The 72,089-nt window shown below is 32.0% G+C and overlaps 2 protein-coding genes and 1 long non-coding RNA gene across 5 annotated transcripts; all 3 read right to left on the bottom strand.

Annotated features, from left to right (window-relative positions):
- Positions 1-12,947: 12,947 nt before the first annotated feature.
- Positions 12,948-15,670, bottom strand: LOC127723929 (uncharacterized; the record flags this gene model as incomplete). Its single annotated transcript, XM_052230646.1, has 1 exon — positions 12,948-15,670. A coding segment is annotated over one exon (1,014 nt), but the record flags the coding sequence as incomplete, so codon positions are not given.
- On the bottom strand, positions 15,668-19,283 carry LOC127723599 (uncharacterized). Of its 3 annotated transcripts, none has more exons than XM_052230291.1 (2): positions 19,039-19,283; positions 15,668-18,174 (listed from the first exon to the last, which is right to left on the bottom strand). In XM_052230291.1, exon 2 carries the CDS (start codon positions 18,161-18,163, stop codon positions 17,150-17,152), a length of 1,014 nt encoding a protein of 337 aa, XP_052086251.1. In that variant the 5' UTR covers positions 18,164-18,174; positions 19,039-19,283; the 3' UTR covers positions 15,668-17,149. The 3 variants fall into 3 exon arrangements, with proteins under 3 accessions (XP_052086251.1, XP_052086252.1, XP_052086250.1); XM_052230292.1 differs by having other exon boundaries at positions 19,042-19,283; XM_052230290.1 differs by having other exon boundaries at positions 19,111-19,283.
- Positions 19,284-19,285: 2 nt separating this feature from the next.
- Positions 19,286-24,479, bottom strand: LOC127723604 (uncharacterized). The gene is made up of 5 exons (XR_007992146.1): positions 24,371-24,479; positions 23,793-23,873; positions 23,046-23,066; positions 21,613-21,684; positions 19,286-19,340 (listed from the first exon to the last, which is right to left on the bottom strand). It is a non-coding gene; the product is annotated as an uncharacterized LOC127723604 (long non-coding RNA).
- Positions 24,480-72,089: the final 47,610 nt, after the last annotated feature.

Below are 72,089 nucleotides of genomic sequence, written 5' to 3'. Positions count from 1 at the left end.
CTCAATTTAGGATAGACTCTTGAATTTTGAAAGAGTCAAAATAGGATGAACGGATCATATAAGTCCGAAGGCAAATATAATACAAGCCCAAACGAAAAAATATAAACAAGTCTAAATTGAAAACAACGTTCAAACCTATGATTGCGTTGGATAAAAACCGCAATTTTTATACGTGTGCATGCAAAACAAATTTCTTGGTAGAGGGGTCTAAATACAGCACAAACAACATTTTCCAAAAACCCAAATGAGTGAAAAAGTATATTTTAACAAAACGCATTTGACTATATATATTGAATGATAAAAGAACATACATGCAGTTACCCTAGCTATCATATATTTTTTACAATAAGTATATATACCTGCACATAGCTATCATTGTTACGCTATTTCATGGGGAGATACTAGTAAATAGATTTGACAAATATCTTAAACATTTACAAAAGTGATTTTAGAGACATATATACACAATCTCTGGTGATTTTAATTGCATCTGTAAAAAAATATCGACATCTGATTAGTTTCAGATTCAATCATCAACCTTGTCTTATATTTCACCTAAATTTCTCGACCTCATGCAATTTCATGAAGCTTCAAACAGTGACCTATCCCAGCGACTCATCCTTTCCACTCATTACATAATAAGTGCCCCCACACACACCCCAAGATCGTTTGGTTGAGTTGGTAGTTGTCTAGATCTACCTAGCTAGCTCTTCCTAGCAAGATATAGCAGAGGTTGAAGAACAGAAGACTAAACATATATATAAAAGGGAATATAAGAAGAGCAAAAAACTACTCTCAGACGATGTATGCTAACATATTTTAAGCAATGTTTAATTTCTATGAATGATTTTAAAGGAGATGTGAAGTATGCATAATTAATTTAGACAGCAACCCAATTAAGCAACAAACAAAACGTGACAATTTACTTCTAAAGTTCAATCTACGGTCTTCTTCAATGGACATGTCATTACAACATTTTAAAGTTTTTTATCCTCCCAAGTCTAACTATAATATATAGAATAGTTGTGAATATGTGAGCCAAAATTAGTTCCTGTGAAAAAAGTTCCAGTGGAACAAATATCACAGGAAATATATTCTGGGAGAACTATTTTCACAGATAATTTCTATATGATTTGTTCCATCTCTATAAAATAAGTTCCACAATTTACCTGGTGAAATAAGTTCTGGGTTTGTGAAATTTGTTCCTTACCTAGTGAAATAAGTTCCAGGTTTGTGAGATTTGTTCTTTACCTGGTGAAATAAGTTCCTTGTCTGTGAAATATGTTCCACTGGTTATACAAGTTATCTTTTATACTGAGCATTGTTATCAGTGAGCTTAAAGTTATAATTCAAGTACATTATAAAAACATGTATTATATTGATAATGTAATAAATAAAAGGTGTAAACATCCAATATGGCTTCTGTGGAGTATAGCAAAATGTTTAATTACATTATCCATACAAAAATATCCAAATGACAATAATTTAATGAGGCAGATAAGCGAAGAATAAGAAAAATCCGTCAGAAATTGTTTATAGATCAATCATTTATTTATGAATATTGCAATTCAACATATGTTACTTCATATCAGAATTTGTAGATAAACTTATTATCACAAAAATATGTCTCATCCTTTTGTAATTTTGATTATGCAAATGTTGAAATTAAAATAGCAATACTTTAACATGTTTCATAAGTTATGCAAATATTCAAAGTCAATGAACCATGACTGAGGTACATGGCTAAACAATTTCCATGTAAATGAGATGTGCCAAAGCTAATACAACTGCATACCAAATACCATTGAATTATTATAAGTCGTTCCCTTTAAACAAACCTAAACACAAACATTAACTTATAAACTATGTAAAAGTTTCAAAGTCAATGAACCATGAAGAGGGGGTGAGGCTATATAATATCCATGGAAACGATATTTGCAAATGCCAATAAATTTGCATACCAAATATCGTTTACTTAACATAGCAGTTCATCTTAAACTGATCTAATCACAAACTAATACATGTAAACTAAGCAAAAGTTTCTAAGTCGATAGACAATGACTGAGGGGGCGGGGCCAAATATTCTCCATGGTAATGAGATGTGCTAATGCTTATACAACTGAATACCAATTAACATTTGCCTACCCTAAATGGTTCCCCTTGAACTGACCTAATCACAAACTCATACATGTTAACTTAGCAAAATTCTCAAAGTCAATAGACCATGACTAAGGGAGCCAAATAATCTTCATGGAAATAAGATATGCCAATGCTTATACAACTGCATACCAAATATCATTGACCTACCACTAGTGGTTCCCCATAAACTGACCTAATCACAAACTAATACATGTAAAATAAGCAAAAGTTTCAAAGTCAATAGACCATGACTGAGGGGGCAGGGCCAAATAATCTCCATGGAAATGAGATGTGCAAATGCTAATACAACTGCATACCAAATATGATTGACCTACCACTTGTGGTTCGCCATAAACTAGACCTAATCACAAACTAATCCATTGTTGACGACGCCGCCGACGCCGGAAACAGCATACCTATGTCTCGCTTTTTGACTCCGTCAAGGCGAGACAAAAAATGAAATAGTGTGTTTTAAATATTTATCGCAGTTGTTAATCATAGTTGTGCATTTGTTTTTTAATCATATTATCTACGTACAATATATATGCTGACTTAATTTGAATTTCTCAAAGATTTACCTTATTTTGAACGTTGTCGTGTTGTTTATGAAAATATGAAATAAGTTCCAGCGGAACAAATGTCACGCCGGAACATTTTTTTTGTTACAAAAAATAATCTCAATAGCAAAAAATAATTCAAATATTACTTGGAACTATGAGCAGTGTCAGGAACAAACTTCTAATGTTTGTTTTGAGGTTTATTGACTATTTATACTAGACATGCTAAATGAGAGAAAGAGAAATAAAAGAAAATTATAAATTTAAAAGACGAAAATACTGTTGGCACTTTAAAAGATTATTCTTAATTGTATGTTTTCTACAAGAATTGTAAAAACAAGTATAAACATACATATACTATGATCATAAAACAAAAAGACATTTATATGTCAACATACGAACGGTCTCCCACAAAGGATTATGTCAATCCAGTATGTCAAGCTTTTAAGGGTAAGTATGATAAGGGCCTTATTCGTCATCCAACATTAAAAGGTATAGTAAATAAATATGAAGATATGTACAAGTAAAACAATAACAAAAGATACAGTATCAAGCTGTATGCTTGATTAAGTTTTGGTCAAATTTGTTGATTCTCTTATGTTGATGGCCTCATAGTGAACTTAAAGTAGCTTTGCAGAACTTATCACCTTCTTTATAACCAACAACGTCTATTATGATTTGAAAAAAAATGGCGGCGAAACTACTTTGTTTTCAGGCGCTTACAATAGGTCTTATATAACAAATTACCCGTCTCACGACTCTGAGTATTTTTCATCAAAAAATAAAATCAAGAAGTGCAATAAAACCAAATAATCTGAAAAAAGAAACATTTAATTGTTAAGGATACTCATTATTCAAATATAGAAAAAGTGGCGTGGGGCATTCCACATTGCAGTCCAACTACAATGAATAGACAAAATCTTCATGCGACAACAAAAATAACCATACATATATGTGAAGCTTTACATTTTAAGGATCATTTTTGAAAAGATGTGCGATACCGTTGGAAATATATTAATTGTGTTCTTATATGTTTAAATTTTACTACGTTTCACTCTCTACCAGGCATGGGGCGAATTACATTGCAATGTAATGCATTATATTACAATTACTTTGACCAAACCATGCATTATATTACAATTACAATTACATGCATTTATCAAAGTAATGCATTATATTACAATTACTTTTGCAAAGTAATGCCTTGAATTACACATTACATTTGAAAATTTTATTAGTGAATAGAAAAATTAAACATTTTGAAAAACAACTACAAGTCACAAAAGATTCTAGCATATGCAGTAACTGTTCCATGAATTGAATATAAGTATACATGTAAAAAGTCTATTTAATTTGACTTTTACAATTTTTAATTATTTTAACTTAATGTTGACTTTACTTTTATAAATATATTTTTTGTTGTTTTTCTTTAAATTTTAAACGAAATATTTAATTACTGTGAATTACTTCCCTAATTATAAAATAAACATAGACCTTAATTAAAATTAACACATTCTTAATTAATCAAGAAATCTTAAATTTGGTTTAGTTAAAACTCAAACAATATGTTAAAGATGTAGTATGTGAAAAAAGTAATGATATGTAATGACATGTAATGCATGAAATTACACAACTTTTTGCTAAAGTAATGCATTATATTACAATTACATGTAATGCACAAATTGCTGCATTACACATTACATGCAATTACTTGGGAAAATGTAATGCATTACCATACATTACAATTACAAATTTGCATTACCCCATGCCTGCTCTCTACACTTTTCGATGCCTATTATGAACGAAAAACTTTCAGGTGGAAGCGGCCATACTTTTCTAACACAGATAAACAAGCAAACAACCAAAGAAAAAGCCAACGAACAACTCCGATATCTGTTTGAAAAAAAATAATCGATAAAAAGACATTACCCCCAATTTCCAGTTTTAATACTTTCCCCCCCAAAAAATTGGTAAATCTAAGAAAAGGTATAAGCCTTTTATAATTTTTGTTATCTACTACAATTTACATACAATTTGAACGAATTGAACTACAAAGAGAAAACATTTTCCACTTTCATCAGCTATGAGACGGCTAGCTTTTTAGAAAAGCTATTACTTGTTCAGTTTATAAGAATTCATAATTGAAAGGGTTATTTGCATGAGTATAGATCAATTGCTTTTCTTTCACCCAAGCCATGCATATACTCAGAGGACAAAAAGGATAAAAAACTTGAACACAAGTACAGTATAAGTAAACTTTTTGAAAATAAAATAGTTCCCTACTTTACCATCTTACTATTTTATGACGTATTAGGACCTAAATTAAATAAAAAATTTTGCAAAGTTTTAAAATATCCAGTTACCTTTAAGGAATAATGATAAGATCCGAAATAAGGCAACTTTAAACTGTGAAGGAAAACATGTATATATGATGAATCGTTCTAAACCCCAACCCTTTTACATAAGTCTTATAAAATAACCTTCTCATTATAAATTCTGATGTACGTATAGCACCTTTAACTAACAATTATAAGAAAGTTTAATTTAAGACCACTTAAATTCTAAATTCTTATTTGTAAATGTATCCAGTTCTTACTTAACTTATTCTTACACTTCAGCACGTTATGAATATTATTTTTAAAATTTTATGATGAAAATCCTATGAATTAGTTATAATATTAATTATTTAGTAATTATTATTGCCTAAATTCAGTCATCTGTACATAATTAAATGTTTTCTTATGTTCTAAGGTGTATATAGTTGCTACAATTATACCCTATGGGTAGTGCTCCACAATTAATGGAGGAATATACAAGAAACTGAACTGAACTGAACTGATTAATCGTAGAGAGATGTACCTAAATTTATGGTACATAGTTAACAGAAAAAAGTTTCATTCTCAGTCTTATTTCAACTGTATTAATTTTAAAGACATGTCACATCCAAACGAAGTCTACGTATATGTACATGTATCTTATTCATTGCAAAACGTGACGTCCTTTTTGGATAAAACCCATGTTTCATCTACGAGGAAAGTCCTATAATATAAGAATGCATATATAGGTGTTGTTGAACATTGATAGTAAAAAAAAGGAAAAAATGGCATCAATAGAGCGCATAATAAATTAAAAAATAATTCCCGAAATAAATGTATATAAAATATGTGTGTGACTATTGAAAGTGTATTCACATATTTACAAGACACTGTCGCTTTTTTCACTCGTTCTTGTCCAGTAACACCGTGTATCATCGGTACAGCGGATATAGGTACTAACCAAGCGGACGTGATCGATTTTTCTTCTGACACGGTAAGAAAGTCTTTGTTTTGTTTACATAATATCAATGTGTACCTCAATCTAAACATAATTGTTGTTTTAAGAAATGATTTGGTCGTAGGTTGATGATTAGAGAAGTCTCATTATTTTCCTAAAACAAGAACGCTTACTAAAACATGTGCAAATACTTGTCAAAGAAGTTGGCGCTCGTCTCATCCGATATGATTCTATATTCAATATTGCAACTCTTTTTCTGATAGAAGGTCATGCACTGTGTGTACGTAATAAGTATAGCTGTTTCAATAATTGGCATTGAAATCTTTTATACATATGTTATTTTTCGATATTTTATTCCGAAAAGAAGCGTTGTGTACAGTGTATAGCTGACCACATAAATCCTTCTGTACGGTGCATAGTTAAATGAATGTACGGTATATAGCTTTTCACCCTTCGAAGTACCTATTAAGCTGTATCCGCTGTACCGATGAGTGAGTAATAAATTCCTCAAACGAGTTTGAATAGGGAAATAAAATCTGAAGAAGGAATTTGTCATCAACATTTTAATAAGGCAATATTTGGTTTTGAATGAAGCCCGTTCTTATCTGTATTTGTTGCCGTACTTATCAAAATACGATTTTCAAATAATCAAACTCAAACAGTAAAGTTTTGTTTCTCCTTAAAATCGTTCTTCTCCAGTATTACCATGATTACAAGCCTGAACGAATTTCAATGAGAAAATAAATTCTGAATAATGAATTTGACTCCATTTTTCTGTCAGTTTTCTGTCCCAATCAAGACCGACCCCCCTTTCACAAACGGGCTAAAATAATGCGTACATTGAACTCCCGTCATTTATCATATTTGGTTTTTTTTTCTTAACATTTTCAGGTAGTAAGATTTGGTTTTAAATCGAGCTCATGAGAAATTATGAACTTTTTGGTCTTACAGAAAACATGTTATTTCATATCAATTTAATGTTGTTTTTGCAAGACTCATAATCAAGAACAGCGAGAAAGACTATTTCGCAGACTGTTGAAAGATACTCAGTCCGTTCTTACAACGAATAAGTCCTTATGCACAGATGTTAAATAAAAATAAAACAAAAACTTGCCCATAAGCCAAACCAAAGAAAGAAACCAATAAAAGCACGTACTCTACCAAGATATTAGACTTATCAAAACAAAACAAAAAACACTTTGTATGTTTATATTAAATAAAATATGATATTCGTTTATTTAATTGATGTTGGAAAGGGGAAAACATTCACGAAGAAAAACAAAAACGAACTGATAATAGACAAACTATAAAACAATATCAATTGTTATTTCTTTTACTTTAGAACTGCAGAACGTATAATAACAAAATTAATTTAGCTGACTCATTACACATAAACTGTATAAAAATACATTAAATGGGACTTCTGAGGTTTTTTTCTCTATTATCGTTAAAGTCAATACACAAAGTATTTAATTACATAAATCAATTTCGAAAAAACTTTAAAATTTCGCATTATTAAATTTTTATAAAAAACACTGTTTTAATAACATAATATTCATAAGATAGATTAATAAAATATTGAATCTGAATATTCATAAGCAATAAGGATAATCCAATCAATTTTGTTGATTGGATTATTCACGGCTGAGTAGTTGTGAATCAGTGACACGTGCCCTCATTATTTTATAAAAATATTGAATATCTATTTAAGTTCGTTTTCAAAATATTCCAAAAGTTTCCACTAAAATATACAACGTGAAAAGAATGTAAACATTTTTCCTGTGTGCATATACGATGACTTTAAAAGAGTCCTGGGTGCACTTTGTATGTCCTGAGTGCACTCAGGAGGTCCTGGGCAGTGTTTAGACGTACCCGTTGATTTGCAACTGTATTTTTTCTGTTTTGGCACATACTTATATATGAACCTCATTAAATTCGATCACAAAATAGCGAATATAAAGGAACAGATATTTTAAAGTCTTAATAAATTCCATTGAGCCCAAAACTAATCCAAATTCGATTTCAATTATTTCGTGATTCTAAAATACGTTTGTTTTGTGGCAGAAATTGCAATTATTTTTTTTATCTGATATGACTTTGAAACACTGATTTAAGATTTATATTGTCCACAAAATATCATAAAATATAAGGGATAAAAAAGACGCTTTTCTATTATTTTTTTTACAAGGTTGTTAATTGTTTAATTACGTCGTAATTTGCTTGGTCAGTGGCGGATTCAGGAGCCGACATATCGCGTCCCCTTTGATTGGATAATATATCATTTTTAGCATAATTAAAATCATCATTTTTTTTATCCTGGCTACACGTGGCGTTATTTCTCCGTCTGTATAATACAGCTAGTGAATTAGTCTAAATATCCATCCAATGCATAGTAATATTTCTTTTTCATCACTTTTTTTATTCTTAAATATAAGCGTTGTCTATTTCTATCTGACAAGCACACACATGGACTTTTTCATTAGTATAGAAAGTCCCTGGCCAACAATAGCAACAACGTCCTTTTGATGATCAATTCATTATAAAAAAAACAACTAAACTCTCTAAACTAAACTATGTGGACAGTGGGTCATCGCACACAGGTTTGTTTAACAAGACAGCTGATTGGATAAATGTGATAGATTGTCACGCCTACATTAAACTGTTGTCCAATCAAATGCCAGCAGAAACCTGTCAATAAAAAGGTTATTGCAAGCGTGGATAAGTTAGAGATTTGATTGTGTATTCGATATTTGAACAAAAAGTTTGATAATCACTATTCGTTTAGAATTAAATTGTGAAGAAAGTGTTCGTGTAACAACCCTCCCCTTTTCCCGTTTTCGCCTTCTTATTTTTACACTTTCTTTTTTAACAGACAAGTATTTAATATGAGCGTACTGCAAGTTTCTGAATTTTACAAGCATTCTATATAGCGACTTGTGATTTCCGGGAACGTCATATTTTCAAGATTTCACAGACCTCTGAAAAAGTTAGAACATACAAGTTTCATCTACCATTTGCAGAAAAAACAATACCAAATTATATTTGTAAATTGGAAGAGATTAAGAATTATAGTTTAATATCCGTACTAAAAATCGTCTGAAATATAACAAAGCATATTTCTCTCTGCCTCAATGCAATCGAAAGCAAATTTTCATTTTATTCTTCATCTATTTGCAAAAGACGAAGAATTCTCCTTAAAACTGTAAATTATTAAACAGGCATACTAACTTTAAAGGATAAAATACAAGTTTGTACTACCATCCAAGGAAATAAGTGTTCCATAAAGTAACTAATCCTTAATTCACAACTGTCAAAACTCAGGACTCATTTTTGATATTTACCTGAGAGATCATAAAGGACATACATCTACCAAGAACTTATTATAACCAAAATGGCAAAAATGAAACAATATCTATTTTTTTTTTTTTTTGGTAGACGAGTAGCAAATTGAATAAGGAAATGTTATTGAAAGAGAATTAAGATATATGATAATTTTTCCAAGCAAAGTGGCAAAAACATGCATATATAGAGTTATGTAGGTGCAAAACAAAACTATATATTAATAGTCAATTTCGACTATTTAATAAAGGATTATAGGTCGAACACGACACACGATTCTTGATTTCCAATGTACTTGATTTAAAACCGTGTTTTTTTCTTCTACATATTGCATTTTGAAGAACACATGCTTGGCCATGATCGTTGAATGTTCAGCGTACAATATTACATAATATTCAGGATGATTTCAACGAAAAGCAAACGAAAAAGATTTATTTTTTTAAATCCGAGCATTCCTTAAATTCAACATTTAAAACCGTTTTGTTTTAACGCAAAACATATAAAATTGAGAATGACTGATGTACTTTTTATTCTCTCTAACACTTAGGATTGGTAGTCCCGACAGCTTTCTCTCCATTAGTAAGGGAGGTCCTGGGTAAGGGAGGTCCTATTCTTAACAGTAAGCGAACACTGAAAAGTCACAGGACAAAAAGTCACAGGACAGGAAGTGACAATTGTTTAAGTATGTAAGAGAAATATCTTGAAAAATTACTTTGTATTACATATATTCTTTTTACAGTTTATGAAATTGTTCATTAGCCTTGTTAAATGAAGATTTATTAAATTTTAATCATGCAAATGATATAATATTTCTTAGCACCATGAAGCTGTTTAGGTACCAATCCACTTTGATAGTTTGTTTACTGAACAATTATTTGTTCATTTAATACATTTGTTTACAGAGTTGGTTTATATATACAATAGTTCAAGATACATACAAAATATATTTTTTTAAATAAGTATTTTCTCTTTTTCAAAGAAAATAGTCTCAGAAACTGAATTGTGACCTTTCGTCTGTGACCTTTTGTCCACAAGCACGCATTATTTATGAGTAAAGTTGGAACAAAGGTCAATTTGGCTCTGATTCACAACAATTGTTCTCTTGTTAACATGACCTTTTTTGTCGACACGCGCTCAGGCTAGAACAAACCAATGCATATCAATGTCACATGTGTCTTTTCCTCGACTGAATGTTATTAGCAATATTAATATTGGATACAATTGTAACGTAATGAATTGCATTTGATCCTAGTCCTAAGTTTAATTTTTGGTTGAATCAGTTGAACATCTAAGTGATCATCGATGTGTAATATTTGACACTGGACATTATTTTAGGAGCGATGCAATACAAATAATGTATTTCTATCAATCATTTACTTCAGTTAAAGACTTTTGAATGTAACAATATGGTACAAATCGATTTGATTTACTGAATTGCATATTTCTTTTTATCGAAATGAAAATATTATAAACTGCTCCCGGTTAATATAAACATAGATGTATAAACCCAAGAAGATGTGGTATGTGTGCCAAATAATCATCTCCATCCAAGTTACAAAGTATAAAACAATTATAGATTAAAAATACGGCCTCAACACGGAGCTTTGGCTCACACCGAACAGCAAGCTATAAGGGTCCCCAAAATGACTAGTGTAAAACAATTCAAAATGGAAAAACAAAGGTATATTCTATAAGTACAGTCATTTCGCTACCTTATTCTATAGCTTTTTGGTCAATTTCGAAAAAGCAAGTAAGCATCTCACTGTTTTTTAAATGAGAAGTAACGCTGGTGTTATAAAAAAAATCTGATACGAAACAGAAATATATACCGTACACAAGATTTTATCAATCGTTGTTTGATATTTTTCTATATGATTTATTCTTGTATTAGTTCTTGCTAAAAAAAACTTGATGATAAAAAAAATCAAGAGAGGTATCGAAATCGGTCTTTATAGGTACCTAATGGTAAATATAAACTGTCAACTAAATTCTTAAAATATTCTTTATTCTTGTTATTTGTCAATGTAATAATTTTACCCGGTAAATCCTTATATAAGATAAAACATGGAACTTTATTCATTTTACGTCCATAGATAAAACATCATAAGCGTTGCATGGGTAATTATTTAGATAGTTTATGACAACCCGTTTCGGTTGACTGCTTAGATAATCCGTTTATTGAAATGTAAATAACTTTCACCAAGCAACTGTCATCTGTATAATATTTAAAAATTTAAAGTAAATTAGATACTTAGAATATATTTTTCTTGACAAATTTTATATGGATCAGAACTATTATTTTACATTAGAAACAAAAAATGTTTAAGAAAATTTCAGAACATCTTTGGGATATATTACTTATCATTATATCTTTACGGGCGGAATGAATAAATACAGGACTACTTTATGTCAGAAAGCACGACTGCAAAGTTTTAATGACTAACACATATCCCGGTTAAGACAATTAATCTTTTCTTATATAACCAATTAAATGTTAAAAATTCTATCGGGGAAAAATGAATTGTACGTTTGCATACGTTATTTAATGAAATAGATATACAGTATTACATTAAAAGACAACAAAAGAATATCCTCCTAGCTATGCCGATTTTATTCACAAAGGGGAGTAACCCCTGATAAACACAGATAAAGTGTCGCTCGTTTTATTTAAAATATTTAAAATCTTAACACGACTGAACACGATCTTACAGCAACTAAACAGATTTTTTACCTTTGGTCTTATTTTATCTGAACGTGATCTAATCAAGTCTTATTTGAACGCTAGAAGAATCTGTCTTGTTTATCTTGACCCGACTGATCTGACTGAACACGATATATCGGAACAGAGTCTGAAAGTCTAAACCGGTCTTAACGTTTTTCCCTAGCAGTAAATCAAGGCGATTAAGACTTGATCAGACCAAAATGACCGTTTCAGACTTAAATCTTGCTACTAGTGATTTTAATTAATTATCACCCTTGAGTATTGATTTGGTTCAAAGTCACGGTTACGATTTTCAATACTGGATAACATATCACTGCATATTATGTGCATTATTTTATCATTGATTCATATGGTGTATACTTTAATACTTCAACGCAAAAACAGTATTTGGGTCTGGAAGTTGCATTGGAAGGACGTGTCATATAATACAAAAAAAAAAAAAAAAAAAATCATGATGGTCGTCTTTTATTATTATTGATGCGCAAAGATCAGAAACACAGTTTGGCAGTATTTGGCCACAGCTTTATTACAAACTACACAATTATAAATCCATATAACTAGATAAACAGTTAAGATATATATATATATATATAGCAGATAGATAATTAGATAGATAGATAAATGAACGTAGTCGCCTTTCATATTGGCACACTACAAAAAGATAACTAGATAACTAACTAGATAACTAAATATTTACAATAAATGAAGCATCCAATAAAATAAAATGAATCCTGGGATACAGAGATTCATAATTTTTTGTGTGGTGGGTCCTGGGATACAGAGACCCCCAATATCAAATGTTTTGGATGCTAAATGAAATATGCGACAAAATGACGCATAGTTAAAGTAAACGCAGCGAAATGTGCCCATAACTTAATACAGTACTAAATGTTCATATAAGCGGGCGTATGCAAGCAACGGATGAAATGTACAGACTACTCAATTTATATATATCTAAAACACATAGTCTTGAAACAGAACACGCACATTACGTTGAGATGGTACAGCTGTACCAGCAAACTACGGACTACAGACAAGTTTACAGTAGACACTAAACTGATACGCTCCATATACAGTGACTGCTTAGTTGACGTCTCACACCTTTAATTGTAGCAGGAACATTCTGAAAAAATATATCAAGACACAGCAAAAATTTGTCCATATATAATATGCAATGTTGAAACAAATAGTGGTGGGTGGGTGGGTTTTTGAAATCACCAAAATATATCCGTCTGCTTCCGTCGAATGTAGATATTGAAAAGATTGCATGCGCAGTCATACTGCGCGTGATCAATCAGATAAGTGATAACCCACATTAGACAAAAAGTAGAACGGCCAATGACATACATAGCTTACACTAATAACCGAATTTATGCTGAATCATAAATTCTATTATTATTGATGCGCAAAGATCAGAAACACAGTTTGGCAGTATTTGGCCACAGCTTTATTACAAACTACACAATTATAAATCCATATAACTAGATAAACAGTTAAGATATATATATATATATATAGCAGATAGATAATTAGATAGATAGATAAATGAACGTAGTCGCCTTTCATATTGGCACACTACAAAAAGATAACTAGATAACTAACTAGATAACTAAATATTTACAATAAATGAAGCATCCAATAAAATAAAATGAATCCTGGGATACAGAGATTCATAATTTTTTGTGTGGTGGGTCCTGGGATACAGAGACCCCCAATATCAAATGTTTTGGATGCTAAATGAAATATGCGACAAAATGACGCATAGTTAAAGTAAACGCAGCGAAATGTGCCAAATTGACCAAGGCAGTCATAAATGACTGACGGGTCAACCGCCATTCAAAGCGGATAGAGCTGCGTAAAAGCTGTGTGCCAAATACAATAATCATATAGATATATGAGCCATAAATATTTAATAAAAACTGAATTCAAATGAATATCATACAATTTCATGATTTACATTCGGGAAAAGTATGTGGCGAGTAGACAAGGAAGGCCTCTAAAGCGCCCTGAATTGTGTTTAGAAAAATGTAATTACCAATATCAGTCAAATGTACACCATCTTGACATATAAATGTAGAATTAGGAGATATATCGGGGTATCGTATGTAATGTCCCCCTTGGCGAATGATATAACTTGCTAGCGAGCTGTTTATTCTCTGCCTGGATCTATCCATTGCTTCAGTATCAGCGGAGTAACGCCAAGTGAGTCTTGGCAAAATTTGTGACCATACCAATGTGCTATTCAGTAAAAGTTCTGAAACTTTCTTCAAATAATGTTTTAGTCTATTACGTAACACTCCTGTCTTAATTTCTCCTAAATCATTTCCCCCTATGTGTAATACTAGATAAGTTGGGGGTTCCTCATATCTAAGCATCAGCTTGATCCTATTTAGTAGATCATTAAGCCTCATTCCGCTTTTACCCAACCACCACAGCCGAACACCATTTTGATCTAGTCCAAGATTAATGCCACCTGGTCTTGTTCTAGCTTGAACAAATGCATTTTTTACCAAGGAGGAACCAACAATCCAAATTGTAATTGGTGAACCTGCAATTCTTAAATAGCGGTTAGTCCCACTAAAGTGATTGCAAGTTCATTACACAAAATTATAAATAAATCTAACAGTTATAGACATTGTTGTATTCGAATATATGAACGAAATGAATCAGACTTCCACCTACCCATGGCCTGAATTTCAGAATCAGATAAGCCATTCATGGCAGCGCTTGTGGCAGCACCTATCCTGAATGAATGAGAACTATATTTTGCTTGACTTAAACCCAAAATATTCAGTGACTTTTTTAGGACTCCCGAAAATTGGTATCTAGTGATAGGGGTTCCATCAAAATGACAAAACAGTTGACCAGCGACATTTGGTCTAATTTTTAAGTAATTACGTAAAGCGAAAACTGCACAAACATCACCAGGCCTATCATCAATAACAATTGTAGTTCCTGTACAGCACTGGTCAGTCTTAGATGAACGTAAGCGGATTTCAATACTGGATAGATTTATCTTAATGTCTTTATAATCAAGTGCATGGGATTGGGTTGAGGTGTGTTTTTGGTGTTTTTGGTCAGCGGTTAGTTCGCCAACTCTAAGGAAACCAAAAAAGGCCAAGGAAAACGAAGCTTGGAAGAGTTTAGTTTCAAAATCATTATGACAAACAGCAGGTAGAACGTTATATATTTTTGACAATAAATCACGCGTTATGGGTAACCTAGCATCCTTTGGTCGACGCTGTGAACGCTTCATTCCTTCGAGTAGCTTTCTGACAACAAAAGCATTAAAGCAGTCAGTATAATTGTTAATCTTACTGAAAAAACTCAACCCAGAGATATACGATTTGACAGTTGAGGCCGCAGTTCCAGTGAATGACATATAGGCAATATAGTTAGTTATGTGATGTAATGGAATAGGCCATAGATCTTCGAATTGGAATAAGGCCCTAAAATCTTTAAATGACCGTAAAGCTTGTTGGTAAACCTTTGCCGTATTAGGTGCGACTGCTGATACAATTAGTCGGTCAATTTCAGTTTGGAGATCAGGTCTATGAACTCCCGAGGGACTATTTCCGGTGTATCCTCCGCCAATGGTGCTAACCTTCTGAACTTGTCTAACTGAAAGCGAGAGAGAGCGTCAGCTATATTATTTTTGGCACCTACAATATGTTTTGCCTTGAACTGAATGTTGTAATGCATTGTACGCAACACGAATGGTCGAATTATTGACATTACCCGTTTTGATTTTGATGTTCTCTTGTTTAGTATATCAACCAACGCGATGTTGTCTGTACGAAACAAAATCTTACTATTTTTCAAAAGAGGAGCCCATATACAGAGTGCTAGAAGTATAGGAACGAGTTCCAAAAATGTTATGTCTTGTAAAATGTTTAATCCTACCCACGAATCTGGCCATTTGAACTGTACCCATTTTCCGTTAAAGTAAGATCCACAACCAAGTTCAGCATTGCCTGCACTATCAGTAAATAGTTGCAAAATATCATTATCTGTCCAATTCAGACCAATAATATAAGAATCTCCATTAAAAGATTTTAAGAATTCTAACCATACCATGACGTCCTCTCGAATTTCAGAGGTAATTCGAACTGAGAAAAATGGTTTCTTGACCCTAAATGATGCAATAACATCATAAAATCTCCGTAAAAATGCTCTAGAGGATGGCACAGCACGTGAACAAAAAGCTAATAACCCAACTAGCGACTCGAAATCCTTAAATTTAATCTTCCGCTTTATTGTCATTGGTTGAAGTTGAGAACGTAATTTAATAAGCTTTGCCACTGGAATACGAACGACCATGTCAACTGTGTCTATTTCTAAGCCAAGAAAAGTTAATCTTGTAGTAGGATGTATTGTTTTGTCCTCGGCTATAGGCACGCCTAACTCATTACAAAGTTCAGTAAATGTGTTCATTAAAACCAAGCAGTCATCCGAATTTGCAGAACCGCCGAATATGAAATCATCTAAATAATGCTTAACTGAATGCTTACCAGCAGATGAAACAACCAACCAATGCAGGAATGTAGAGAATTTTTCAAACAAGGCGCAAGCAATAGAACAACCGAATGGAAGGGATTTGTCCACATAAAAATTACCATCAAAATATATTCCAAGTAAATCGAAATCACCTGGAGAAATAGGCAAAAGACGAAAAGCGGACTTTATGTCCTGAACCCCAAGTCTGGCCCCCTTGCCGAGAGATGACACCATGTCGATTACTTCATCAAAGGATGTGTACTTTACAGATGTTTCATTGGGATTGACAAAGTCATTGACACTACAACCGTTTGGAAAAGACAAGTGCATTATAAGCCTAAAACTCCCATCAGATTTATTGACCAATCCAATTGGTGAAGTGCGCAAGGTTGATATAGGCATTATTTTAAAAGGACCACACATTCTACCTAAAGCAATTTCTTTATTTAATTTCGAATGCGTTTCTGTCTTAAGCAGTTCAGCTGATTTGAGATTTTTTGAAATAAAAGGAGTTCGAGGACCGGAATATTGAAGACTAAAACCATTCATAAAACCATCCAATAACAATAAGGAAGTGTTTGAGTCTGGGTAATATTTTAAGTATTTTTCTAAACAATCAACCTTAATAGGTGTTCTGCCTAATTCCCATAAAGCGTCCATTTGGTCTTTGAGGTTGATAATTTGGTCTTGGGGAACGAAAATTAGACCTTGGTCTAGTGAATCTTGGACCACTGAATCTAGGTTCAGTCCTAGTTTGACTGGACACTTGCCCATGTAACTGGTTTTGCTTAACACAACTTATAATTGGATGATGCAGACCACAACGCAAGCAAGAATGATTGTAGATACAATAATGCTTGTTACATATGCCGTCGAAATTAAAACTGTAACATCTTAGTGTAGTAGCCGTTTGGTTTGTGTAAAAAGCACGATTGTTTGAGGCATGATTTGTGGCTTGGCCCTCCGGTTGAACCGATGCGGACTGCATATACCACATCCAGTATTCCGAATCTAATTTACCCCACGACCCACTTGGGTCTCGAGCTTTTTTCAAGCGGTACTGCTCATCATAGTATTTCCAACCGATACCTCCATGACGTCTGGCACCTTTTCGAATAGAAGTCATGTACTTTACAAGTTCTTGGAATTTATGGGGATGCACAGAACAATATATACTCATAAAAATTAGAAAGGCATCGGACCAAGTTTCGATGTTTGTGATCTTTGTTTGGGGCAAAACTGGATTTATGACAAGTTGCCCTTGCTCATAAGTGACTTTTTGCTTGTCATTATCAATGACTGAGTTATGCAATAAAAGAGCCAAATCGACATACTCGCCCCTTTGAATTTTTTGTCTTAAATTCTGACTGACATGTAATGTTATGTCATCGTCAAGGCTAGGCGAGTAGGTAGGTGTTTGCATGAACATTAGATGATCTTCACTAATTGCATTACCTGGTCGATTTGTAAAAACTGATGTAGAGTCCACAACTGCTACTCCTCCTGAAGTTGAGGGATGGTTAGGGACTGGATCTGTTACTATTGGAAGCTGTGTTTCCTCTTGTCGGGTAGTAGTTTCTAATGTTGTTGTTTTTGTAGCTGCTTTGCGCTTTTTCCTTGACCCTCTTGTGTTCATCTTATCTAAAACTATAAGAATATAATTGAACAAACAAACAATATTACTTTATACTATAAGTAAAGTATTTATTACAAAGCGACCTCAAAAAGTTCATTGACGCCTATAACCAAGTACGTTAACCTTTCAATGTCATAAATAAAATATTTGGTTTACTATACACAAATGTCGGTCAGCATATACAATAACAAAAAACCTAATCTAGGTTACACGTGCCAGGAGGCTGATTAAACAACCTGTGCCGAATGATAAGCTACTAAAAATAGAGCACACGAGGTTATAACGTAAGCATACACAGGGCTAATTACCAGAATATTAAACGTTAATTAAATCGCAACTATTATGATAATGAAAACCTCTTATAATGAAACATGTAATAAACACAGACAGATTACAATCGTCGTATTAAATATACTATCTATAACGATGTTTCGTAATATTAACTTATTAAGTGGTGATACAAACATGAAGGAAACAATAAAATAAATAAATAAATAAATAAATAAATAAATAAACAAAATTATTATAATAAATGAACGTAACAAAATAATAATCAGATGTATGTCGAGCATGCATAACGATTAATTAACAAGAAGCTGTGACCGCCGGAGTGAAATTTTTTGCAGATCGGTGTCAAGGGCTGATATCTCGTTGATGAAATACCATAAACACTTATAGATTTCTATGTAACTTACATAAAGAAACTTCAAGTATCCCAGTTATCATTAATACAAGACGCCGATCGCTACCTCCGGATAAGACAAAATATACAAACATGTAAAATAAGCAATAAATTGAAATTTAATTGGCTCTGAAACATTTATATTTAAATAAAACATCCCGCGATTCATACGGGAGACTAATTCTAAATATACCACCTGAGTTCCGGTATTGGAAAAGAAGTAGAAAAACCTAAACAATCTGAATCCTGAATTTTTTGAAATCACCAAAATATATCCGTCTGCTTCCGTCGAATGTAGATATTGAAAAGATTGCATGCGCAGTCATACTGCGCGTGATCAATCAGATAAGTGATAACCCACATTAGACAAAAAGTAGAACGGCCAATGACATACATAGCTTACACTAATAACCGAATTTATGCTGAATCATAAATTCTATTATGCTAACTCAATCATATATGATTAGGCTGGGGCTGTGTGCTTCCTTGCATCATCTGAAAATATACAAAAATGTAATGAGAAAGTTATGATAGAGAAGCCTTCGAGAAATAGAATATCTAAAATAAATTTGTTTTACAATTCTATAAAGATCTGAAGCAGGTTTACAATGTTCAACAGATTTCATTAACAAGAGTGTGTTCGTCACGCCAAAGATAGATCAAACAGAGTTATAAAAAAACAATATTACATAAGTTCAACATTCACCATCACAAATTAAGTGACTTTTACGATCTATCTGGGTCTCACCTCACTGACAACACGTTTCACAGCCTCAGATCTTAAGATAATGGAATCGTCATTCGATTTGAAAATATGTTTCCTATTAGCAATTGTAGATATTGTTTTTCCCAATTCTTAGCTTCAGTACTCATGAGGACGGAAAATTTAGAAACGCATTCCGGAAGCACCAAATTAATAAAATGTAATTTCCGTCTTTTATAAGTCACCGTATCGTTATAAATGACATTTATTTCTGAATGTTAAAAGACAATAACAACCTGTTTTTTTTAAATTCAAATTCACATAGTTATACAAGGATTGTAAAATGTGTCTGTTTTTAAATGACTTGGGCCAACATACGACACTTTCTAAAATACCGCTGTCAATTAAAATAACAATATTCATTTTTTTCAGGAGGATCAGGTATATTCAAGCCAAGACGAAAACCATCTTAGGGATTCATATGAATTCAAAAACAATTCTAGCCAAGGACGTATAACGGATAGGCGTTTCTTATTGTGCCTTTTACCTACAACTTACACATAAATTATTGAGGCAGATATATACACTATATACATGTAAGTGTAAGATTATTTATGGATCCATCCATTAACAAATTAATCGGAAATCTCGATATTTGAAATGCACTAATTCCACAGTACTGGATTATGCACGAGAAGTTGAGTCAGATTAGGAAAGATATGGAGATACACAGAAAGGTTTACTATGTATATTGAATATAATTTTTTATATACAGGTACGTCTTTATTTTGAAACAATCAAAAGAAGCAAGGGAAATTACTAGCACAAAGGCGACTGCAAAATCTCTGTATAACGAATGTCCATATCTGATTATCTTATATGAATTAAGGTTTATTCATATTGCATCTCATTCCGTATCCGAACGAAGCAACAAACATACATAAAAAAAATAATAAAAAAATCAAACAAACACAACATGCACAAACAAGGCAGAAAAATACACAAAGTATCTTTTACAATCCCGTACCCTCTTCCCGAATGTGACCTACCGAATTAGACTTATTACTAGGTTTGAAATAACATGAGCAACACGACGGGTGCAACATGTGGAGCATGATCTGCTTACCCTTCCGGAGCACCTAAGATCATCCCTTATGTTTTGGTGGGGTTCGTGTTGCTCAGTCTTTAGTTTTCTATGTTGTGTTTTATGTACTATTATTTGTATATTGGTCTTTTTCTGTTTTAGCAATGGCGTTGTTTGTTTATTTTCGACATATGAGTTTGAAAGTCACTCTGATATCTTTCGCCCCTCTTTTTAAGAATACTCGTAGTTTCTAAATCTTTTTGAAAACACATTCGTCTGATGAAAAATGAGCATTGAAATCAACATAAGAAATCAGTGAAAAAAATATTGCTATTCCCAAGGAAATCGATTTAAACATGTTAAATGTGAGGGAAGGATAAAGTGAAAAACAAAATATAATAAATAATAACATAAGAAACAGTGTCGCGCTCATACTTATTGCCTATGTTGGGTTATTGCAAAAATTTTGATCAAGACCCTTATTTGATATATATTTTTAATTAGACTTATTATCGGGTTAGTGATAACATGAGCAACACGACTAAAGCATGCTTACCCTTCCGGACCACCTGAGATCACTCCAAATTTTTGGTGGGGTTCGTGTTGCTCAGTCTTTAGTTTTCTATGTTGTGTTTTGTGTACTATTGTTTGTCTATTGGTCTATTGTTTTTTTTTCATTTTTAGCCATAGCGTTGTCTGTTTATTTTCGACATATGAGTTTGAATGTCCCTCTGGTATCTTTCGCCCCTCTTTTTGTAAAAGTATAAATCTTTTTGGACATTTATTCTATGTTTCGAGTTTCACAATGTTATATGACCTCAATCTCAAGGTAAAATAATTTCAACCAAAACTGTAACCATATACCGGACGATCACACGAACGAACAAACGGACAAAAACAAATGAAAAATGGAAAACGTTGTGGAACATGTAGATTGAACATACATAAAAAATCATCAATATTTTGTACGCTTTGCTTACCTTCAATCCAGGCAAATACAATCTTTCTACAGTTACTACTCAGTTTCAACAGATAATGTCGAACATGCTCATCTTTGAACAGAAAGTAAATATTTACTAAAACAGTAGAACTCTAATATAAATTCTACCTTACAATAAACGATCATGGACTGGGTAACTTCAATAACATGATAAGCCACCAACAGGAATAGGAATAAGACGTATTGATCAGTTTTCTATAGTGTCTCTTAAAATATATCAAACATATACATTGATTTCTCTAATTCTTCATCAATTTATCCCTTTCTGCACCCATTGTATAAAAAAAAAATTAATCAACGTGTGGTTCGTTTGATCTCAGTTCTTCATTGCTTAAAATTCGATTATGACGTTGAATTTTCTTGCTTTCCTCTGAATTTCCTATTGTGACGTCATGAAAAAAGGCTACCATGCCTGATGACGTCACATAGAAAGAACACATCTTTTTGCAGATCATTCGAAAAGAAGGAATAAATTTGCCTGCGTATTGTTTGAAAATCATTAGAGAAACAGATTCCACCACCAAATCTCGTGTAATACGATATTTATACACTCTCGACAGTTAAATTTTAAATATTTAAAACGCTCTGCAAGCCTCGCGTTTTAAATTTGAAAATTTAACTGTCTCGAGTGGATAAATATCGTATCACACTCGATGCAGTGGTAGAATCTATATATATAGCTCTTACTCGTCTTTATACGGAACAGGTTGTGATAGCATTAAAAAACAACATAAAATTACAAAATATATTTAAAGTACAGGCAGTTGCGATATTTCTTTCTTAAGACTGACTCTGCATTATTATCTGCTAAATGTAAAAAAAAAAACACAATTGATGTACAAGCTTCTTTTGTGACAAAAAGGAAAGAAAAATATTTCACTTATAACTAAAAATCTTATACAAATTGGAGGTTAAGGTAGCTATAAAACCAAGTGTATCCCTCCATATTCTGTTTATTTACTTTCGTATCGTTAGTTTATATAGTCGAACGTTTGAAATTGTCAGGTCATTCGGACTTCCCCTTTTTTAAATTTACCTATGAGTTTGTTTTTTTTGTTAATACTCTTTTATATACGGATAAGAAATCAAATTTAAAACAGCTGTGCCAATCGTTTCGTTGATTATATAGTCGTTTGATTTTATCATGTTTTACGGACTTCCCCCTCTTCATATATACCTTGGACTTCGATATTTTTGTAAACCCTTTTTATATACACGGATAAGAAATCAAATTTAAAACAGCCTTCAAAATATTGAAGTAGGGTTACCCGATTAGTTTACATATTTAACTAATTAAGTTGATGTTTGCAATACAGATAACCTAATTTTTCAACTATATATTTAGAAAAACAAAGCGGAAATGTATTTATGTATAAAAGTTTGAGAAATACAACGAAACCAACATTTACTTACAATCTGAAACCGAAAGTTCACCTGAAAGATAGAAATAATGAAAAAAATATTGACTTAAAATGTTGTTGTAGTTTTAGCTTTATATGATTATGAAAATATATACGTTAATCAAAATGTAAACTTTTTAATAATGACAAGCAAATTAAAGAAAAAAAAATTGGTTTTTTGTTCTTTGGTTTACCAGAATGATATTTTTCTTGATAACGCCACTGTTATTTAGTATCGGATTGTACCTTACTGTATTTTATAGTTAAATCTGAACTGAATCCTACAGAAAACATATACAAACCTGTCCATGTATATAGAACATACATGTAGTCTTAGCTCGTCTTTTCAGTCTCCGGTGGAACCATTACCTCAGTATTCAGTACTTCGGTATTATTATGATTTATAACAAATCTTTCTAAAATTGTCCGTAAACAAATTTTGAAATAATAAAAAACTAAGGTTTCAACTCCCTCATGGAATGTTGACCTTAGATGGATTTGGCTATTTTCTAGGTCTTTTGTGGTCATATAGCTCTTTAACTGTCTCTATTCTTATACATCATTGGCATTTACATATTCGGCTTTAAGCGTTCCTGGTGAAGGTAAATCCAGAAAAGCGTTCCGGAGGCATGTAATTTGTAACGTATTGTTTTCATTTTTTTTATATATGGATAAAGGTTGCATTAAAACTTTATGTTCATGTTGGCTGAAACAATAGTGTCTTCATTTTTTTCGTTCAAAATAGGAAAATGTTGCTCACCATGTGCCCTTTCTCTATCCACATTCGTCTCAGTAAAAGCATGGAAACCAAGGGCAACCTCTAAGTACAATCTCTGGACATCTAAAAAGCAGACAAAATACTACGTACAATAAATGCCGATCTTACAGTATCTTTCATCTCGACTTCTTTATTTCGTATAAAGATATAATGTTTATTCATGTTAAATTATAATATATGTTTTAACTTACCTGATGCAGCTTCTTAAGTTGACATTTATATATTTCAATGGTAAATAATCTGTAGAAATTTTAATATTGTTGACTTTTGACTGAACAAGAATTTTGAGTAAATATATTAAAACGGCAAAATATTTTTAGTAAGTTTATAATTGTAAAATACATTCGTTATTTATCACTCATGCTATTATATTTGTATATGTAAACTCTATAAGCTGTATTGCTTTGGAATAAAAGACAAGTATTATTATAATAGTAATTGGCCCATGAGAGAATTAACATGACCGTCTTTTACATTTGTTTTATCATGTACATCAATGTGCCATTATTTTACCATTAGTTTGTATGAATTAGATAAAGACTAACACTTACATGTCTTACCTGAGAAATGATTATGTCTTTCCCATTCATGTAATAAGCTTATAACATCTAAAATAAAATTTGCCTTTTGATAATTTAACCAGTCTTATAACATTAATGTACACAGATGTATTCACAGAACAGACAACTGACGTCAATATCTTCACATATATATATTTGAGACACTGGGTTAGTTGTCATAATATGTTAAGTACTGGTATTGAATACATGAATAGTTCTGTTTTTTATGCAGTTGAACTTCTATATAGAAAGAAAGACGCTTCTTTCAATAAAGATCAAGGCTTACAGCTGCGTAAGTCGTCTGCAATTGAGACATAGATGTTTTATATTCCAGCAAAGAAAACAAAGCATAAAACAAAATAATATTAAAACAAACAAATAAAGATAAGAAAAAGTAATAGTGATTAGATACAAAAACAAATAAACAAAACTAAAATTAGCAGAAACAATCAAATCATTGCAAAACAAACAATATTGTTGTACTGCCTTCGTTAGTCAAATATCAAAGCAATATTACATAGTTTGATACTAGAAAGAAAACAAAATATAAAGGAATGGTCAATTACATTTGTCGCTCTTTATTTAATAAGAGTTCTTAGATATAAAAAGATGTGGTATGAGTGCCAATGAGACAACTCTCCATCCAAGTCAAAACTTATAAAAATAAACCATTATAAGTCAAAATACGGTCTTCAACACGGAGACTTGGCTCACACCAAAAAGCAAGCTATAAAGGGCCCCAAAAGTTATTAGCGTAAAACCATTCAAACGGGAAAACCAACGGTCTACTGAACATCAGATTCCTGACTTAGGACAGGTACAAACAATTGCAGCGGGTTTAAACGTTTTAATGGTACCAAACCCTCATCCTTATCTGAAACAATAGTGTAACATCACAACATAGAAAGACACACTATAAAATATCAATTGAAATGGCTTAACTCAATCAAAAGACATATAAACACCAGTGAACATACACTGAACAAATAAATTTGATCTATGATACAATGTAAATACAAAATACATAAACTAAGGCAAGAATAATTAAAGTAACATGTTATACTGCTCTGAAATGTTAAACAATTTTTTTTTCAGTTTACTTACGATGGGCATCTCGATTGTGCGTGCAGTGTTCTCCTAGAAATATAACAAGCCGAAATGATATAAGTGTACTAGATATTGCTAATGAAAATATGTTTATGAAAGTTAATAGGCACATGAGCATGAATATATGTAAACATATAGAGTGCCTCAATCAGCAAATCATAAAACATCGCTTTGGTACTGTTTTACGTTATCTTCACATTAGAAGAGTGATCTTTGCCATAATTAGCCGTTTGTATCGGAAGAATGACAACTCTTATTTTTTATAGTATAAGCGGTTTCTAATTTCACTCCGTAAGTATCATGCATTTCATAAGTCGCTTCTCAATCAGTGTGCATTCAGGAAAATCGTTTTTGTTTGTTTCTTTTAGAGATGCAAATCTTAATTTTGTGTAGTTTACTTGTTTTTTTTTCTCTTGTTGACCGAAAAAGAATACGCATGAAGAAGTTACGAGACTCGCTTCCAAATGCATGCTCAGTCAACACCTTTCAAATTCCTATAAAAGAGTCAAAAGATATTAAAGGGACATTTAAACTTATAAGTCGATAATAAAATCACAACGCCATGCATAAAATAAAAAAGATTAAAAGACAAACAACAGTAAAGAAGACACAGCATAGAAAATTAAAGACTGATCAACTCGAACCCCACCAAAAAACCGAGGGTTATCTTAAGTGATCCAGAAGGGCAAGCATATCCTGCTCCATATGTGGCAATGTACAATAAGCATGATAAAGAAGGATCATCTAAATCAGTTTTAATGCTAAACTAAATTATCGAGTTAAATATTACTTCTTGTTTGTTTTTGTGTAAAATATACATATGTAGTAGAAGTATTATGGACTGATTTTTCATGTCAATAATTGGGAAATAAAACATTCCTTTTAATCGCCACCGGGTTATTCTTAAGTCAAAAGATGAATCTTTATAAAACTTTAAAGCTTTTTGAAACAGTATGTATTGTGTTTCTTCTGTTATATAACATACCAGTTTCTGTCATTGTGACACTAGTTGTAGGACTTTTCGTGTGATGCTCCGCAAGATCTGTTGATAACATATATATGTATATGTATATACATTTATTTTACACAGAAATAACATAAACGGTACAAATTTTACTGCACCACCAGTGTATTTTGGCAATAACTGTCTATTGTGTGATGCACGAGGCCAAATATTTAAAAATCAAAACCTAATTACTGTGGATTCATTATTATTCGTTGGATACCAATTTTCGTGGATTTCGTGGTTATAGGTTGACCACGAAATTAAATGCTCAACGAATGGCAAATTTACTATAGGCTTGTATGCAGACATTGTCAAAAACCACGAAATTAGATATCCACGAACATGTAAGTTTTCCTTAATCCACGAAAATTGGTACCCACGAAAATAAATGAATCCACAGTATCAAAATTGTTCTTTAGTTTAGTAAGTTCAGTTAAATTTAAACTATACTGATGTTTGGAACATTTGAAAAATATAACATTAATCCTTTAAGTACCGAGTTATACTAATAGTTTACTAACAATACTTTGTAGTCGTTTTGTGTTCAGTAATACTTCGGTTTTTACGAAAAATTCCGACCGGAGATAATGATATTCAATTTAGCTTTAACGCATATCTTTAACGTTTTTCATATACTTTACAGTAATATGACACAATCTCATAAACACTGTTTATCATTTGAAAGTACGTTGTAATAAAAAAAGCACGGATCTGCTTTTAGATGTTTTTATTCATTGTAATACATACTCATTCGATGATTTTAACTTGCTAAATTGAAACATCCTCTGATGCAAATTTAATTTATGCGCTTTTTTCTCTGTATATCACTTTTGATAAGATTAGCATTAATTGTCCTTTAAAACTCTTATTTCAATTTACTAACATGTAATGTATAAGGACATCATTCGTAAATATAGCTCAACATGCAGACTTCTTATACATGTTATACGTTCAGGTATTTCACATCCAATTTTTTATGGAAATATTCTTTATAAAGCACAAAAATGTCAGTATTCACCTCTGAAGCTAACAAAACCTTTAAATAGACTTAATAAGAAGGGATATAGTTACGATACTTTTGTCAGGTCATTAAAGATTGCATATTTTGGCGTTAATATTGATTCACTTATAGGGTCTTTGCATCGGCACTAAACACATTTATTTAAAAACCAGTTGTTGGCATGACACGGGTTATGTTCTTCTCATATATGTTATGATGGTATGATACTAAACCCCTAACGGGAAGGATTGTGCCTGATATTCATATGTTGAAGACATAATCTTTCAATCAGTTTAATTGAAGTCTGGAGCCGGCATATCAGTTAACTGCTAGTAGTCTGTTGTTATTTATGTATTATTGTCATTTTGTTTATTTTCTTTGTTTACATCTTCTGACATCAGACTCGGACTTCTCTTGAACTGAATTTTAATGTGCGTATTGTTATGCGTTTACTTTTCTACATTGGCTAGAGGTACAGGGGGAGGGTTGAGATCTCATAAACATGTTTAACCCCGCCGCATTTTTGCGCCTGTCCCAAGTCAGGAGCCTCTAGCCTTTGTTAGTCTTGTATTATTTCTAATTTTAGTTTCTTGTGTACAATTTTGAGTTTAGTATGGCGTTCATTATCACTGAACTAGTATAGATATTTGTTTAGGGGCCAGCTGAAGGACGCCTCCGGGTGCGGGAATTTCTCGCTGCATTGAAGACCTGTTGGTGACCTTCTGCTGTTGTCTGTTCTATGGTCGGATTGTTGCCTCTTTGACACATTCCCCATTTCCATTCTCAATTTTATCACTTATTATTATCATTTTGCAATATATCTAAAAGTGATGCGAACGATCCCAAAGGTGTATTCAAACTCATAAGTCGTAAAAACCATAATAATACCATTACAAAAAAAAAAAACGAAAAACAATCAAAATACAAACAGCAGAACTCAAATGTTTCAAACAATAGAACGAAAGACATATCTTTACTGTTTAGTAAACAAATATGCGAGACCTCTACACATTTCATTAGACAAGAATTTTGTAGGTCTAACTTTTCACATGTGTATATCTAGTGCTGTTTCACGAAATATGGTCTAATGATGAACAGGAGTTATATACATGATGCATATTTACTATCATGCTATCATGATATCTATTACTCATTACACTTATACTTTCCTGTAGTTTATCAACTCAATACATTAGAAAAGCGTGTAGTTTATAAACTTTTCATACAAGCAAGATTGTACGTTTGATAGACATCTTTGAACTGATGCACATACTTCATGGTTTTTTTCAAACATATGGTCTCACAATTGTGTTCATAAACCTATCTGTTAGCCCCAAAAATCATACTTACCTTCAATCCAGTTCATGATTTCCCTTCGGCATGCTGCATTCATGTGTGTGTGTATGTAACTTTCTACATGATTATCTACAAAAATATTGATGGAAAATGAAATTTGACAATTATTGATTGTCTCTATGACATTATTTGAAACATTGTAAATTACAATTACAATTATTTTTTGTGTAGTCAACAAACATTTGTTACCTCAAATAGGTTTTGTATAATGACATGTAGATTCTATAAATTTATAGCAATACGTTATTACTATTAGCATGCACAAATAATTGCAATACTCTACTGGTCAGGAGCGCCTGATATCATTCAAAGTTGTTTTATTTAGATTTATGAGGGTTTCCTGAACGCATACGTTTATTTGGTCTTCCCATCTGTCGTATTCGTACATTGTACTGTATTTGAATTTTCTACGATTCGCGTCGGGTATAATTGGTGTCTCGGAGGGACAGTACACTTACGTATGTCCTCATACCATTAACGAATAAAAAGTATAACTAAAATACCGAACGTTAAGGTAAATTCAAAAAGAGGAAGTCCAGAAAAACTTTCAAAATCAAACGCCGTCAATAAACAGGACAAGCGAAAAATAAATGTCATATTTCAGACTTGTTACATGCATATTCCATGAAAAAATGGTGGGTTAAACCTTGTTTTATAACCAGGTAAACTTCCCACTTGTATGACAGTTGGTTATATAAGAAGTGTACATTTAAGTCTCTCTTAAAGTTTGTAAAAACGAGTGCTTATTTATTGTCCAAGCTAACATGAGTTTTATTGCCGACCAAATTGTTATAAAAATATCATGTAGACATAATGGATGTTGTATATATTTTTCTTAGCCATGTAGTGAACTCGTCCATATTTTCCATCGTACACGTTATTTACTTAACTGACGAAAAACATTTTTAATAGAACAGATGACAATCAAGATCGATAATTCTTTAGGACCAGTAAACAGATCCTGTCATTTTAGCACTGGGAAAATAAATTCGATCAGAAATTAAATTATTTGTTAATTTTTGCTCTTATTACTTACGTTTTCTCCCCGTTAGTGGGTACACGTGTATTTCTAGTGCTTTAATTTATGGATTACCATAAGTTTTAACGTGTCTGGTCTGATTTGTTTTGATTCGTTTTTTTTTCTAAATGACACATTATTCATCGTACATAAGAGAAGGGGGAATTGAGATCTAAAAAGACAAAATAAGATTCCTCCATATTTTCGTGTTACTGTCTTGAGTCAGGGACTCTTCATTCTTTGTTGCATGGATTATTTTTATGTTTTTTCGTATATGAAGAAAATGATGTAAATGACAGAAACATGATTGATTCTTTTTTGTTCACACCGTTTTGGAGGAACACCACTAATCCTTCATACCATTACTTCTATGCTATATTCTCGATTTCAAGCATTCATATCTCCTTTGTCTAATTAAGTTCAATTAAAGTGACAGCCATTTCATGTCAAAGCCATACATTAGCTTGTATTGTGCTGACAAAATCAACTTAGCTTCCAATGCATATACGAGCTTACTGATAACCTGAACTTGGGAAGTACCATAAAAACGAGTAATTCAATTCATATTTGAGAAACAAGCAAACTGCACGCTCCCTTCATGCATTATTGTATTTATTTCCAAAATAATAGAAAACTGTTCAACAATAATCACCCGTCATTCAACTTTCATTTTATACCCAATTTACCAGACTGTTCTATATATTTGTAATTTTACACCAATGCGTAGAAACCATTCCATTTATTTAAAATGTACTTATTGTCAGTATGTTCTTACAGACCGGACAGCAAGTCGTGTTTATTAAGAAACATTCAGACTCGGTTAAGACTTAGAATTGAATTGCATGTTACTTTCAGATAAACTTTGATTATTGCAGTTGTTTGGTTGCTGTCTTATATAAGTTATGCCCCAAATTTCTTCATATTCATCGACATATATATTCTTTAAATATTGACCACCAACATAAAGCAAGCACCAATCAGTCAAACAACCCTTTTATGTAGGCCTTCATAATTACAGTCTGGAATTTCATTCAAGAAAGCCTCATCATAAAGACTCGTATAGCTGTGAACTGGTTGGTGGAAAGAATGACTTCCAAAATAATGTTGCCCAAAGAATGTTCCGTTTCTATCCAACAAGAACCCTGAAAAAAATAAAGAAAACATTTTAATGTTTTGGTTTTTTTTTTCTATTCTTTTAACAGTGTGTTTGTTTAATTTGAATTGGACAGCAATTGAATGGAATAGACAACTAGATTAACAAATACTTCATTTCCTAAATGGACATGATGCTATCACGGCGTCCAAAGTGGGCAAAATAACTACAAGCATACTTTTCAATCTTTTGTTTTAAATTGGAGTTCGTATATACCAAAATTGAATAAGGTGTGTCATATTAAGAATGCAGCTCTACATGTATCATATAAGAATTGAATTTTGTTATAAAGAGTTAAAAGGCACGATTCAGTGCTGAGTTACTGGCATGGTTAAATTTTTGGTATATCAATATTAAGAGGAACTTCTTCAGGCAATGTTAACCTTAGCAGAATATGGCTATTATTTTTAGAACTCTTTTTGAAATATAAATATTCACGAGTTTCCAAACGAATACATATATACTTAGTTTGCTTAGAGCATAGTTGACGAAGCTTAATACAGAAAGCGCGTTGAACGCAAAAATTGATAAAGTTTTCATTTCAAAAACAGAAAATTGTTGAATGAATGTAGACATGGTCGTTTAGTGTCTAGCGTGTTGTCTTTTGACTATATTCTGAACGAGAGCATGTTGCCGTTACATAGGAATTTTGTCTGATTGACAACATTCAATAATGAATGAATTCTAAAAGTACTAGATCGCACGGTTATAGTTTGCAGGAAGATAAAGATGTAGCCTTGAAAAATAAAGCTTTTACTGCTAAAATAATGTCCCGACAGAACAACACCAATTCTTAAATGATTGGTGTTACTCGGTCAATTATTTTATGAAAATTATGTTTCTTCGGAAATCAATAACTTTATTTCTATTCCAATTTGGTTGCCACAAAATAGTTATGTGTACTTACGTTTTCTATCTGGTAACGCTTTATGGTATATGTCATGATATAATCTTTCTACAGCTGAAAGAAATAGTTAAGAAAAAAAGAAACATTAGAATAATCATACATATGTCAATGACATTGAGATGAAAAGCACTAAAACGTGCTTTTTCCCTGATGTGAGAATGAATTTATAGGGACTTTTTAAATTTCAATGTGCATATTAGTTGCATAATACTAAATAAATTGACATTCGGAAGTAAGATTTGTCTGTCTTTTGAAAACTTATTATCTCTGATCCCTCCATATAACTGTCTGGTAATATAAAAGAATTAAAGCGAAATTCAAAGCCGGAGAAGATACCTTATGTTGTGCATTGCAAATTAAAATAGGATTGTAAAACAAATTTAAGATCATTTTTGTTACGATAAATCAGCGATAGCCCAACCGCTCATACCAAGCAAAGAATAACGTACCATTATAATAATTGTGCTTTACCCATTCTTCTAACAACTGAATTGCATCTATAAATAAACGAACATATTTGTCATATTGTTATTTTGTGTTTCTCTTAACTTAAAAGATCCTTCATAATGATATTACCACTTTATAGATTTCGTGCGTCGGAAGAGCTTTTCTAGAGTAACCTGCACCATACCCCTCAAACACAATTATTTGAAGACAAATGATGTATTGATACATGCATACCTCAGGATATGTATGGCCAAGAGGCATCAACAATGAAAATCTAAGTAATCCATGACCAACTTTGCATTAAACGGTTGGAAGTTTAGCATCCGAATAAATTGTTCATTGATCAACGGGGAATTGTAGACAAAACGTGTTATCAATAATGTAGCACTGACTACTGAACTGATGATTCACACGATGACCAACAGTACGTCTGAATGTGTGTTTGTCAATATAAATAACTCTTAATTTCGTGTGCCATACTTTGTGTTTGCATCTATTTTACCAGTACATTGACGACTTATGTCATAATATGCGGAAAGCTGTAAACCAACTTATTGTCGCTGATACTTTATTTCGAGATTAGCCCTTTCTAGCACATTTCGCGGAGATTTAAAATTGTGATTTTCAAGATTGCTTGATGCAGTGAAATAAACAAATATCCAAGTTTTACATGCTCGCGCCGATTTTTATTCGCGTTTTATTTTTCTTATCGCAAAATTCGCGAAAATTAATCGCTCGCGAAAACTAGTTGGTTTAAAGTACCTTAATGCTCTGGACGACAACATACTGCGATTTTCGAGGAAAAGATTACTGAATAGTGGTATATTTTTATATGATTGTAAGTTGGAATCTATTTCTTTATACGTGCTTTTATAAAATCACGATAAGTTTCTACTTTTTGATACTTCGGAAATTTGTTTTTTGTTCATGTTTCAATGGATATTTTACTTCGTTTGATTTTGACTAGAGACGACACAAAAATGTCCAAATATATTTGAAAAAGGATAGCATAACGATTAACGAGAATTATTAATAAGTAACAACTACTAGTATATGGTCATTGTTCAATGATTTCTCTGTGAAGGCCATCGTTCAGTGACTACTCAAAGGAAACCAGCGTTCAGGGAGCTTTCTTTAGGCCATCGTTCAGTGATTACTATGAGAAAGCGATCGTACAGTAATACTCTGAGTAGGATTATTGCTCATTTAAAACATTGGAAATGTCATTGGCCATCGAATATGATGATATAGCCGTTGTTCAACAATGCATCTTACAGAGCAATTGTTTATTGATTACCCCAAGAATACCATGTTCAGTTTTTACTTTAACACGGCAATTGTATAGTTGCTAGTCTAAGATTGGTTGATTATATGTTGTTGATAAACGCATGTTCTGCACGGTTTAGTACTAGCATATAATGGCGGTCATTTGTTTATTTTGTTTTTGCGTCGAGGAAGCTAAAGTACCTGTAGAGAACAACCAAGAAAATAACTCTCAGAATGACTTTCTTCAGTGATTATTCCAAGATTGCATTCTTCGGAATATATGACTTTTGATCACGTGTTTTTTTTTTAGCCTATATTGTATGCATAGGTAGACGCGGGAGATGGTAAAAGGGATGCCTCGATCGCTGCGACAATGTTTAACAAAGCGAACAGATATCGCGATTTATAAGATGTCAATAACAATGGTAATAACATATTCACCATTAAGTTGTTTGTTTTTTTAAATCAAATCATATTCAAAGATTTAAATCAGACGAATAAAACAATGGCCCTATCAGTTTATCGTTAAACATGCATATGTCTGTTTTAGAACATACAGAAGGAATTCATAACGTTCCATACAATACATAATGATTATGGTAATGACAACTGCTACACTCTGCTTGAAAGTCAATACTTGTTTTTTTTTTGCTGCAAACATTAGGAAAAGTAAACACTATTCAAGCGTAAACATCAACTGAGGAAACATTTGATTTAGTTTACTTTTGAATACTAGATTATGTTTCATTTAATATGTTTACTTACGACGTTTCTTTGAAACATTATTGCATATGTTAGCTGAAAAATGAAATATTATACTTTATTTAAATTAAAGAGCAACACTGAAGTGATCTTATGCATGATATATAGCAATTTCCACAGCAATGTGCGTACACTCGATTGACCCAATGTATCACCCACACAGATATTTTCTTTTTAATTAACCGCCCGCTAATCCCAAATGTCTATTGAAAAATCATGCTTAAATCAAGATTTTAAAATCTTTTTTGTTATCTTTAACTTTTAATCGTAAAACGGATATGCTACCCTCTGTACCCAGAAGACTGCGTAGACTGCTCATTTATTTTATGATCGAAATATGTTTTCGTATTAAGTCTTAAGACTTTACTGTTATGTTAGCTTTTGCAATACTAATATTTCCTCAAATTTTGCTATGTTTGTTTATCACGATAATATATATTAAGGTTAGGGAATGACCTTGTCAAATTGTATTATTGAAATTGGGTGCCGAAATGCTGTACAACTTTTTTAATTAACAAGATTATTTGTTTCCTTTGGTAAATTATTAGGAATATTGTTGATTATTGTCTTTTTTCGTTGACTTATACCAACAAATATTTTCGTGCATTTTTTATTTTCGTTTTAGGTAAGTATTTGTTTAATAACATCTATGTTCTTCACTTAAATAGCCCTAACTGATTGACCTTGAGAAGGCATTTAAAGTTAATAATAACCGAATATTAGGCTGGCTTAACTAATTAAATAATTCCCATCATTATCAAAGTTTCCATTATGGGACGGTTTTGCATATTATCGTTCAGATAAGGCATGACATATTTGCTAGTAAATATAAAATGAGCACTCAAACAATGATCCAATATGAAATAAACAAACACAAAGCAATACACACATAGAAGTCCGAGTCATGTGTTAAAATAGGTAACAGAAGATATAAAGCAAAATAACTATGGTCGATATAAATTAACAAAGGACTACTAGCAGTTACTGACATGTCAGCTTTAGACCTCAATTAGACTGATCGAAGGATTATGTCTTGTGATCATATGCAAATCAAGCACAATCCTTCACGTTAGGGGTTTAGTATCATACCATCATAGATATTACGAGAGGAACATAACCCATATCATGTCAACAACTGTTTTCAGAGTAAATGTGTTTATCTCCGTTGCAAAGACCCCTTGAATAAATCAATACCAATTCCCAAATTTGTCATCTTTAATTACTTGACAACAGTATCGTTACTACATGTATATCCCTTATGAATAAGTTTGTTTAAAGGTTTGGTTATCTTTTGAGGTGAATGACGACATGTTTGTGCTTTGTAAACAATATTACCATTAAAATAAGATGTTTAATAGCTGAACGTATAATATGTCTGCAAGTTAATTTATATTTGCGAATGATGTCCCAGTACTGATGATAACATTTTGTAAAAGTTTTGATAAGTTTGTGATATCGAAAACCCTGGTGTAATAATCTTTGTGTAATAATCTTTGATTGATTATTACAGAAATTTCTTTCGTTACATTCATACAGAGCGAATAGAACAAGTTGAGATATATAAACACCACAAGAGGATGTCAAGGGAACGTCACTATAAAAAGAATGGATAATAAGCTAGGGTAAGTCAACATGTTCAAAAGTCATCTCTTTTATCGTAAATTTTAGTATTAAGCTTAAGCGTTTAAAGATATAGATATCCAGATTCAGGAAAGGGCAGTGTTCATTGTTAGTATAGACTAATTTACGTTTGTTCAACATGATAAATCTCTTTTTTGTACATACTGAATTCGCCATTATCAAGAGGCAATATGTCATTCAGATATTTAGAATGCTTACTGTTATTAAATAAACATTAGATAAACAGCCAGATATGTATCATTTTAAAAGAAGACCTTCTTCTGGACTTATGAACCCAGACATGTCCACCTGTTTGTCTGTAGCAAACCCGTCCTCAGGACCTGTCATTAATTTTCCGTTATATTATATAGAAGATATGTCGAGAGGATTTTGGCAGTCCAAAAACAAATCTAGGTATAAACTGACCATGATCAATAAATTGATTGTCTGATCAATACATATCAGGTTAACTTATTAGTCAATATGTTTGCTCAATTATTAAATATGATATTTTTTGAAGAGGTACCCGCTTATAAATACTATCCTGTGCTTGATTTCCATATTATCGTAGTAAAGGTAACGTTATTCTACCTTGGGAGTCTGAAAGAATTTTTAGTGAATGGCCTCCAATTTTTGACGGATATCTACTGAGGACAAAACAAGTATCCTCACTGTTACAAGTTAATATTAATTATTTCGTTTTATTCTTTAACATCTAAATAGTTGTTTCCCATACTTACTTTGAAATATTGATCTATAAGTGGTTGTAGTAGGGGGCTTTGCAGTATGGTGATGGTGATGGTGCTTATTTTGCTCGACAGTAGTGTGCTCTATAGTCGTTTCATGGTGATGGACAGCTGATGACAAAGCTATCAGTCCTGAATGAAATTAAATATAATCATCAATTATTTATTTAAAGTTGAATTGCACCATTGAAATAACAATCCGACCAAAGCGATATAACATGTTTATAATCAGGAATATGTTTGACAGTTGAAGAAGACAAAAACACAAAGATCTGTAATTAGTTTCACAAAAACAATCTTACGACTAAACTTGGTTGTAAGTAAACTGAATTGTTCATGACTTACGATCAACTTTAGTCGTCAGAATTTTTGTGAAACTAATCACTAGATGATATTAAATTTTATCTATTATCAGTGAACAATGCTTGTGTCATGACAAAATATCGTACCGTCTAGTTATCATGGTTATGTATCTTTTTTGTTTTTGTTATTGCAAATAATGTTTATCCTCAGTTTGACGAATTAAAGCAAGTCTTTGTATTTGTTTGCGGGTCGGAATTGGGTATTTATATCTTCAAGTTACAAAATTTGCATTTTTGTTCTCATTTCACTGAAACGATGAGGTTCTTTGAATTGAAGTTGTTTTCGAGATAAAAGCTGAAGCTTCGTATTTTGTAGATATACGGCAGGTAACCAAACCTTATCGGCATTTTGTAGATATACGGCAAGTAACCAAACCTTATCTGCAAGTCCGGAAATAAAGTAGATAATCAAAAAGATTTCCGTACACTATTCTTAAAATGCAAAATACAGATATCGTACACCGATTTGATTTCTATTATATTTTTCAGGGAGATGAACAACAGACTGAAGCAACAGATTCATCGACAAATTTGTTTGAATGTACAAACTGTAGCCCAATTAAAATAAGTTTTGAGATCAACATCTTCTGATGAGAAAAAAGTAATAATACACAAAACTCCTTCTCGCGTTGCAATGTCTAACAAATTGTTATCCATTCAAGCTCTATAAACATTGCACTTGGTGGACAATTAAAAAAACACAGAAAATTAACCTTTAGCACGTTTTTGAAACTTATGAATCCTTTTCGGATTACCGTTTGTGGTAAGGTCTCATCAATTCAATGTTATAGTCGACACTTATTGGAGTTATAGAGCTATTGCAAAAAGACCCTGTAATTGCAAATAACATTACACTTGATCGACAATAAAAAAACACAGAAAATTAACTTTAGGACGTTTTTGAAACGTATGAATCCTTTTCAGATTACCGTTTGTGGTAAGGTCTCATCAATACAACGTTAAAGTCGACACTTATTGGAATTATAGAGCTATTGCAAAAAGACCCTGTAATTGCAAATAACATTACACTTGATCGACAATAAAAAAACACAGAAAATTAACTTTAGGACGTTTTTGAAACGTATGAATCCTTTTCAGATTACCGTTTGTGGTAAGGTCTCATCAATACAACGTTAAAGTCGACACTTATTGGAATTATAGAGCTATTGCAAAAGGACCCTGTAATTGCAAATAATGTTTAACCTTTTTAAGAGATATGTTCTGCTTGAAAACATTTTCACATGTATCACAATTCTATTTCATCATGATAGATGTAATCGATATAAATTTTATGAATTTTTGTAACTCTTTCTTAATCTTAGAGGTACTGTACTGTCTTGTGATAAAACGCATGCACATTTGTTACAGTTCTACAGTTTCGTATCACAAGCAACAAGCTTGTATTTTAATTTACTGTTATTTGTTATTCCTTTTATAATACCACTCCTTTTCAACATTTATTATTTTTTATAGCTTTCATTTCCAATATGATTTCCTTGATAGAGGGATGATGCTTACAAGGAAACTTTTAAACCAAAAGTCCTGATTGGTGAAGTAGAAGTCATTTCTTTAAAAATATAGTATATCACTGTCCCATGTCAGGAGAGGGTTGGGCGCCCGTAAACATGAATCACCTTTCACATATTACCATGTGTCCGTTTCAAGTCAGGAGCCTGTGCTTTAGTGATTGTAGTTTGTTGCTTTTATCATATTTGTGCTTCGTTTATTTCTTTAACATATTTGTGCTTCATTTATTTTTTTACATATATGTTTTTCTCGTTTAGATGGTTTTACATCGGGGTCTTTTCTAGACTGCTATCTGGCATGGGTTTCAGCCATTGGTGAAGACAGTGTGGTGACCTATAATTCCTAACTTCTTCGTCATCTTGTCTCAAGTGGAAAGATGTCCTAAATGCAATCATTCCACATGTTCTTATCATATGTTAATTATAGTATTATAGGGACAAAAAAACGATAGCATATTGTTTTGTCTAAGTTTACGGACGAAATGTGGAGTGTCAATTCACGTTTTTCACTAAACTATCTACATGGTCTTAAGCGGGGTAAAAACTCACTGAATGTTCTATTTGGACTTTCGGACATGTAATGGATTTATTTCGATTAAAATAGTAATATAAAAATAAGGAGATGTGGAATGATTAGTAATAAGACAACTATCCACCATAGTTAGAATAAGTGGATGTAAGCAATTACAGGCAACCGTTCGACCATCAAGTGAAAAGATGTCAATAATGAGAAAAACTCATACTGTTGTGTCGTTAACTGTTGTTGTACAACTCATAATGTTGGGTTTTTTTCTATCAAATTTACCCATTTGTTCGTTCCCGCTTTTTTTTAACGTGGACTGTTAATTTTTCATACCTTTGTCAATTGGTCAAAATGGAAAAGATGAGCACGTGGCAATCACATAACACCGGTTTTTGTAATATCATCGTTATATGATCGACGGAAATATGAAAAAAAAACCAAGTAATTCTATCTGGTCTATTTAGAGCATATTAACTAATACAAACAACAATAATCTGCATACTTAAAATATACAAACATACAAACACAATCACATGTAAGTAAACATGCAGATTGTTTCTACTGATATGAATGATTTAAAACAAAACAAAGAGAAAAGAAAATGATCAAAGGAGGATAACTCTACTTTATAAGTCTATTATGTATATTTCCTAAGCAGGAAAACTTTCTGTCATTGATAACAGTTTGCCTACATTGCTCATCAGCTTTGTAATTGAGTTGGCAATCTAAATGTTTTGATTCGAGCGTCACTGATGGATCTAATATAGACGAAATGCCGGTCTTGCGTACAGCATTATACATCTGGTATTCAAGAGATACATTTAGGTATTGTTTAGTTTCACTTGATTTTAACACATATGAACTATTATTAACTAAGATATGCTAACTACAATCAAAAGATATAATGTATTGATTGCTAGCCGGTCAATGTGTAAAAGTCCTGCATGTTCTGATCGAATTGTGAAATAACTAAACAAAAGGCCCAATAGAATGTGACAATTGCTAACCGGTCAATGTGTGAAATTTCGTTCATATTCTGGAATAACCAAACAATAAAATAAACTAATTGTTGAATTTAATACAGGTTTTCCGTAAAGATAGCAGATGTCAAAATGACAATGTTTGCCTCCATGTCATGTTATAATTGGTTAGAATGTTAAAAGTTACAGAAGGTGTCTATGCCCTTTAGATACAGATTGAAAATTGACCTCTTCATGAATCACCTTATTTTAGTATATGTTTTCAATTAATTCTTAATCTGCTAGGGAATAAACTTATGAAACTTCTATTATTCAACTATATTTTTCTGTATTGTTTGTTTACTTCCGAAAATAGTATTTGTATGCACTTGCGGCAAACGGGTAATATAATAAAACATCGCTAGTTTATTCAAGTAAAAAAGTAGCTAACATTTTATGATGCAAATATGACATCTTTAGTTTACATTCCTTAACACTGGACGTATCTACAATATGCAAGAAGGGCGAAAGATACCAGAGGGACAGTCAAACTCATAGATAAAAAATAAACTGACAACCAACACCATGGCTAAAAAAAAAAGACAAACAACCAAATAATAGTACACAAGACACAACATAGAAAACGAAGGACTAAGCAACACGAACCCCACCAAAAACTGGATGCAATGTACGCTTTGATAACCTTCATTCATTCCACATGGAAAACTGATATCTTATCATTGAACATTGTCTGCCGAAGTTTATTGTTAAAAGATTCAAGGTTAAGAATGTAATTCACATATCACTTTGTTATTGACTTTCTACAAATCTATGACCTTGTTGCTTTTTTTATTTTTGAAAGTGAGGTAACTAACAATTCACTTTTGAAGTTAAAACCACAAGATGTGAATTGTCATTAACTTTCTATGATAGTATTCAAATAAAAAGAAACGATATCAATCAAAAATAATTATAATCCGCAACAGTTTAAAACCAAACAATTATTGTGGATGATATTTAAGGCTTACAATGAATTGATATAATTTATATGATACTAATTCTATAGGTTTCATGGGTACCAGGAAGCCACGATTTAACGTTCCAATTTTCAACAAATGACATGAAATCTTTCCAAAAACAACGAAATCAAGAATCATTTAACAAACAATTTATTCTGGAGCCACTTAAACTCGTTTTCATAAAATTTTTAAAAAATCACATTATAACTGAGATCATGTCGTATTGCATCACTATCTACTATCAATAAATATGCATCTAAATAGAAAAAAGCAAATTGTAAATGCAATAATTGATGTTTTCTTATGTTGGTTGTTGCTTTATTGGTATCAATACATTATACTTGTTATATTGATTCTTGCTTTCTGCAAAAAAAACATATTAACGATTCTATGTATTCTTGATTTTTTTTAAATGCATTACTTAACTAAAAAATACAAAAGAAAACCTGTAGGAAATCGGAAAATTAGACGACATAGAAACTTGCTTAGAGTGACTGTGTATCCTTGATTAAACAGAAGTTAAATTCGTTTTGAAAAATAAGAAGCATTTTTTGGTTATTGTATGTATACCTTGCCGAACAAAACAAAACACTGTTGATATAACTATAACACATTCGAGAACTCCTGTGTGGCTACTGTGAATTATACTCTGAAGTCACTCATGATACAGCAAAGGATATTCGATGTTGACGACCTTGTAGAGCAAGTAACACAATATATAATACGCACTATGTATTTATTAATATACATTGCAAAACGTAAGGCAAAACTTTGGGAACGACAACAAGAGAACTGTAATTCGTTTTAGCTTACACTACTTATACTATTTCTTCCGTTATTTGAATTCAAGTTGAACGAGAGTAGATACAAACTAGAGCAATATTTGGTTGTTGTATGCATGCCTTGCCGAACAAAACAAAACACTGTTGATATAACTATAACACATTCGAGAACTCCTGTGTGGCTACTGTGAATTATACTCTGAAGTCACTCCTGATACAGCAAAGGATATTCGATGTTGACGACCTTGTAGAGCAAGTAACACAATATATAATACGCACTATGTATTTATTAATATACATTGCAAAACGTAAGGCAAAACTTTGGGAACGACAACAAGAGAACTGTAATTCGTTTTAGCTTATACTACTTATACTATTTCTTCCGTTATTTGAATTCAAGTTGAACGAGAGTAGATACAAACTAGAGCAATATTTGGTTGTTGTATGCATGCCTTGCCGAACAAAACAAAACACTGTTGATATAACTATAACACATTCGAGAACTCCTGGGTGGCTACTGTGAATTATACTCTGAAGTCACTCCTGATACAGCAAAGGATATTCGATGTTGACGACCTTGTAGAGCAAGTAACACAATATATAATACGCACTATGTATTTATTAATATACATTGCCAAACGTAAGGCAAAACTTTGGGAACGACAACAAGAGAACTGTAATTCGTTTTAGCTTAAACTACTTATACTATTTCTTCCGTTATTTGAATTCAAGTTGAACGAGAGTAGGTACAAACTAGAGCAATGAAAACCATGGGACGAAAACAGATGGATAAATCCACATTTCATATAAATCCGTATGAACAAGAATGAGAACTATAGGAAGAAAATAGGTGATTATCTCCACATTTCAAAAAAATAAGTATGAGCATCTAGCAAACAAAAATTGGGAAAGAAGAATTGCACAATAGGGTAATGCAATATGATGGCCCTGAAGGACAAGAAGTAACGGTCTTTGCTCAAATATAGAAATCCATCATATTGTATGTCATTCTCTGTACAACTTAAAACCAATACAATCGCATTTTTTTGTGTTATGAGTGTCAAATCGTGTACCTGTCCATGTGGTTTTTTCTTCAGTTGATTAATTTGTATCAATATGATTATAAATATTATGTTTTTGGAATAATCACACCTGAAAACTATAAACGCCAATCATCAAATTAATGACTTCTCGTTAAACTCCACCTTCCTTTAGTATTGTGATTAAATTACAAATAAGCATAGAGAACAAAACCTTACCAGAAAAAAGAAACCATACTTGAACGTTACACATTATTCTCTGTCTGAGGAACAATTGAATAGTATACACAATTGTCACGATTGTATATGAGATAAATTATGAGGCCTTGACATATCGGTCAATACATTGTATCACGTTATTTGTTCAACCATGAAAATATAAGCTATCATGGCTATTGTAGAGATGAGGCACTGTCAATATAGCTCTTGTAAATCGATAATTTTATTCACATGGTTTTATTACGATCACTACATGAAAAATGTCTGTCGTAAGAAAAATGTTTCTACTTGCTATTAAGCATCACAAATATTTTTGAAATTACAATTATTGTCTGACTTGGTTATTTGGGGGAATATTCGAAAGTTCAATAACACTTAACTATTCAAATATTTCATGAAAGAGTACACTAGAAGTTTTTAGAGGTTGACGATTATTTACCCTATAAAAAATAGAAAAATGAAATAGTTTTATAGCTATGTATTTCAAGATTTAAGATCGATAAGTAAAAGCTGTCATTAAAATGATCAAGGACTTTTTTTAATAAAAAGGTTAACGGTATGTCCCACTTCATTTGTTGTACACTTCATGAATAAAATAAATAGTATGCCTAAATTTTAAGACAAAATCGAATGATCATAATAACGGGATTTATAGTTTTATATATAGCAGTTTTAACATTAGTAGTAGCAGGTAGATTTATCTTGAATTTTTCTACGGATTTATTTAGTGGAATTAATGTTCATATATCTAAAAGATGAAACAAAATTAGGGTATTCCATAATTAGCTGATTATTGAAAAGTTTTCTTTTATTAAAACGTTTACAAGTATCTCTTATAAATCGCACTATAATTTGAGTATAGAAAAACATAAAAGATACACCTACATTACACATGTTACACTTTGAAGCCCATATAAACAGATGTCGATAATCCCTATATACATGATATAAAATCTTTGCGATTTTTACCTCCTCTAAGAAAAGAGTTATATTTCTTTTGTTTAATTTCAATTGGATTAATCTGATCCGTATTGCAAACGAACAACCGTCTAGTAACGAAAGCGTGTTCAAAGAACAATATCTGAATAGTTCGTATACAAGGAGTATACATTCCAAATAAGATTACTACACTTTCTGAATATATGCTTTTAAGAAGTTTTTGTATTACAATGCAACAAATGTCTTTTAGTTGTAATCTTCAAAGTCAATTAATTTATTAATACAAGCATCTAAAAATAAAAGATCACACGTTTAATCTTTATAAAAAATGACGGAGAGCTGTGCAGTTTCATACATAACGTCAATAAAGCAATAATTGTTGAGCGGGACATGAATACCCATACTATAACTGTAGTCCGTAATATCTTCTCCCATCCAAGACTTGCACACGATTATATATCACAATCTAGCCAATAGAATCATAGGCACACCAAAAGGCAACCGATCAGAACCGATATGTGTTAAGTATTTGTTTCAAGATGGCGTCACTGTTGCACAGCAATACTGTTACTTGGTATTTTGAATGATATTTTAAAGCGTCAAATAACATATCAATAGGTACTTGAACACATTATATATATTTAAAAATAACATCTGTTTGTTTAAATTATCTTTCAGGTGATATATATTGATATAAGACAAAAAAAAATCACATCAGACAAGCACGTAGAAAGTAAAATAACAAAAATACCGAACTCCGAGGAAAATTCAAAACGGAAAGTCCCTAACCAAATGGCACAATCAAAAGCTTATACACATCAAACGAATTGAAAACAACTGTCATATTCCTGACTTGGGATAGGTATTTTCTTATGTAGAAAAAATGGTGTATTAAACCTGGTTTTAAAGGTAGTTAAACTTCTCACTTGTATGACAGTTGCATACAATTTCATTATATTGACAACAATGTGTGAACAAAACACACAGATATAATTAGTAAAAATGTCAAAATAGTGGTACAGCAGTCAACATAGAGGAGTAATACCGCCATTGTTTTCCCCTATTAATCTTTGTCTTTTTTTAATTTAAAAACATCTAAATTCATCTTTATTCCAGATTAAGTCACTAAAGTTTCATGGAAACTGTTCAAAGCATTTTTGAGTTATTGTCCGAGAATTAGAAAATCCCTCCTTTTTATGATCAAAATTCCATAACTCGGAAACGTAGAATCTAACATTTATAAAAATCAAAGGGAGCTCACGTCAATCGATATAGACAATTCATCAAAGTTCCATGAAAACTGGTTAAAACCTTTTTGAGTAATTGTCCAACATGTTGGACAGACGAGCGAACAACGGTATACCATAATACGTCCCGTAAACAGGCACATTAAAAGAGGCGGACGATACCAAGAGGGCAGACAGAATCACAAGTTTATGGGACAACGGCTTTGCAAAAACCGAGAGACGACTAAACGACTGGCAAGTGGATAAAACAATGCAACGAAATTTAAGACTGAGCAACACGTATTCCGCTGAAAAGGGGGATTACATGTGCTCTTCAAGAGTAAGCAGATCCTGTCCAACAAGTGACACCTGTGGTGTTGCTAATTGTAATCATAAGGAACAGGTGAAATCCTTGATCTCTAGAACTTATTTAATTTTTAATAATTATCTCATTCAAAAAGGGACTCTCAAGGAATTTAATTCTTCCCTTATTGTGAAATTTTTCATTGCTGTTTCATTGCATTAAAACACATAATTAACTGTGAAATTGATATACAAAGAGTATTTTTGTATCGGTGAAAAGCAATTATGGAATATTTTCTAATCATTATATTTCACAAGTTGTAAACTATGAAGTTATTGCAAAGTGTGAAGTTAAAATTAAGAAATGGCAGCTTGTATCTGCGAAAAGCAAAACATGTCCAGCTTGATATAAGAAACTTTAACTTGCAAAACAGAAATGTCAAGGTAGAGCTGAGAAAATTCATGTTTGATGTTAGGAATGTCTTGCACTCTAAGACATGTGCAAAACAGAATATCACAACCGTTCGTATTAAATCCTTATCTGTATATTTTTCATGTAGATTCAGATTTAGATAAATTCAAAATGATAAGGATACTACATTTCATAAACAGATGTCAACTGTTAGAAATGATAACAAAAATGTCTTCTTATTTAACGGTGTTTGTTTTTGGATCTGTCTGTTTGATTATATTGACTCAGCATTCTTCTAAAACGTTTTGAATTTATATTCATATTTCAAAAATAATGTATATGTTTTACACATTGTCTGTCCCGTAAAATATCACTAACAATCGATTTGATTTCGTTTTTGGTGTTATCAGGTTCTCTTTGACTAATGATATAAAATAGGAAGTTGTGGCATGATTGCCAATGAGAAAGCTCTCTCCATAAGAACAAATTTTATAGAAGTTAACAACTATAGGTTTCTGTATGGCTTCAACAATGGGCAAAACCCATACCACATAGTCAACAATAAAAGGCCTCGAAATGACAAATGTAAAACAATTCAAAGAGAATGAACAGGCTCCTGACTTAGGACAGGCACGTACAGCACGCGCCCAACCCTTTGGCTGTTGTCTATGTTGACTTGATATCATTGATATATCATTGTTAGGGTCATTGTCTGAACGTTTTATTGTTCATTTAAATTAAGAATAGTTCGAAACAGGAATATTTTCTGTCCCAACGCATATATTGCTAAATTTAAATCAAAACCTTGTTTTTTATCAAGCTCTTATGAGTTTGACTACCGCGATTTTCACCTCTCTTTTAGCATGTGGTTTAAAGATGTTTTCTTCTCTTTTTTTGACCTTTTGGCAGATATTTGGAATCCTCTCGTTTAATCCATGTAGTGCTTATACATATTTTGCCCGCTAACCCCTACTTTTATTTTCATAATTTTAGCATATAGCTTAAAAAGGCCTTATTTGAAAATTTTATAAAATCTTTGCTTTCTTTCACAGTTTTTCAAAGAAAAAAAGGTGCCAATGTTAAATGTATGAAAAATTTACAGAGGATCATTTCCCGGCAAATTTTCAATGGCGAATTTCTCAAAAACAAGCACTCGGACCCTTCATTTTTTTCTTCTGTTTTAGTTCCTTTATTCATATTCTTCCAATTAAAGTAGTCTTTTAAAAAGCTTGTTATTTCGAAACAGAGTAGCGAACATCCTTAAAGAAACAGGTGTGACATTTACGGAGTTATTAATTTTCATCTATAATTTCAAGTTTCATTGTATGAAGGAGTATTCTTGTGCATATTCAATATAAATAAAATCATTTCGGTGCAGATAAGTTTGTCTTCCGAGTTTTCTTACTTCCAAAAATATACGTGCCCCAAATATTTCTGTGTTAATCCTTTTCCGATTTAAGTCTATATTTGTGTATCTGTATGCAAAATAATAAAACGAAAGGTTTGCTAACTTAATAACAGCATCTGATATCCGGATATCATCCTACGTTGACATGATATATCATTTATAGGGTCATTGTCTGAACAGTTTATTGTTCATTTTATGTTAAAATAATTCGAAACAGAAATGATTTCTGTCCCATGGCATATATTTCTAAAATTAGATACGGCACAGTTGTTTAGAATACTTGTTTTTTTTCTAGTTTTTCACCTTTGTAATCGATATGGTCCAACTGCATTGATTCAAACACCATCAATGAATATCAAAATAGAGTCTGACTTATAAAATATTGTAAGCCTAGTATCATTGATAAGTTTCTATTTGTGTGTTGTATTTTCAGTTTGAATATTTAATTCAAAAAGTTTGCCTTTGTTGTGTTACGAGTTACCAGATTGTTTATACACATGTCTATATGTTTTAAACTTTGAATCTTGCTCCTACCTAATTAAGTCAAATTGATTTTTTTGTTTTTAATTTTATCTGCCAGACATTTCAGATAAGAATGGTGGATGGTGTAAAATGAGAGGTGAATGTGGAAATGATAATTATTAGTTAAGCTGTGCTTATGATGGGCCGCCTTCCCCACTTACTAATCCGGAAGCTGTGGATATTGTAAAACATTACTGTCCTTTTATGGTACCAGGTAGTTTAATTAATTGTTCTAAAACAAAGCAAACACATCCATGGTCGTATAAGTGGTCACCTCGCATGAGTTATTGTAAAAGTAAAACAACTGCGGTTACACCACGGTAAAGTAAACAGTACGTGCTAGAGGTATGGAACTCATAATGTATCGATTGTTATGATATTGAATACATATTTTTCTAAAGTCTGTTCCAACCAATTAAACATTTATTCAGACAGTCGAACGTGACTGTGGAAAGGTGTGTAGTCTGACGCCACACAATTGTGAAAAATAACAAGGCGGTCGTTAACCAAGACCAGAAATATATGACGTAAACAATGTGTTTTACTGAAACTATTATACTGCTTTGTTTATAAACCGAAAGAAGAGCGTCATGTTGGAATGATATGTTATGCTGTATAACAAAATGTGGTATACAATTATGATAACAAACTCATCATAGATACCAGTATTGACATTTTATACTCCAAACGTGCGTGTCGTCTACATTAGACTCATCAGTGCACTACTCTATTACTTATCCTTGTTTGTATTTAACAAACGTTTTCCAAAATTATTTCAGGCAACCAGCATTCAACATGTTTTAACGCCGATCAAGTGTTTACTACAATGTACTATCATAATAGAAAAACAAAGGATATGGAGTCATGTTAATCACCGCACATTAGTAAAATATACCGTCGATTATAATGATGTCAAAGTTGTCCGAACTAACGAAAATAAACTAAATAACAATATTTTCGCAATAACAGGATTAAAGAAATGAAAAACGATCTCATTTGACACCTGCTTTATTTTCTGGTAATATACATTTTGAGATAAAAAAAAGTGATATGGAGTAAACTGTTTTATACTAACATGAACTGTAAACAATAATTCACCTGCCAAATATCAAATACATGCATTGTCATGAAAATTATAGCCTGCGTGTTTTGAAATGTTTATCAATGTACTTGCTGGATAATAAACTGAAGAAAAAAAATGACGACTCAAAATTTGTATATACAGTTAGTGTGAAAATCAATATTTACTAATCTGACTGTTCTAATTTATCTAATATATATGTCGTTGTTAAAACATGTATCCTTAATAAAAGTCAATTCATTCACAGTTATAATTCCAATTTGTCATCTTCATTTACATTTAACCAGCTCTTGTTTCCATTGAATCGACTTTTAATAAATAGTTGTTTTATTTATAGTTGTCATACATCTCCTAATTTTTTCTTCTAACAAATCAAGACGTTTTTGTTTGTAGTTGTTGAGAAAAATGCAACAGTCAATTTTTTAACATCTATTAGTGAGAATAACACGCATGCATGAGGCAACTAGAGAACAGATAAATGGCTGCTCTGGAAATGTGTCACATAGTATTATATGGATTAACTTACCAATATGAAGATTGTTACGAGTTTTCGAACAAGCTTTGATTGGTAATGGGAAAAAAATGCGAGAAACATTTCATATGCATGCATGGATCAATATAAATGTATGCATATGTATACATGCTTAACCCCAGCCACATTCTATATGTATGTGCCTGTCCTAAGACAGACACATGTACTTCAGTGGTTGTCGTTTGTTGCCGTGTTACATATTTGTTTTTCGTTTATTTTTTTGTGTACATTAATTAGTCCGTTTGTTTTCCCGTTTGAATTGTTTTACATTTGTCATTTCAGGGCCTTTTATAGCTGACTATGCGGTATGGGCTTTGGTCATTGTTGAAGGTCGTACGGTGACATATAGTTGTTATTTTCTGTGTCATTTGGTCTCTTGTGAAGAGTTGTCTCATTGGCAATCATACCACATCTTCTTTTTTTTATATAAAAAAAGAATTAGATAAGTGACGGATCTGAAATTGTTTTGAAAGGTTTTACCTATCATAATGAAACTACGACCCAAATATCCAAAGGATCTGATGTGTATTTGTTAAGAGACTGCAACGGATCTGTTTTACAAACGGAAGGACGGAGGAAAGTTCGTAATTATGACCCAATCCTTATGAATCCGGATATCGATATAGCAGCATGACATTATTTCAAATATGGACCTGAATGCATGAAAAAAAGATGATGGAAGCAACTTAGTGTCTTTTTTGTTGTGGGGATGGGGGGCGCCCGCAAACATGCTCATCCCTGACACATTATATGCCTGTCCTAAGTAAGGAGCCTGTAATTTAGAAGTTGTCGTCTGATTATGTATATCATATTTGTTTTTGGTTCGTTGTTTTGAACATAAATCAGGCTGTTAGTTTTCTGGTTTGAATCGTTTTACATTTGCCATTTCGGGGCCTTTTAAAACTGACTATGCGGTATGGCATTTGCTAATTGTTGAAGGCCGCACGGTGACCTATAGTTGAAAATCTCTATGCCATTTGGTCTCTGGTGTAGTGTTTCCTCATTGGCAATTATACCACATCTTCTTAATTTTTTAAGAATATTTGATGTCATAATTGAATTTTGACCAATGAAGAACTGAGATCAAACGAACCCCACGTTGAATAAATAAAAACAATCAACAGGTCAGGAAAAAGAATGAATCGTCTAAGAATAGGAGAAGTATATTAATCACATATCAAACGACACGAAACATCATTTCCATCAGTCAGTATGCTGTTAATACATTTCTTGGAATATATATAATAAACAAAAGTAGGAGATAAATGGAATGATAATATTTTTTTCACTAATGGAAATTTCAAGATAACAAATAACAGATATTTTTTTCTTTCTATACAGTCATTTTGGTTTTAACAGAAAATAAAAGATGACGATTCAATCCTTTTTCGATCTGTGCGCTTTAATTGTATTGTCAGATAAGGTTTTGGTATTCATTTGATAGAATGAATTTGAAAACCATATCAAACCGGTGTTTTACATTCCACAATTGCTCGAAAGTGGTAAAGATAAAGACATATTTGTGTATACATTTCGAATGTATGCCAGATTTCATAGAAAAATACTGAAGCTTCTGTACCGAGACTATTCTATATCGTATATTTTCTAATATATGCATGTATCTCCATCTATTTATTATGGTTTAACTCTACCATTTTAGCGTTCTTGCTTCTATTACAATTGATGGCATATAGAATAGAGATGGAAGACTGTTTAATTTTCCCGAAAACATTGACTATTGGAAGGTGGAGAAGTTCATACATGCTATACAGTCGTCCTCATTGACTATTTGTCAACATCAATGAAAATCTCAAGATATAGAAAGCCAAAATTCTAGCGTCTGTAGTGTCCTTAATCTAAAATTCGATGAGAAAAACAAGACGCACGAAATTACTAAAATGAGGGTCATTGAGTGTTATTACATCATCAATATACCGTATAGCGGGTTAATTTTCGCGGGGTGTTTATTTTCACTTATTTTGGCGGGTGAGGGGGAATCAGGAAAAAAAAATTTCGCGAAAATGTATGCATACGTTCGATACTTTCTAATAGCTAAAGCGTTTTGTAAACTATCTATTTTTTTCCCGTTCGACGGATCAATAACGGTTTATGTTAATTTAAACAAAATAAATGCCAAATGCCATTGTACACTGGCTGTCAGGTGTTAATTAGTTTATTGGTTACATAATAAAATAGATAATAATATAAGAGTGTAAGGTACGCTTGTCAGGTATTTCATCCTTATTAATTAGTGTCAAATTATATAACAGTTGCAAGTCACTCATGATAATTTTATAATCTAATTAGTACATCAAAGGTCCGGTCAATTTTGTAACTAATTAACAGTAACATTTACAAGAAGTTTGTACACCTGTGACAAATAACTATGTTCCGGTATTCTATTGATTAACTGTATTAAAATATAATCAATAAATAAAACGTTATGCAGGTAAAACAATCATTTAACCATAACAATAGACCCTTGTTTGTCAATTTTTACAACTTTTTAACTGCAACCATTTCATTATCCGCCAAAATATTTAATTGGGATTAAATAATTCGCCAAAATAAAAACCGCCAAAAATTTTCGTATACTTTGTTGCCCCTAAATCGCGAAATTTTACACCCGCGAAAATAACCAGCTATACGGTATATGCAAGTAATATTTCAAATCCGTGTGAGAGGCTTTTTCTTGTTCTCTTTGAAATGTTTCTGTTTGAATTCTTCTTCATATGAGTAAAACACATCGACCAGTAAAGAAACAAAATTATAATTTATTGAAATACCGACTGTATATGGAAAAATCAAGGCACTAAACGTATCAAATACGTCGGCGATAAAACACACTGGCACCTTGATGATATCGTCGTCGGTGATGTTGCAATCATTGTTGTTCTTTTCAAAGATAAATTGATATATTGATTGATTGATGTTTTACGACACTTTCATGACTAGTGTGATATTTTGTGGCTGTTATGTTCAATTGACTGAGGAAGCCGGAGTGCCCGAAGGGATCCCGACCTTCGGTAGGAAAACTGTTGACTAGTCAATTAAGATTGGAATTCAACGCACCTGCTACATGCGGGATTTGAACCCACAACCTCCGTTTTGACAAGCTAGTGATACATCATTTCAATTTCTAAGACCACTCAGTCAACCTGGCCCCAAAAAGAATGACCTTGCGTAGGATAAAACATGTGTACCTATATTTCCTATTTTTTGGTAGAAAAAAACTCTGTTTAATGATAACATATATGTGTCGATCTTTCAAACGGGAATGGGGAATAGTAGTGCAAAGCATGGACAATATAAAGTTTTGGCATAACTAGTTGTGATTGAAGACCCTGCAAAAGCTCTTTTTTATTCAGAATCCACAGCTGATGGACACCGCTAGCCGAATATAGCTTATAGCAAGATTTCTGAAGGTTATTTTTTTAGTGGAGGATAAAAGGTTATGATTACTTTAAACAAAATGTTCTAACCGATCTCGATATAAAGAGAATTTTGCTAACAAGGCTTTCAGTTGTTCTTCGTATTCGTTGATGATGCCAAGGTCTCTGGTTATAACATTGCCAACAGGTATATTTGAAAGATGCCGACGAACGTGAGCAATCGAGAGTTCAGAAATTCTACTTAACAAAATTTCGTTTTTCGTCCTCTTTCTGATCAGTTGTCGGGAATTTGAATATCCTGTGGTAACATGTATTAATGTCAACAATTAATGCAACTAAACTGTACTTTCGTGTATTAGTTTGTATAATAACGGAAGTGTTGGATTAGTAATTGTGCACTAAGCTTTATTAATTAAGATTAAAACACAATGTTGACTGATGTACCCCTAGTTTTGACATTTTTACCTATTATGTCTGTTTGTTTTGTTCACACATCGTTGTCAATATAATGGAACGTTATGCAACTGTCGTACAAGTGAGAGGTTTACCTATCTTTAAAACCAGGTTTAATCCACCATTTTCTACATAAGAAAATGCCTGTACCAAGTCAGGAATAGGACAGTTGTTAATATTTCGTTTGATGTGTTTGAGCTTTTAATTTTGCCATTTGCTTAGGGACTTTCCGTTTAGAATTTTCCTCGGAGTTCGGTGTTTTTGTTATTTTACTTTTTTTCATAATGGAACATGCGGAATAGATAACAGTTAGAAATTTTGTGAAATCCAAACTTCAACATTTAAAGATTTGTGTTCCAATCTAATTTTTGTGTTAAGAATCGTTCGTATATACTGTTTAAAGCTCAATAAATAATATTCTACATTGCATTTTGTGAAAACTCCTCAATGTTTTCAAATGTTCATCTTTATTCAAACTTAAGTGTGTTCAGAATATTTTGGGGAAAAAATACGGATAAAGTCAAAACCAATTTTTATTCGGCTGAATATGACAAACAAATCACATTTCTAAGATTAATGAAATATGTTGAAAACTGTTATCGTCATATTTGAAATATGTTACTTTCCACCATTTTTCAGAACATTTATATTCCTTTTTCATTATTCTTTTTTTTTATCTTTTTCTAAATTTGAAAAGATCAAACGAGAAAAGAGGTGTTTATGGCACGTACAACAATTGAAAACACATGAATGCAAAAGTCAAAATAAGTGTTCAACACTAGACATTTGACACATGTAAAATAGATATTTATTTCAAAATAAAACAAGTTGTGAATTAATTCAATATGTACTAACAAAATGCAAAATGCAAAAGACAACCACTAAATATGGTTCATGCAAATAACATGGGCGTTCAGTAATATAATTGAAGGAAATGATTTGGGGTTTTTTCTGTCATAAATCTTTAAAAACTATCAACAACGTGGAATTATACAGAAAATCCGAGTAGGACAACAACGCATGCTCACTTTATGTAAATTAAGACAATAAAATGTGACAACAAACTGCAGTAGACAATTTAATCAGGGTACAAATGGAACTTACACAGGTCCTTATTTAAGACTTCAAGCACATTTTGTTGAAACTTGGTATCATCTTGGGTGGTTTTTCAAAATAAAAAAAAACCTGTCGTTTTCCAATACATTTAATTTTGCGAATCTGTTTCAATCTTATATTTTCGCGTTTGTTTTTGTTGCAATTTTGTTCAGTGTTTCTGTTGTTCCGTTGTTTTCTTTTTATAGTTGATGTGTTTCTCTCTGTTGTGGTTTGTGACCCGAATTTGTTTTCGCTTAATCAATTTATGACGAATGAACAGGTAGGTGTTGCCTTTATTTATCTTGTTTTTGGCTTTGAATTAGCTATCAGTAACTGCTAGTATTCTCAGATATGTACTTAATGTCTTTATTGTAGGGATGTATAAGTCCCCTACCACGTCCGATCTGTGTTTTTGTTAGATGTATTTCTACTTTTTATCAATTTGATGAGTTGAGCCCTATTCACCATTTTTTTTTATATTTTGTTGTTATGGTGTACTGTTATACCACTGTCCTAGGTATCAGAGATGGCGCCTTTAAACTAGTTTAACCACGCTGTATGTGCTAGTCCCAAGTCAGGAGCCTGTAATTCAGTGGCTGTTCCGATCGTTTGTTAATTGATATCATTTTTTGTTCATTATTTTGTACACAAATCAGGCCGTTAGACTTCTCGTTTGAATTGTTTTACATTTATCATTTAGGGGTCTTATATAGCTGGTATGAGTTTGGCTAATTGTTAAAGGCCTAACGTAACCTATAGTTGTCAATTTCTATGTCATCTGGTATCTTATGGAGAATTGTCTCATTGGGAATTATAGCACATCTTTTTATTTTTATTTTATCAAAATACACTGTGATTCTGAATAGCAATGAAAGTTTTATCTGGTTAAAAATCCACTGGTCATATTTAAATTCCGAGACCAAATGTTTATAGGGCAAATTGTTTGTGTAATTGGTTGAATGGCGTTCTCAAAGACCATACATAAGCTAGTCTATAATAACGGGACAAGATGGGGTTTATAGAATACAGAATGTAAGACAAAACGTGCAGAATATAGTATTAAAAAGAAAAGAAAAAATATGCAACCTAGTAAAGAATAGAGAATAATCGGGTGATACATGTAGAATATAAAGAATAGAGAATGATGAGAAAATGAACAACAGCCGACAAAAATAGGGAATAAAGGAATGAAGGACCCAATCAAAACCCTCATAACATATGAAAGATAGGGAGTCATGCTATCTGAGATAGAACAAGCAAGGGAACTACAGACGACTGCGTCGATTCGTAATAGGATCATGAAATTGCAATATTGTCTAAAATTCGATTTGTATTTTGTATATTTCCCACAGTGAGTATGAATTTTCTAAAGTACGGATAATTTCCATTCGCAAAAAAGACGTATATTGGAATCAGTTGATATATATTCATTATATCCACAACATCATTTCTTTTATATTCGTTTGGTTAATAAAAATACAAACATATACAGAGAGTACATGACACCTAAGGGATTTAACGTTGAAAAAAGTCAGTTGAACGATTTTACCACATACTATTAATGAAGAGAAATCAAGCTTTCCAATGATAAAAACTGTTTCTCAAATAGCTATATGATGTTCAGTGGTTGTCGTTTGTTGATGTTGTTCATAAGCGTTTCTCGTTTCTCGTTTTTATATAGATTAGACCGTTGGTTTTCCTGTTTGAATGGTTTTACACTAGTCATTTTTGGGGCCCTTTATAGCTTGCTGTTCGATGTGAGCAAAGGCTCCGTGTTGAAAACCGTACTTTGACCTATAATGGTTCACTTTTACAAATTGTGACTTGGATGGAAAGTTGTCTCATTGGCACTCATACCACATCTTCTTATATCTATATAAAGTCTTTGAGTACAACAGTTATGCACACACCACTGCAATTCAAAGCTACGACATTATCGTTTTTGTTCATTTACACACTGTTAGAAACACAACACCGTTCATTATACCACCGGTTGCACCAACGAATACTGATGCATATCGAAGACCCATCGGTGGTTCTTCAAATGAAATCCATAATCCTTCGATTGCATTTACACCAAACTGTATTACATGAACTAACACAAGCAGTGAGAGTTTAAATGCAAGACGTCTTGAGTTGATCGCTGATTGTTGCCCAAAAGATTCATTCATCGCTTTTGTCTGTCTTTTGATATAACACCATACAATCAAGTACAGGGCTATTATGATGGCAAATGACAAAAATATCACAAGACACATTTGTAGAAAATGGAAAGTGACGAACCCACGGTCTTCTTTTATAGAACAGCTGAAAAATTAAACTGGAAAATTAGAAAAAGAAATGTTTAAACGGATTAAAATTTGATACGTGTTTAATCTTTAGAAAAAGATAGAACAATACAACTCAAGGTGGCGATCACAAAATATAGATAAAAAAATTATAATAAGAAAAAAATTCATCAAATCTGTTCTTCCAATTTCGGTTCTGTTTGTATATTGAATTTGTTAGTTAACTCCTTCTGGGTTTTTGGTTTTATTTTATGTTCAGACAAACATCATAAAGATGCATATGATTTCCTGCACATTTAATGTTTTTACACAATAAAGGGGATTGCTATTTTGCGAAACATTTGTTTATCTCATTGACGAAAAGTATAGTGGAAAGCATAACCTTATCTTTGCCATTGAAAAAATTCTGAACTATTACTCAACCAGTCTGAAACAGTCTTAACCCATTCTCGACCTGTATTCGACCAGTTCTCGACCTAAATTGCCAGTGTGAACCATACTCGACTAAAGGTCCGAACAATACTCGACCAGTCTGAACCATTCTTGACCAATAACTTCTTCTAACTGTTTGTATAAATGTCTTTTAACTGATATGACAACAGCCACAATAAAGACAAGATATATTTACTCACTTTTACATCCGCACATGATTTTTAGATTTATCAAATCGAGCTAATTTTTAAGCCCTAATCTTGGTAAAAAAACGAATCTGAATATATATATTTGAGAATGATTTAAATTGTTCTTCTGATCAAAGGTAAACTATAAAGTAAGGTAAGCGGACAGACTGTCACAGGACAAGAAGTCACAAATTTGATAGAACAAAAAGTCACAGGACGAAAAGTCACAAATTTGATAGGACAAAAAGTCACAGGACAAAAAAGTCACAGGATAGAAAGTCACAAATTTGATAGGACAAAGAGTCAGAGGACAAAAAGTTTCAAAAAAATTGTTGACAATTGTTTGAATATATAAGAGAAATATCTTGAAATAATTACTTTTTATTATAATATTCGTTTTACAGTTTAGGAAATTGTTCATTAGCCTAGATAAATGAAGATTTAATAAATTTCAATCATGCAAAGGATATATTTCTTAGCACTATGAAGCCGTTTAGGTACCAAGCCACTTTGACATGTTGTGTTCTGAACAATTATTTGATCATTATTGATATTCGTTAATAAATTTTGTTTACAAAGTTGGTTTAATATACAATAGTTCAAGAAAAATACAAAAATGATTTTTTTTTTAAATACGTGTTTTCTTATTCAAACAAAAACATCTCAAAAACTGAATTGTGACTTTTTGTCCTGTGAATTTTTGTCCGTGACTTTTTGTCCGTGACTTTTTGTCTGTGACTTTCTGTCCTCCGTTCTTAAATAATACATCTTGCTTGGGTCACACTCATCTAAAAGAGCACACCTGGTCAGATAGTAACAAATTTCAATTTAAAATTCTTTGAAAATTAAACAACATTTAAAACTTAAATCTCAAGGAGTTTTAAATCCACTAGAATAGTAATACACGAGTTTAACGAAAAATAGAATGTCTTTTTACCTGTAAGACACACCAGTACTGAGGTTAATAAACCTTTTTAAGGTGCTTTTTATGTTAGATTTTTACTAAAACTTTGGAACACAATTTCTTTTCTTTAAAAGGTTATCAATGATTGATATTGAAGTTCTATAATATTGAATTCTTGGTGTTACAAACCAAGGATGTCATTTTTAAAATTTATTAAGTTGCTTTCAGCTTTATAAACATTTAAAAAACTGACAACATAAATTTAGAATGTTGGACAGAAGTCACAGGACAAAGATATTATTGTAGTTTTCTTGGAACTATAATATATAAAAGCAATTTTGTAAACAAAAAATGTCTCCTAAAAATCATTAATGATCAAATAATTGTTAAGAAAAACAATTTCTCAAAGTTGCTTAAATGGATTCATGATGCCAAGATATATATCCTTAGCATGATTTGAATTTGATAAATTTTCATTTATCAAAGTGTTTGAACAATTCCTTTACTATAAAATAAGTAAATGTAATAAAAAGTAAGTATTTCAAGAAATTTCTTTTATATTTTCAAACAATTATAAACAATGTATTTGTGAAATTTTGTTCTGTGACTTTTTTCCCATCCAATTTGTGACTTGTGACTTTTTGTCCGTTTACTTAAATATTTACCAGGCTTAGTTATTGTTGGAAATTTTCAAGTAACCACAAAATGTATCTGAGCAGTCAAAACGTTTTGAATAACATTTAAGACATTTGTATAATGGTCGAAAGTTCTAGTATTTATGATGTACATATTCATGCAATGTAAACATGATGATATATATATAAATTAATTTAACTGAAAACCTAATTTATTACATGATAATTTTTCAATCGGACCAGAAAATATTTCCTTTGATCATTTTGATTTGATTTTATTTTAGAGGTGATATAAATGATGAATATGGTGCTGATAATTAAATTATGTTTATTGTGAAATTTTGGTTTCAATGCTACATTAACATGATTAAATACATTTTAGATTTCAAATTGTTGTTCAAATTTATAGCCAAGGGAAATAACTAAAAATAGTTCCTTAATTAATGAAATGCAATAGATAGATACGAAAGATGTCTAAGTTGGTTAAGTCTTGGTAGAGTATGCTTCACACTAGGTGGAGTATGGTTCAGACAAGGTCGAGCATGGTTCAGACTTGGTCAAAAACGGTTCAGACACTTATAAAATGGTTAAGTACTGGTCGAGTAAAGGTCGAGAACAAGTTCAGACTGTTAAGTATGGTTGAGACTATAGACGAGTAATTAAGTCAATTAAATTTCAGACCAATTCAGACTGGTCGAGTAAAAATCAGTACAGTCGAGTACAGATAATAGGTCATTACAATCTTTTATTGGTTTGTAGTGTTACAAAACTAGTTTTTTCACGTACTATATTTAATATAGGAAACAGTATCAATTCTTATGGAAGTTTAATCGCTAAGTAAATGAGGTTTTTGTAAAATCAAATTCATAAATCACCGACACATCGATCTTCGTTGTTTTCAAATCCTTTGCTATATAAAATATTATTATATAATACGAGATAAATTACGAACAAGTCAAAACAAAATTCGTTTTTCCCTCCTTTGATATTTAATCGCTGTCCTGTTATTATAGCATAAGTACAGAGAAATAACGGGTGATATATTGGCATATCATAAATATATAATTAATTAATATGAATATCTTTTATTTTGTATAAAGAATCATATTTTGTTTTATATATAAAAAAGAAGATGTGGTATGATTGCTAAAGAGACAACTCTTCACAAGAGACCAAATGACACAGAAATTAACAACTATAGGTCACTGTACAGCCTTCAACAATGAGCAAAGCCCATAGCGCATAATCAGCTATAAAAGGCCCCGAAATGACAGATGTAAAACAATTCAAATGAGAAAATTAACGGCCTAACGTATGTACAAAAAATGAACGAAAAACAAATATGCATAACTGATGATTTTGGAACTTTTTTTTCAATGATTTGAAAAATAAGATTCGAATCAATGTATTTTTAATAAGTTGCATGAGACGAAAAGCTTAATCGGCTCTACAACATGTATATACAGAAGTATAAGATGTAGTGTATGATACGGTTTTTTTTTTTAAACTGGAGCACACATGGACATGCAAATACTATACATGCTATACAATTGTTGCGGATGACTAAATTCTTTAAACTTTCTGCATATCAAAAGTCAAAAATGCTTTTCTTTACACCATTTATACTTTTTCATTACAAAAGTTAATTTTCATATGTGTTACCTGTGGTTTAGAGTTAGGATTGTACTTGATTTTCATATGATGAAGACATAATCTTTCAATCAGTTTAATTGAGGTCTGGAGCTGGCATGTCAGTAACTGCTAGTAGTCCTTTGTTCATTTATGTATCATTGTCATTTTGCTTAGTTTCTTTTGTTACCAATTCTGACATCGGACTCGGACTTCTTTTAAACTGAGTTTTACTGTGCGTATTGCTATGTGTTTCTTTATTCTACATTGGCTAGAGGTATAGGGGGAGGGTTGAGATCTCACAAAACATGTTTAACCCCGCCGCATGTTTGCGCCTGTCCCAAGTCAGGAGCCTCTTACCTTTGTTACTCTTGTATGTTTTTTTAATTTAAGTTCATTTATATGTTTTGGAGTTTAATGTGACGTCCATTTTCACTGAACTAGTACACAATTTTATTTAGGGGCCAGCTGAGGACCACCTCCGGGTGCGGGAGTTTCTCGCTGCGTTGAAGACCCATTGGTGGCCTTCGGCTGTTGTCTGCTCTTTGACATATTCCCCATTTCCATTCTCAATTTTATTTTATTATTGTTAACAAAGCAGTTTTTTTTTAGCATGTTTAGTAAAAATTCTACTTACTATACTGGGTTCGGTGAAAACTTCCCAAAGAAGGCTGCTGTTGTCAGTTCAACCAAAGGAATTCCAATGGTAGGACAAAGTAGAAAAACATCCCATTTGCCTAACGGCAAATTCCGACTTCTTATCACAAGGTTGAAAGAATAAATTGCTATCACGGTGCTTAGAAAAACTTGTGAAAATGCAAACTCAAGTATTAATACTCCGTAAATTGAACATGCAAAGTTGGTAATTCTGTCATATCTAACAATTCCTTGATGAATTCCAAATGCTGTTTGAACGGCATAAAATAGAAGATCGCATACCACCGTATAAAGACTGAACCTTTCGATGACTTTCCATTTGAAGAAATTTTTCTTTTTTGATCTAATGAGGTAAATTAAGACAATTGAGGAAACAAGAATGCTGCAAAATGTTATAATAATTATGGGTATACCAACTGCTAATGGTAGCTTTTTAAAATCATATGGCGATACTGTCGTGGTGATGTGAAATGTATCATTAATGTATTGTTCCATCATTCGTCAACGCACTGTAGAAATTGAACTGTGTTTGTGTTATATATGACCAGATTATCGATGAGAATTAACATATATTATACTGGAGTGAACTATTCTTTTTAAGAATGTTCGCTACTCTTGATTTTTTGTCAGATTCGGAATCCTCTAGACTTATCAATGTAACGCCGATAAAAAAAATGGTGCCAATGTTAAATGTATGAAAAATCTAGAAAGAATAGTTTCCCGCCAAATTTTCATTTGATTATATTTCAAATACATGAATAGGAACCTTTCATTTTTTCTGCTTTAAAAATTCCGTTTTATATGTATTATCAATTTATAACAGTCATTTCCATAGCTGGTTTTTTTTAAAGACGAACGAACATCCTTAAGGGTGTCTAAATTTTCGAAGATAGATATTTCTGAAAAATCTGTAAAATCTGGGTAAATGTACTTTCTAATTTCAATATAAAAACTGGAGGTCGCAGACCTTGTTTTGTCGTTAAAATACAATAAAACAATCGAAAACACAGTTATGTTATACGTATGGGGTACATAGGGGTATCTTAATGCTTCCTTATTGAGGAAACATGAAACGAAAGAAGTGTTAAAATTCATTGACTGAATTGCTTTTCATAAATATTTCCGAAATAACAAATAAAAAAGGGTGCCACAGGCCTTATTTTCTTAAAAAGAAATAAAGAATACAAATTTTTATATCACATACAGCATGTTCATTATAATTGTCTGCTTTTTTTCGGAAATATTAAATACACTTAACAACATTTAAATGATTGATAATCTAATCTGCAAAGGACAAGAGGCGATAAGGACCAAGTTTAAGAGTTAAGATGTTTTTGTGGCATTTTAATGCTACTTGGAAAAATATTTATCGACCAAATAAGTTTGTTTGCAACATGCCTAGTAGGGATGCTCAGATAAAGAAATCCGGACTACTTTATCATGCAATTTGATTGATTAACTAAACAGGGGATATGGACACAGGAAGCAAGGATATAAATGGTAATAAGTATAGAAATTAAGACACTACAGTATCATTTCATTGTTATTTGGACTTCACAGGGGATATAACACACTTTCGGGGAATATGAGTCCATATCCCAGTGGAGATCTCTTATTATTACATGTAGCACGCGTTTTAAAAGAGAGACAAAAGATACCAAAGTGATATTAAAACTCATAAGTCAAAAATATGCCGACAACGACATAGCAAAAAAAAAAGAAAAGTATCAAAAGACAAACAACTATACAAAACACAAATTAGAAAAACTAAAGACTGAGCAACACGAACCCCACTAAAAAGTCGGGGGTTATGTCAAGAGCTCCGGAAGGGTGAGCAGATCCTGCTCCAAATGTGGCACCCGTCGTGTTAAAACAAATAAATCCTTAGTCCTTTTATCATGATAAATAATTCTTTATATTGAACATTGTAGCTAGATGGGTACTTGATTTCTGTTGATACTGTTTCATTTTTCGTTTTGCTTCAAAGATAAACATGCATAAACACAAGGTATATGTAGTATCACCAAATTAAGATGAGTCGCCGGTTCAATATGATAATTTTATTCGTCCTGAATTTGTTGAAGTTAATTTTATTTTTAATATACACTGCAATTGTAGATTTATATTCAACATTTACATATAATTTCCAACTGATAGCTGAACATTTGTACCGTGCATGTATAGTTGCACGTGATTCGAATTCGATTTTGCTCTATTGAAAAAGTCCTACTGTGCATCTTGATCATAAATAAAAGTTACTTACGTCAACATGGATCGTATATTAAAAACAGTTACAAAGGGATTAATTCAAATTTGAACGTAATATGTTTTCCCACACCTTCTCGTTTTATGGCTTTTTTTAGCAGATGTGTTCTCATACGCAATGACTTTTTGTTCTTGTATGTACGCGTTCTAAAGTACAAAATGTACGACTATGAGAGAGACATTTTAAAACTCCCAAATTATAGTACTTCCTATGAGATCGGTAGTTAAAGTCCACAGATACAAAAGCTATGTCAATCAATATTAAATGACAACAAAAACATCGAAAACTATGTCAGTCAATATTAAATGACAACAAAAACATCGAAAACTATGTCAGTCAATATTAAATGACAACAAAAACATCGAAAACTATGTCAGTCAATATTAAATGACAACAAAAACGTCGACTTACGGAAGAAAACATACATACCAAATACAATATATCCATCGTCCTGAATATGCATGAAATATTTGCCACTGGACGTAAAGCAACCAACAATCAATCAATCAATATATCCATATCATATATCAGAATGTTATACTGTTAATCAGTTTATATTACCGGATACTTTTATTCGAATTTTTTTACGATCTGGCGACAATTTATTTCACCGAATTATTAACTCTATACATGTTATATATGTATTCACATAAGAAAAAATATCCTGTTTTGTATTCTTCGCGGCGATTTATATTCGCGACATGTTTTACTCGCGATAGACGCTAAAATAAATCGCATTGAAAAATTATTTGGTTTACAGAAAAATATATTGTTTTTATGCACTTTAAGAAAACTGAAATACACCAGCGCTGATAAATGCTGGCTGGTATAAATAAAATGTATTGCCAAGTCCAAGAAAGTGAAATCTCCATATACATATTTTTACTTTCATTTAATCAAGAACGCTTCCAATGTACCAAAAATAAAACCGCTACAATACAGGTGCTTGCTTAAAAAAAGACTGTATACAGTGAAGTCAACCTTTTCATGGGAAATTCATTAATACCGATAACTGTTTTTAGAAGTAGTTGAAATTGTTCAGGTTTTTTTGAACGTCTATGGGATTCATTTGCTTTTTATTTCCGTATACCTCTTTCTTCAAAGTTGAAAGTACAAACACACATATGTAATTATATTTAAGTGCAAAACTTGCATATGAATCTTGCTAGTCTGTTGTCTACAAGGGGTTCAGTTAAAATCAAAATTCAAGATGCGAAAGGCATCTAATATTCCCTTGAAAATCTGCAAGTGGTGCATCACCATCTTGTTTGATATCAACATATAATCCGGGAAGTACTACTGTTGCCAGTTGTGCATAGCTAGTTAACGTTTATATTTTTCAGATGACAGTACGTTTTAATGAAGTATATATGCACCATTACGTGTCCAATTTTGAATAACAATTCAACTTTATTGTTTCTAATAATCGATTATATCACGACGGGTTAAAAAAATGGAGCATGGTTTCCTTACCTTTCCGAAGCACCTGCGATTACCCCTGTTTTGGTGGGGTTTGTGATGCTCAGTCTTTAATTTTGTGTACTGTTGGTTGTCTGCTGGTCTTTATCTTTGAAAAGCATGGGTTGTCAGTTTGTTTTCGACTTATGAGTTTGAATGCCACTTTGGTATCTTTGGCTTTTCTTTAATAGGGCAAACTACTAAATCTTGACCCCATTGATTGTTATGTGGAAATCTACAATTTCAAGCTCTCATACTCTTCAATCTTAAATTCAAATAAATTCCTGTTATAGCAATACATATAGCGTGTGCTAAAAAATCATACTTTCAATTGCATTCATGTGCGTACTGGTTCCCAGAACTTTTGAAGTATTACAACAGCTCATTATAGATACCAGGATTAAAATTTTGTGTGCCAGACGCGTGTTTCGTTAACAAAGACTCATCAGTGACATTCGAATCAAAAAGGTAAAATATTCTCTCTTATTTCCATTGCATATAGTTAAATTTAAATTCAAATTAATCAGTCAACAATTATCCACAATGATCTCAATTCCCTCAACCACTAGAGTCTACATATTTTGAAAGTTACACCTTTAAAATTTTAAATATATACTACTTTCTGATATGTTCTTGCTGACCTAGTCTTATTTCGTAGAACAACAGCTTATACATAAAGGTAAGAAAAACAATTGTCATGACATGTTTGATATTTTAATATATTTATCTCGTAGTTGATTCTGATCAGCTAATTTTGTGTTTTGAATCCGCTTTGGCGTGTCCTAATGTTAATCTGTTAAAGGTTTTAGGTTTGAAATCGAACAATTGTTCAATGTAAACTTCACTCGTTTCATTTAATGGTTAAGTATCCGGGGTGTTCAAGACATATCTACATGTCTTTTTGTTTTTGCGTGCTTGTTTCCATTCATATGCTTGATGCACATCAATTAAATGTTTTCATTTCACTCGAAATGACATATGTTTTGGAATTTGGCGGTGGATAAGTTGAGTGCTATCGTGGGTGTGTTTTCAAAAATAGTTTCAAATTTAAAGTGACGAAGAGCTGTAGAAAGCTGAGAAGATTGTTGTTTTCAATTGGTAACTTCTTTTGTTGTTTTGATAATTTTTTTAATACTTTTTCTTATCTTTATAAAGACAAAATGAACAATGGATCTGTTTACCATCTGCTTATTAGACTGTATGTAGTTTTTTATGTATGATTTTGTGAATTAATTCGTCTTTCGTCGTTTGTTTTGTTTATGTTGTTTTTTTTTGTTGCCATGGCATTGTCAGTTCTTTTGTTACTATTTTTGAAAGTACACTTGGAAACTTTCGATTCTTTTTTTCGAAGCTGTCAAAACAAACTCTGATCTGTCAATTTGTCAAAGTTAATTTGAAGATTTGCATTGAAACCTTGTATGCGAACGGAGACGGTTCCTAGGCAAGCAAACACATACAAGTATACATTTTTTTAAATGAACACAAACGCTATGTTATAATGTATGTTGATATTAGCGTGATCGATATAACAAATATTCAACGAAGGTACACTTCATTTTCAATCAACCTGAACCATTTGTAAACCAACGAGAGGCGAAAGATACCAACGGTATCTTATAACACATAAGTCGAATACAAACTGACCACGTCATGGCAAACATAAAAACAAAAGCAAAAGCAATTAAAACGCAAAAATTAAATAAGCAAAAAAAAAAAAAACGAAAAACGAAAACGACTTAGGACAAACAACAGCCTACAACACACAATATAGAAAACTAAAGACTGAGAAACACGAGCCCTACCAAAAACCGACTATGTCTTAAAAAAATATATGGTAGACAGCAAAAAACGACAACAAGTCATTTACAGGCTCAAACCCTCAACCACAATAGTGCTGTAACAGCACAACAGATGAACAAACTGCAAAAGATAGAAGCCAAACACACACAACAACAAAAAAATACAATGTACAAATCTCAAAAATACTTGCAGTTACTTCAAAGTTGATTTCAATGAAAAAAACCATGTTTTCCTGAATAAAATATCAATCAGTACACCTCTAATGGATTTAGTATTACGACATACTAGAGTCTGTGAAAACCATGGCCTTGTGTCAAGCAATAATATAAGTACAACTGATCTGATGATCCTGAAGGGTAAGCAGATCCTGCTCTACATGTGGCACCCGTACGTTACGTAATATAAGACAACGTTATTCTTATGTCCCAATAATAGCTCTTTTAATTTCACCTAAAGTGATGATTGTTCAATGTTCTGGTTTTAGCTCGTTGTGTTCTGTCTTTCTGTCTTAATTGTTTTTGTCTTACACGGTTTTATATTTGAATAATGATTCAATACGTCAGGTTCCTTTAAACTTAGCAGACTGGACACAACCCATTGCTAGGAAAATAGACATATACAGAGGCAAATTACGTAATAGTACGTTATATTTCAGGAATAAAAGGTTACTGTCTGAAAGAAAAAATGCCAGCACATTGCATTTTTTATATGAACATTAAGAAACAGTATAACACCTTTGAACAAACAGTTGTTATCGAAATATAACCTTACTTCTACATTATAAGAGATCCAGGAAGTAAAAGTTTTACTGCGGAAATAATGTAAATAAAGGCAACAGTAGTATACTGCTGTTCAATAGTCATAATTCGATTAAGAAAAACAAATCCGGGTAACAAACTAAAACCGAGGGAAACACATCAACTATAAGAGGAAAACAACGGAACATGAGAAACAATTAACTACAACAAAAGCAAACGCCAACATACATAGAAACGGACTGTAGATAACAACTGCAATATTCCTGACTTCGAACAGGACATTTGAAGAAAAGATGGTGGGTTGAACCTGGTTTTATGGCTATCCAAGCCCCGCTTATATGGCAATAATAAAAATACGCTAAAATGACAACACTACGTGACAGGAATACAGTACAAAAAATTTACCAAATATATTGTTCAATCTTCTACTTTGATAATATAGTTCCTCATTAAGGTTTTCACCAAAAATCAATAGACGCATAACTGCATGGTGTTAAATACGAACTTTTGTAAATTCTAACATGATGCATAACTCAAAACATTGAAAAAAAAAAAAACAGATTTTGCTTCACTTTTTTCGGATGTAAAATATATTGTAATTGGTTACTTTTAATTTAATTTGTGTCGTCTGAAAAGACGTTGGCAAGGGTTCTTTGTTTTCTTATGCAAGATGTGCATTCTAGCGCCTGCATAGAGATTGTATATCTCAAAGTTGATATGGTATTCCAATGCATGCATTTTCTACCATGATTTCTTTGGTAGAGGCTTTATACTTTCAAAGATGCTTTCTAACCAAGAGATTCAAGTGGTTAAATTAAAGTCATCTCCTAGAAAATTGTACGGACGCAATCCTCAGCTCGTTGATCTTTAGGAATATCTATTTCACAGATGACAACAGATATGTTCCAATTTTCGTTACCAAACTCCCGTTCCCCCTCCATGAATGTGAAATCTCCTAATAAGACTTATCATCGAGTGTGTTCTTATATGAGCAACAGGACGGGTACCACATGTGGATCAGTACTTGCTTACCTTTCTGGAGAACATGGGATGATCCCTGGTTTTTGTCTTGGTTCGTGTTGTTTAGTCGTTAGTTTTTTATGGTGTGTTCTGTATACTGTTGGTTATCTTTTGGTATTATTTCCTTTTTTTGCCATGGCATTGTTTGTTTGTCGTCGACTTATGAGTTTGAATATCCCGTTCCGCCTATCCTTTGCTCCAGAAAGATAAGCAGTTCTGGATTTACTAGTATCATTGTTCATAAAGGATACCATTCATGTATGAATCGGATTCGTTGTCGTTAGAAATGAAAACAAAGGAGGGCACGGTTCGAAAGTGTCAACTTAGTTGTAAGTGCTGAAGTTATTCATAATGTACCCTTTTAAAAGCTCCATTGATATATTGATAACCTATTACAAAAAACTAAGGTTTTAACTACCTTAAAGAATCGGAGTTGGGTTTGTCTACTCTGTGAAGGTCCCTTCTGTCTTATTTCTTTAGGTATGTAAGTACTTACACATCGTTCCCTTGCAAAAAAAAAAATGGATTTGATCGTTCCAAAAGAAGGTATATCATGAAAACCAAATTAATAGCATATAATTCATTTTCAGTTAACCAAGTCATGAGGTCGAGAGTTCAACTGTCAACGTCATAACTGTAGCCGTCATGTTAAGAAAACTTATTTTTCAAACTAAGACATATATGTTGTATTCATGTCACTTTTAATCATCCATATGTGTACAAGTGGCACTAAGATGCAATTATATCATAAACGTGACTCTACTCGTCCATGGTGTATATATGCTTGATATAGGTGTATACGTATATAATATATATAGATTCTACCACTGCACCAAGTGTGATACGATATTTATCCACTCGAGATAGATACATTTTCAAATTTAAAACGCGAGGCACGCCGAGCGTTTAAAACATTTAAAACTTAACTGTCGAAAGTGGATAATTATCGTATCACAATTGGTATTTTGAAGAAAAAAAAATACACTGATTCAAGAAAAAAAGACTGAAACTGACTTAAGGGGTTACTCAACACTATACCCCAAAAAATACCTTTCGTTTAATTTTTCTTGTTTTTATCTCATTGATAAGTTAGGCCTAGCTGAACATCATGTAAACATTATAAAGATTTGAACCGTTGTTAAAACAGATATGGCCACCCAAATATGTCATTGGTCACATGCTAATTTCGGTCGAGCTTTGAAGTTCCAGAAATATGGGTATAGGGGTATACATGTTATTTTTTTTTAAAATTAAGCCTAAATTGACAAATTCATAGTTTATAGTGACGAATCAGGCAATTTTAAGTTGATTGATACCCTTTACTTGTAAGTTTTTGTTTCTAAATTTAAATTTTTGTCTGAAATAAAAAGGGGGGTCTTAGATGAAGCAATCAAAAATGACTATGATTGGTCAAATATTTTAGATAAAAATGTTAATTAAAAAAAAAATTGTCGTTTTTTTTTCTTTGAAAAAGTAATCATTTGTAGTACTATATCAGTCTGTTATTCTCGCAAAAATTTATAACAATTTAACCGCCAGATAGTTTTCAATTCAAGATTAAAGTATACCCCAATCCTCAATAAATAAGAGCAAGTTCCAGTCTGATAGTACTTATGGGCCATCACTTTTTTTCTTTTGATCTAGGCCTTATCTTTTTTGCATGTAGATGTATCATCAAGAGGTTGAGTATCTTATACCATGATTACCTTCGTGTGACCTTCATATTTGACCTCAAGGTCAACTTAATGATTTTTTCATAAGAAACACGACCAGGCCACAACTTTTTTTGTCTTTTGACCTAGGCCTTACATCTTTGGTATATGGCTGTTTCATTATGAGGTAGTGTGCCCCCTTACAATTATGACCTTTATGTGACCTTGAACTTTGAACTCAAGGACGATAAATGTATTTTTGGCAAGATACACTTGACCAGGCTATGACTTGTAGTCTTTTGACGTAGGCTTGAGTTGTCTTTTGACGTAGGCTTGAGATATCTGGCTGTTTGATTCAAATCAATTCAATTCAGTTCACTTAAAAGATTCATTTAGAGTTGATATTTAGTAATCAAATACATATCACACAAGCTCTAATGATCTATACAAATCAACCTTACAACAACTAATATAGACACACATTATGACATATCAACAAATTCCATGCATACAAAATACCTAAACTATCTGTTATCAAGACAAAAAAATACATGCAGTTCCATACAATTTCAAAAAGGCATAGTTTCTATTAAGACAGGTTTTAGAAAAGCTACTTGCAGACTAAGTACAATTGAAATGTATCATTCAAGATTTTTTTAAACTTTAAAAGCTACTAAAACGAAAGGCAATACAGATCAAGAAGTGGCTGAAAATTCACTGGACTGGAACTTCATTGGTTAATTGGTAATATTTTCTAAATTCAAAAGAAAGAAGTTCAAATATCTCCTGGTGCAAATATTGAACACCTAATCTGTTAATACTAAAACATGTAAAAGGTATTATGGAATATGTTTCTTGCGAATAAAGTTTCACTGAAGAAGTTGTATCAATAAGACTAATAGACAGATGAACAGACATTGTGATTTCTATTGATTTACAGGTAAACAAACCTTACAAAAGAAAATTTACTGGGCCATCAGTACCTAAATTATGGGACCAAACTCTAGAAAAAATCATGGGACCAGAACAAAATTAAAACTTTATCTGTAACTAATGTCATGGTTAATAACTTCAAGCATGACAAATAATAGCAGAAACTTTTTATTTGCATGAATTTTCTAAGTGTGGAAGCACGAATCTGCAGGAAACCATCCAAATAGAAAAAAAAATCATCGGAATTAACTTGTCATGATAAAACTATCTATATAATATCTTCAAGCATGACAGAAAAAAGAGTAAAACACTGTTTATTAACCATAACTGCAAACCATCTGAGAGGTCATATTTATGTTTTCAATCTATCTTAATAAAAGTAAATAGTGAGGTAAACAGTCAAAAGCCTTGTATATAGACCCTTCAAAAATGCAGCAATAAATTTGTTGTCATCCACAGTTTTTTTCCTGTCTTCAATTATCTTCAAAAATACTGTTTGATAACCATAACCAGTCATACATGGTGAAAGAAGGGGATAAAAATGTTTATCTTAAAATTCAATTAATTTAGAAGAAACTGTACGCATGAGTGATGTAGCATATACCAAATTAAACTACACATCAAGGAGATAGAATCCATCTCTGTGCACCTCCCTGTAAAGTTTCCCATGTTAAATAGTGAGGAAGACCTTAATCAAAGGACATGGGGTACCCATCTCTGGATTAAAGTTTTTTTTACCGTAACCATACACAAAGATATTTGGCCATTATTCGAGACACACTTTCCAATGTGATGCATATATTTAATCGTGCCTTGTAAGGTCACTAAACTTTCAGCTGCTCTCAAGGATAACAAACGCAATATTTTTCAAAGACCAATTGGGATCCCACATTTGACCTCAGTAATTGACCTCGACTT

Source organism: Mytilus californianus, unplaced genomic scaffold (genome assembly GCF_021869535.1).
Source record: "Mytilus californianus isolate M0D057914Y unplaced genomic scaffold, xbMytCali1.0.p SCAF_13, whole genome shotgun sequence".
Classification (NCBI taxonomy): Eukaryota; Metazoa; Mollusca; class Bivalvia; order Mytilida; family Mytilidae; genus Mytilus; species Mytilus californianus.
The sequence above is the reverse complement of the archived record's forward strand: the minus strand, read 5'-3'. Positions and strand labels throughout refer to the sequence as shown.

Coding starts and splice junctions, on each gene's coding strand:
- LOC127723599 (XM_052230290.1), bottom strand. CDS start 19,171: ATGACTGCGCATGCAATCTTTTCAATATCTACATTCGACGGAAGCAGA. Junction 18,175..19,110: donor AAGCAGACGGATATATTTTG/GTGATTTCAAAA, acceptor ATATTCTTATAG/TTTTAGATAAGATGAACACA.